Source organism: Coregonus lavaretus, assembly GCF_964263955.1.
Source record: "Coregonus lavaretus genome assembly, chromosome: 2".
Taxonomy (NCBI): domain Eukaryota; kingdom Metazoa; phylum Chordata; class Actinopteri; order Salmoniformes; family Salmonidae; genus Coregonus; species Coregonus lavaretus.
This window is the reverse complement of record NC_139989.1, coordinates 37299127-37369387: the sequence shown is the minus strand read 5'-3', so window position 1 is coordinate 37369387 and position 70261 is coordinate 37299127. Positions and strand designations below refer to the sequence as shown.

Here is a 70261-nt window from a genome sequence, read left to right as displayed (position 1 = left end):
CAGCTGGTCTACTCATGCCCTGAGGACCTGTCCTGGTATTCTGTCTGGCCCAGCGGCCTTACGAGTGTTAAAGGTCTTACTCACGTCAGCCTCGGAGAGTGAGATCACCCAGTCATCCGGATCAGAGGGAGCCTTTATGCAAGGCTCTGTGTTTTGTCATCGAACCATGCATAAAAGGCATTAAGTTTGTCTGGTAGAGTGCCGTCATTGGGCAGCTCACGGCTGGGTTTCCTTTATAATCCGTAATAGATTTTGACCCTTGCCACATGCGTCGAGTGTCGGAGCCGGTGTAGTAGGATTTCACCTTATTCCTGTAGTCTTTTTGCATTACATAAGTGTACATAAGTGTAGCAAAGCACCCTTTACCGATTCAAACAGCCGACCAATCAGCCTGCTTTGTAAACTTTTGAAAAAAATTGTATTTGACCAGATACAATGTTATTTCACTGTAAACAGTTTAACAACAGCCTTTCAGCATGCTTATAGGGAAGGGTACCCAACATGTACGGCACTGACAAAAATTACTGATGATTGGCTGAAAGAAATTGATAAGAAGAAGATTGTGGGAGCTGTATTGTTAGACTTCAGTGCAGCTTTTGATATTATCGATCATAATCTGTTGCTGAAAATTTTTATATGTTATGGATTTACATCCTGTGCCATATTATGGATTGAGAGCTACCTATCTAATAGAACAAAGAGGGGTTTCTTTAATGTAAGCCTGTCTAATGTAAACCAGGTACAGTGTGGTATACCTCAAGGCAGCTGCCTTGGCCCTCTACTGTTCTCTATTATTATTATTTTTAACTAATGACCTACCACTAGCCTTGAATAAAGCCTGTGTGTCTATGTACAGTGGCTTGTGAAAGTATTCACCCCCCTTGGCATTTTTCCTGTTTTGTTGCCTTACAACCTGGAATTAAAATGGATTTTTTTGGGGGGTTGTATCATTTGATTTACACAACATGCCTACCACTTTGAAGATGCAAAATATTTTTTTTTGTGAAACAAACAAGAAATAAGACAAAAAAACAGACAACTTGAGCATACATAACTATTCATCCCCCCCAAAGGCAATTCTTTGTAGAGCCACCTTTTGCAGCAAATACAGCTGCAAGTCTCTTGGGGATGTCTCTATAAGCTTGGCACATCTAGCCACTGGGATTTTTGCCCATTCTTCAAGGCATAACTGCTCCGGCTCCTTCAAGTTGGATGGGTTCCGCTGGTGTACAGCAATCTTTAAGTCATACCACAGATTCTCAATTGGATTGAGGTCTGGGCTTTGACTAGGCCATTCCAAGACATTTAAATGTTTCCCCTTAAACCACTTGAGTGTTGCTTTAGCAGTATGCTTAGGGTCATTGTCCTGCTGGAAGGTGAACCTCCGTCCCAGTCTCAAATCTCTGGAAGACTGAAACAGGTTTCCCTCAAGAATTTCCCTGTATTTAGCACCATCCATCATTCCTTCAATTCTGACCAGTTTCCCAGTCCCTGCCGATGAAAAACATCCCCACAGCATGATGCTGCCACCACCATGCTTCACTGTGGGGATGGTGTTCTCGGGGTGATGAGAGGTGTTGGGTTTGCGCCAGACATAGCGTTTTCCTTGATGGCCAAAAAGCCCAATTTTAGTCTCATCCGACCAGAGTACCTTCTTCCATATGTTTGGGGAGTCTCCCACATGCCTTTTGGCGAACAACAAATGTGTTTGCTTATTTTTTTCTTTAAGCAATGGCTTTTTTCTGGCCACTCTTCCGTAAAGCACAGCTCTGTGGAGTGTACGGCTTAAAGTGGTCCTATGGACAGATACTCCAATCTCCGCTATGGAGCTTTGCAGCTCCTTCAGGGTTATCTTTGGTCTCTTTGTTGCCTCTCTGATTAATGCCCTCCTTGCCTGGTCCTTCACGAGTAATACAACTGGTCCTCTGTAGCTCAGCTGGTAGAGCACGGCGCTTGTAATGCCAAGGTAGTGGGTTCGATCCCCGGGACCACCCATACACAAAAAATTTGCACGCATGACTGTAAGTCGCTTTGGATAAAAGCGTCTGCTAAATGGCATATTATATCAAAAACTAAAAAATTGTATTTGGGACAAATCATTTGCTAAACCCTAAACCTCATCTAAATCTAGTAATGAATAAAGTGGTGATAGGGCAAGTTGAGGAGACTAAACTGCTTGGTGTAACCCTAAATTGTAAGCTGACATGGTTAAAACATATTGATTCAACGGTTGCTAAAATGCGGATAGGTCTGACTACTGCCCAGTATATTTGTGCTGCAAAGAAGGACATAGGCAAATTACAGTCGGCCTAGAACAGAGCAGCATGCCTTGCCCTTAAATGTATAGAGAGGGATAATATCAACAACATGCATATCAATCTCTCCTGGCTGAAAGTAGAGGAGATATTGACTGCATCACTACTGGTCTTTGTGAGCGGTATTGATGTGTTAAAAGTACCAAACTGTCATACCTAAGACATGCCACCAGAGGTCTCGTTACAGTCCCCAAGTCCAGAACAGAGGCTAGGAAATGCGCAGTACTATATAGAGCCATGACTACATGGAACTCTCTTCCACCTTAGGTAACTCAAGCTAGCAGTTAAATCTGATTTAATTAAAAAAACAGATAAAACAACACATTACGGCACAACGCAGACTGTGAAGAGACACACACACACACACACAATAAAACACACACCCACACATTATTCTTAGTAATGTAATGTTGTAATATTATAATGGAGCAATGTACATTCGTATAATGCACATTGCTTTGTTTGATTAAATGTTTTTATCTCTGTTTGGACCCCAGGAAGAGTAGCTGCTGCCTTGGCAACAGCTAATGGGGATCCTAATAAAATACTAAATACTAAGTGGGTCAGGTCTTCTGGTGGGGGAAAAAAAACCTAACAATCACATTAAAATATGTGATGAAAAAAAGTCACTCAGTGTTTGAATTGGGTTTTTCGAGGGAACATAAAATTACAATATGTGGTTTATCATAAAGGAGGAAACCTGTTCAGACTATATTATTGGGTCTTCCTCCTCTGACCTCCACTGAGTCACAGATTGTTATTTAGCAGTCACTCAACTGCTCTCACTGAGCCTACTGATGGACTATTTAATGCCAAATGCCATCTGTCCACCACAGAGACAAAAGATACCAGATTGGGAATGGGTATATTGCACGAGGGGCTGTAATTCCCTATTAATCAAAAGAGGAAACAGGAGAGTTGCCATGGTATGTCAAAGAAACATTCCCCAAGCCTGATTGAAAATAAATCTGCTATTAAATCAAAATCTAGATGACCATTTGAATATTTATAGGATCTACATTAAATGTGTCTCCTAATTTCATAAATGACAGATTTGATCAAATTAAATTACACAAAGGTATAAAGTTGTAGACTACTCTGTACAGACAAATGACACATTCAACAGTTAAGCACTACTGCAGGTCAGTCATATACAGTGCCTTCGAATAGTATTCAGAACTGTTGACTTTTTCCACATTTTGTTACGTTACAGCCTTATTCTAAAATGGATTAAATAAACAAAATTCCTCCTCAGAGCTCTAGAGTTCCTCTGTGGAGATGGGAGAACCTTCCAGAAGGACAACTATCTCTGCAGCACTCCACCAATCATGCCTTTATGGTAGAGTGGCCAGACAGAAGCCACTACTCAGTAAAAGGCACATGACAGCCCGCTTGAAGTTTGCCAAAAGGCACCTAAAGACTCTCAGACCATGAGAAACAAGATTCTCTGGTCTGATGAAACCAAGATTGAACTCTTTGGCCTGAATGCCAAGCGTCACGTCTGGAGGAAACCTGGCACCATCCCTACGGTTAAGGATGGTGGTGGCAGCATCATGCTGTGGGGATGTTTTTCAGCGGCAGGGACTGGGAGACTAGTCAGGATTGAGGCAAAGATGAACAGAGCAAAGTACAGAGAGATTATTGATGATGAAAACCTGCTCCAGAGCACTCAGGACCTCAGACTGGGGTGAAGGTTCACCTTCCAACAGGACAATGACCCTAAGCACACAGCCAAGACAACTCAGGAGTGGCTTCGGGACAAGTCTCTGAATGTCCTTGAGTGGCCCAGCCAGAGCCCGGACTTGAACCCGATCAAACATCTCTGGAGAGACCCGAAAATAACTGTGCAGCAACACTCCCCATCCAACCTGACAGAGCTTGAGAGGATCTGCAGAGAAGAATGGGAGAAACTCCCCAAATACAGGTGTGCCAAGCTTGTAGCGTCATACCCAAGAAGACTCGATGCTGTAATCGCTGCCAAAGGTGCTGAATACTTACGTAAATGTGATATTTTAATTTAGTTAAACTACCACCAAGCTACTGCAAAAGGTAGTTAAATTATGTAGTTCACTACTCCCCAACACTGGCATTGATTTGGCTATTTATCAGTTCGCTGCAGTGTTGGTAATCAAAAGGATGTGATACAGATTATAGGAAATAAACTATTGCACAATCCAAGGTGTTTAGTTAATTGTTCATGCACTTTCAAATGTATAGCTGAGGGAGTGCTGTACCATATCTATAGCCTACATAAACTGTGACATTTCTGGGTAGCCAAACACATCTGCACAATAATGTTTGTGTAGGGTAGGCCTCCGTGCACTCTGCAACCTAAACATTTATTTTCTTGAAAACAAACTGTATACAGGCAGGCTACATTTTAAAGTGAAGTTAATTGAAAGAAATTAAAAGTTTTGGTACATAAGGCATGTTGAGGGATAAAAACATTGCCCTAAGCCTTTTCTCTATTGGTTTGCTCAACTCCTGTGTCCTCTCTCGCCTTTTGAAAAAGGTCAAAGGTAAGCGAGGAGAGGCGGCTATTAAAAGGAATGTGGATGAAAATGCCTTGTATGAAATGACACTCCTCTCCACTCGCGTCATCAGGCAAATGATGTTTACAGGGATGGAATCACAAAATAAATGTGTAAAATTATAAGACTAATTTAGCTAGTTGTGCAATACATTTTATAGATAAAAGGCTAAATAGCATATCGTTTTTTAAATGTTTGCATTCTTTTCTCCTTTGAGAAAACAATATCTGCTTCAAAGGGGGTTTGGCAGATATCAAAATTATTTCACAGAGGACTCAGGTAGGATACACATGACTATCCTTGATAAAAGGTGGCTATTGGGGAGGACACTCTTCCGTCCACCTACTAACAAATTTACACCCGAGAGGAAGAGGCAACGCGTGAGGTACACGAAGTGAGAAAAAAAATAAAAAATAATAATATGACCACAAAGTGAGGAATATTTGTATTGAGGTCAATGAGAGTATCGAATTTGGTCAGCAAAAAATGTAATTGCTAATTTGCAACGTGAGGCTTATTTTATCGAATAGAAGTTTCGTAATGGTTAGGTTGTTATAAATGCACTGATACCTGGATGCACGTGTCATTTCGGCAACTTCGAAAAAAAACTACTTTATATCGGAGTTGTGCCTGTTGTTCACACGCGTATCTGCTCTCTCATTGGCTAGAATGGTTCCACCTGATCTCGCGTCCTCCCGCCTGCCTTCCATCTTTGAGGACATGTATTTCCATTGTTAAAGCTCACACACATCTCACAGGATGTGGCTCTTTGCGTTCATATTCCGATCGTTCAGCGCGCTGTGTTCTAGGGGCCACACGCTGTAGATGTCTGACTGCCGACATTTTTTATATGATTCTACATGTAAAATCGGTGCACACTCAGTTCGCAAATTACGTTCAGAGGTGCTAAGTACTCTGGGCCAGCAAACTCTATTGGTGTGTCTGAGCCCTTAGAGCGGTCACTCGATTATAATAGATCACAATAGACAGTAGATCATATTTGTTTACTCTCCTCGACCACTTATCGGTTTCAGGTCATGGAGGAGATAGGAAGGACTTTTTCCTCTGGAGGCAGGCTTCGCAATTGACATGATTGGTTGACGGTAGGGGGGGCAGGAGGTCCTGTATAAACACACACTTCCTTGACAACAGCTCTGCGCTGCTCCACAAAGCACAAGAAGTATGAATGCCCTGACTTCTGCAGAGGCCATATCACCATAAATGCTGCACAGCCAATGTAGAGGTCGGATTGACCATGCAGCGCCTTTAAAGGAGAAGCATCCAGCTGCAGTCTATGCTCTGCGGCTGTGTGGTCTGCAATGTGCATGCGTCTCAGACGGTATGTGCGCACGCAACCTGTAAACGTTTTGGTCTCCTGTCGGCGCATTAGCTCTGGTCCAGGGCGTTATGTTAACAACTGTTGATTGTGAAGCTAGCTAGTACACTAGCTTCTAATTCTAAATGTAATTTCACCACCCGTGCACCATTCGACATCCTGTCTCATCTAGTATGTGTCACAGCATCTGTGGCGTGAGAAGGTATCTGCTGGAGCCAGATCCTATTGAAACCAGGACGAGGGAGTGTAATGATCTACCATGATCCTAGCTCCGTTTTCCGGTTGTGTTGTGAATGTTTTTTTTTTTTTTACCGTAGTGTAGAGAGAAGATCGCGATATGTTTTAGTTGCAAGGGGGAGTGGCAACCACGGATCGTTTAGTAGGCTAATTACAAAATCCCTGTAGTTTCACAATAAATGCCATGTAACCTTTAATGGTAATGAGGAATCTATAATTCAAATAAGAAAAAGGGAATCATTAAGTGCAGACATTATATAATAATAATAATATACAAATATTTGAACTTGATCTAATAATGAAAAGTGAGTAGAAACATGTTCTTCACTGAGTTAAAGCATTATTGAGTTATTGTGTGGTCCTCTGTAGCTCAGCTGGTAGAGCACGGCGCTTGTAACGCCAAGGTAGTGGGTTCGATCCCCGGGACCACCCATACACAAAAAAATGTATGCACGCATGACTGTAAGTCGCTTTGGATAAAAGCGTCTGCTAAATGGCATATTATTATTATTATTATTATTATTGTTTTAGACATAGGAACAGGGAAATAAGTTAAAGGTGATCTATTATAACATCTATGATATATCTGTAAAAGCATATAAATTAAGTTCCTTGAGAGAAAAACATTTTACATATTTTGAAGCTGGAAAGTTGCTTGTTTACTTACAGACTGGTCGGACCAGCTTACTTTGTGACAGTAGGCCTATACAAAGAGCAGTCTTCCAGATTTACTAGACCTATTTGGTTCTCAGAGGTTGAAAAGGTTGGCTTAAATATATTTATATATATATTTATATTTTTGTCATTTAGCAGACGCTCTTATACAGAGCGACTTACAGGAGCAATTAGGGTTAAGTGCCTTGCTCAAGGGCACATCGACAGATTTTTCACCTAGTCGGCTCGGGGATTAAACAATAACAATATTTCAAGTCCCTGTAAATATGAAATATATTGCTATTTAAAGTATTTGTAAGTCAAAGGATATACCTATATTTCAATACTTTATATAAAATTTAACAGACATCACAAAAGACAAAGGACATTGCAAAGGACATTTCAAAGGACATTGTTAGTTGTAGTAATATGTACATTAAGTCGTGCATGGAGACTACAATGTGCTAGTTCAATAAATTGGCCAACCACCTGCAAACAGTGTTCACTCCTACCAGACATCAACACATTAAATGAAAAAATAACATTTTAGCTGATGTGAGGATTTCCTGAAGGAGAGGCCAGACACCGGGTCAAGAGACATTACATTTATTTATTGGAGCCCTGCGTTAAATTGCCTGGATCTTACAAAAAAACTCAGTTTAAGACATTTCTAATAGAATTGCAGGACACTCCTTACAGCTGATTCCCAAACCCCACCAAGTCATAACAAAGCAGCAGTGTGCTAGCTACCATAGCAATTTATGTTTCGTTTGGTTGTGTCAATGCATTATATGCATTCTAGGAAATGTTTTTTTTTTGCAAAGCTGAGGGGGAACCACGGTCAAGCAAAGCAAACAATGTAAAGAAAGGGTTAATGTGAAAATAATAGTTTTAATAGTTACAAATGTATAACTTTATTATGATCAACAACAACAACAATTAAAATACAAGTAATCTTTAGTAATGGTAAATGTCATAGTTAATACTTCATAGTTGGAGACTTGAAGTTGAGTGACTGGAATGTAGACTGAGGTATGATCGATGATATTGATTGAGTTGCTTTATATTGATTGAACTTTATTTCATTAATTAATTCAGTTCATAAGTAGTTGATAATTTGTTAAATAATATTAGTTCACTAAACTGTTAATTATTAGTTTATAGATATATTAGGCATATCTGTGTTATAGTTCATTACATATTTATAAACTATATATAAACGAATAATATATAAATTATTAACAGTTTACAAACTACTTAAACACACCTTTACATTATTGTAAGTGTACCATTATGTAAAGTGTTATGTAACCTAGCCTTATTTGTTATATATATATATTTGACATCTTTTAAAATCTACTACAATTTTCAATAGTGGGAAATGTATGTCATGGTATGTATATGACAGCGATTGGCTCTCTGACTGACATATATTGAGTCTACTTAAGCAAAATGGCGTGCACACGTGGCCGACGGTAAAGGGAAAGGGTATATGGATACGCCTGGTGCCAAAATTGATGACGTTCGTCGCGCAGCGAGAGGCGAGCGGAGACAAACACATTGCGTTCAGTCAGAGGAAGAGAGAGGCCAACTCGGCGGCAAATCTGTCTCCCTCCAGCAGGTGGCGTTTTTTAGTTGTTTCGCCCACCAAGCACGGAGTTTTTGTATGGCGGTCAACAAATCAATTGTGGAATTTGGTCAACAAATAAATTAATGGCTTATTTGCTACGTGAGGTTTATTTGATCGAATAGAAGTGTCGTAATGCTTAAGGTGTTACGAGTGTGCTGATATAAGTAGGACACGTGACATCCCGGCAGCTTTGAGAAGAAAAAAACACTATATCGGAATTGTCTCGAGATGGCTAAGCATATTCATGACATTAGGCTAGTAGCATAGCATCTCTCTACAATGAATACAGGCGGTTGACGTCAACAACCCTAATCGAATATTCAAAAAAGTATTACAAAGCAAGGATAGGCGGGAGCTAGACAGCCCGCCGTGCCGCTTTATGGACAACAACTCCCATTGTTAGGGCGGAAGAGACATGTATCTTGTCAGTATATCCATAATCTTTGGTTCAGTTCAGTCAGTATTACTGATGAGCCCTTCTAGTTTATACTTGTGGCTAGAAACTTCAGCGAGAATGTTTAACTTGTCAGCCGAAGTTGGAACATGGGAGTGTTCCGAATCATTCAGTTTATATCGAAGTATTATTATTTATTTATTTTTACAAAAATGTAACGTTAGACGTTAATGCCGCAGTTGTATATTTTCGGTGAAAATCACTACAATAAATGTGGTTCAGCCTTCATCCTGGCCTGAAATTGGCTACACTATCAAGCTACTTCCCTCTCTTTACTGCGGGAGCGAAGAACATTGTGGCCCGTGTTGTTGTGTTGTCTGTCGGCTTGCAGCGTAAACTCTCCCATTTGAGCATTGTAGACTGTATCGCGGTGGCATCCAAATGGTTACTACCAATATTACAAGTTCTTTGTCGTGTAGGCTGCTATCCTACTACTCGAAATAAAATCAAGTGAGATGGACCAAATTGGAGATGGTGACGTTACTACATGTTATTTATCCTTGCCCATCGAAATAAACATAACTTTATTTTAGTTTTTGAACTATACTGAACAAAATTCAAAAGGCACTCGCACATCTGAGCTATCTTTTTTGCAGGTGCATGGTGACAGTTGAATTAGATGAGAAAAAAAGAAGAAACCCGCACACTGCTCTTGATAGTATCACTGAACAAAAATATAAACGCAACATTCAACGATTTTACTGAGTTACAGCTCATATAAGGAAATCAGTCAATTGAAATAAATTAATTAGGCCCTAATGGCTTGGGAATGCATAGGCCCACTCACTTGGGAGCCAGGCCCACCCACTGGTGAGCCAGGCCCAGCCAATTAGAATACGTTTTTCCCCACAAAAAGGCTTTATTACAGACATAAATACTCCTCAGTTTCATCAGCTGTCCTTGTGGCTGGTCTCAGAAGATCCTGCAGGTGAAGAAGCTGAATGTGGAGGTCCTGGGCTGGCGTGGTTACACGATGTCTGTGGTTGTGAGGCCGGTTGAACATACTGCCAAATTCTCTAAAAATATGTTGGAGGCGGCTTATGGTAGAGAAATGAACATTCAATTATCTTGTAAAAGCTCTGGTGGACATTCCTGAGACATCTGTGGCATTGTGTTGTGTCACAAAACTGCACATTTTAGTGGACTTTTATTGTCCCCAGCACAAGGTGCACCTGTGTAATGAACATGCTGTTTAATCAGCTTCTTGATATGCCACACCTGTCAGGTGGATGGATTATCTTGGCAAATGAGAAATGCTCACTAACAGAGATGTAAACAACTTTGTGCACAACATTTGAGAGAAGTAATATTTTATTTCAGCTCATGAAACATTGGACTAACACTTTACATGTTGGGTTTATATTTTTGTTCAGTATAGGTGCATGTTGCTGTTGTTGCCAGGTAGCCAGCATAAACTAGCTGGGAAGGGCTTATCAGGACGACTGCCTAAAACGAATCCATTTGTCTCCACACTGCTGTCTCAAGTGCACGACATGTCCTACATCATAAATTTGGGCACCAGGTGTGTCCCTATACCCTCTCCCGACTCGAAACACAATTGGCCATGATTGAGATGGGGGGAAACTTATTGCGTTTGTACTAGTGATACTACGGTAGCATCCAAGGGGTGTACACACGATGCGTTGATAGAGGTAGCTGGTTCTCCATGTAAATCAGTTGTGTGCTGACTTCTATTTTATATTTTTGGGGTGTGGGAGGAAGAATGAAAGACGTCTTCCACCAAAACGGACGAAATCATGAACAGCGCGGTATACATTTCGTTTTTTCAAGGTCAGTTGGAATCTGCACTAGAGCAAGTAGTGCAACTCGCAGTCCAGGAAATAACGAAGAGTGTTGGGTCAAGCTTGAATTCTATGTTATTGAAAACGGCCGTCAAAGAACAAGAAAACCAAAGACTTAAGTTAAGGCTTCAATCACTGGAGTTTGAACGTAATGGGGTAGAAAATGGAGCCGAGTTCAACGGTGGCAGGGAAGACAACGCGGCCACGGATCGAACAAAGCCCGAAACACACACCTTCAGCCACAGCACAGAGCGCGGCGTGCACGCAAACACTCAAAGACTGGATCAAAAAGGACGAGTAGTGGGTAAGGTTACTAGCTAGGCAAGGTTACTACCAAGGCACCTAGAGGTTTCATCTTATACATTTGAAACACAATAAGGCAATAACACCATTCTGTAGCCCTAAAGTCTGTTTGATCGCCGACTGTTTGTTTATGTGGCACAACGTATCAACACACTCCGTTTACATATAGTGGCGAGGTCAACAAAAACAGGACAACGCACCATTATCTTGGTATAGGTATCCGCATAGAGCAGAAAGTCTTGATAATAATAACAACCAGAGTTGATATGTAAATATGACATGCAGTAGTAGCCTGCAGCACACTGAGGATCAATTACATGTGTGGTAAAATCTTCAGGATATGAAAAACTGTCGTTTTCAATGTGGTTCTATTACCTTGGTTTCACTTGGGTTCTATTTGACTCAGGCATGCGTCCTTGTGAACGCTTACAATGGTCTCTTGTCTCAAGAGGTGTACACTTAACAATAATTAAGTGTCAAGAGGCCAATTTGTCATCTGTGGTGACATTGTTGCCATTGAGATTGTTCCAATGTACAGTTGTGGATTGACAACCAGTGCCAACATCACCAACCTTGTCACCAGTTGTGTCAAGCAAACGGTTAACTGAAAGGCAGTACATCCATCCCCATTAATTTTTCCTATCAGTGAAAATGATAGGCCTACTTATTGACCACTGCAGCATACATCCCATCAAACATTCTTCTCTGTAATTGAAGATGGGTTGGGATGAGAGGACTATCAGTGGTTGGCAAGGCAGTGACGTTATTGTTGTTGAGCCTCTCCTTAGTGCTGGCAGCAAAGGAAAGGATGCCATTCCCCCCAATAATCCTCCAATGAAAGTCACAAGCGCAAACCACACCCACTCAGTTCTTAGAGGGGATACATTTAGGGAGAGGAGGGGTGTGAGATATAAAAGGGGGGAGGAGGAGACATTGGGCAAACTGTGTCATTGTGCCCCAAAATGCTGAGGCCATTGGCAGGCCTTCAACTCAATTTGCACATTTTGGACAAAGCTGAGGCTGGAGCTGTACCTCTTCACTTAGCATATGGCAATGGATCTTATTTAGGTTGCGACGGCCAGGGAGGCCATTTTGATGTTGTAGGTAAATTAATCTGGGCAGCAACATTCATACTTCAGTCACAGACACCCACACAGGTAGCTCCTCATACAGTGCATGATGTCACACTTACACAATGCAACACAACAATTAGGCTAGTAGGCTTCCTCGCTCACTCCGCTCAATTACTATTTATATCCTTTGGTTTTAACAAAAGGGGCAATTGTAGAGACCATGCTGCACAAAATCTCCTCACACAATTTTCCAACTTGATTTGTTTTCTTCCTCAGGGATTTGGACATGTAATCCATTCTCTCTTTTCTAGTTACGTAATTCCGTGTGTGTTTGTAAAACAAACCTGCCGTGTGTGTAAAACCCTGTTTGCTTTGTCAATCGGCATTCAAGATGATCCAAGGTTGCCAGAAACCAACTAGGCCTATGCTGTCATTGTCTGCAGCAGCTTGGTGCTCTGCTGCTCACCACAGCTTTAAAGCGGTTTCCAACCCACTCCTACTTTAGTCAAATCACATAATTGAGTACGTTTACATGCACACTAATCATTTTATATTAAACTGATTATGGCAGAAGGCCCGAGTATGGCATTAATCATGTAAACACCTTACTCTGCTTATCTTAATCGGTGTACAGTCATAATCGAGGTAAGCATACGCTGATTAAAACACCTGGTATTCTGAGCAGTCTTTCGAATATTTAGGGCATGTAAACAGCTTAATCGGCGTTCCAGCAGTGTATTTGGTCTACGCATTTGCCAGCACCGGGTAGCTCTAACCTCCTTTTTATGCGCGAGTGAATTGAGTTTGGAAAAACTGAAAGTATGCATCTTAGAAATAGTTTTCACTTTATATGTCCAAACTCAGAACAAAATAGTATTCGCAAAAATAACATGGTCCCTGTGGTATAACGTTTATTTTGATTGGCGATTTTCTGCATTTATCAAAAGTCCCATCAGAAGCCTGATTTCAGATGTGTCCATGTAAATAGGATTATTAGTTAATTTGTTCTTCTTGCAAAGCATGTAAACATTTGAAAGCTGCAATATGTAACTTTTTGGGCGTCCTGACCAAATTCACATAGAAATGTGAGTTATAGATCTGTCACTCATTAATAGCATGTCTAAGAAGTGGTAGATCTGTTCTATGTGCGTTATTTCTATGCTTCCCATTCTTAAGTTTTGTTTTTGCGTCTTTTACTTTCGGTTTGTACACCAGCTTCAAACAGCTGAAAATACAATAGTTTTGGAAAATATATTTTCACAGCGTTTTAGATGGTACAATTATTCTCTACGCTATGGTTGCTTGTTTTGTCACATAAACTGAAATTAGGCAAACTATTAGGATTTTAGCACCCAGGAAATGGCAGACCGATTTCTGCATAGTGCATCTTTAAACAAACAATTCTATTAATCCAACTATCCACAATCTTATTATTGTGTTCATGGAACCGTGATCAATGACTAAGTAGTTCAGTTTATTCTCAGCTTTATCTGTAACTAAGACTTAATACCATATATGTGTGGTGATGGATATGTCAAATGTTTTCTCACCATGTTTTGCACAACTTATTTTACATGTACAACTTGTGGTTAAGAACAAAGGGTGAGAGTCATGGTGTGGGTCATTGTTTGATTCTGGATATCGGCTAGGCCTAGGCTTTCTACTACACAGCTGTTAATTATTGGAAAGAGTAGCCTAGCTCATTTGTCAGATATCATCATGGAGATATTTGTACTACAGTGTATGCAATGAAAAGCATATCTAATATTCTCTGTGATTTGGGGTTGTTTGAAAATATCAATTTTGGTAATTGATTTAGCTCAAAACTATTATGGGAACTGTGAGAACTTCCTCGATTACTTCAGGGAAATGTTCACCACTCCCAAATTATACATATTGCAAAGGGGGACGTGACCGAGCTATCTGAGCAATGAAGCCTTCTCATGGTATTAAAAAGGATTCCCTTCTATATTTTACTGCTCTATAAAAGTAGGATATTTGATTATAGTAATTCACTCATTGAATATAACTAATTTATTGTCATTGCCACCATGGATGCAATGCCCAATAAAACCTGCCTCACATTTAATTGATTGGTGTATTTGTAACAGCAACCAATCGAAAACGGCGAAATTGGCATTTATAGGAAAGCTCAAATCTGTCCCCTAGACACATGCCTTTTCTGGGTGTCATATGGTTGTTATCAATCAAGTGACTTTCACAGTCTGGCAGTGCTACAACAATGCAATCAAGAGCCATTTAATAACATGGCTGAAATCTGTAACTTTTGAGTCGTTGTATTGCACAGGTGAAAATTAATGCCCATTGCTGGACGCTTAAAAATTGGTTCATCTCAAAGGATGCCAAGTAAAACTCATTATGGGATGACAATGTTTTTCTTAGTGTTTTGGGACCCCCCAAAAAAGGGGCACTGTGTGTGTAACATGTAATATGTAGGCTAGAGAAATGCTTATAATAACAATGCTGTACAAGCAAGGGCTCTCAAGGCTACTTTGTGTAAAGCAGGGATGGACTGCATTCAAAAGGACTCAATGGCTGTTATTTTTCCAATTCTAATGGCTGAGCCTAAAATAGATCTTTTAACATTTTAAATGTATGAGACACCTTTTTATCCAAACCAAGTTTGGAAATGGTGTGGCTTGTGATTTCATTGCGCAATGCATTTGTGTGTTATTTGATTAAAACCTCTACACAAATAATTGCAGCCCTACTAATTTACATAGTAAAAAGAGTGGTTTGGAGAGAAATTTCCCTGCAAGGATACAGGGTTGTTTTTGCCTACTGTGTTCAACAAATATCCTAGAATGAGAGCATTGAGCGCAACATGTGATATATATAATTTTTTACCTTGATCACTGCCAGCTTTCAAATGTATCACTATTTATCTACAAACATACCAACCATTGACCTATGCCTAATTACTTCCTCTGAACTCACACCAGGTTTTTATTTCTACTTTCATAATTCTGATGACTATTTTGTCTCCGTGTCCTCCTCTTCTGCAGGTCAGCTAAAGATGGTCATGGAGCATGTGCTGGAGTTTGCTGTGTGCGAACTGACCAAAATCGTGGAGGCCAGTTTCGATGATCTGCTCCTGGAGATGACCAAGAAAGAGCGGGAGCACAGCGCTCTGGAGGAGCAGTTGCGCCGCGTGGCTCACCAGGAGAACGGGAAGGGCGGGGTGTCGAGGAGGAGTGGGTCAGAAAACAACACAGCGTTCCCCAGTGGCTCAGAGGACACCCGGCAGGAATCCAGAAACGTCACAGTCAAAATTGTCCGGGAACAAAGGGAGCAAACGGAGACAATAAATGGTCTGTGTTATAACAGTAAAATTATGTTCTCGTCAACATGACAATCAACTGCATGCTTTATTTACAGTCCCAAATGTGACACACACGCACACAGAAAAGGGGGATGCTTGCTATGATAGCAGTCAAATCCCACAGTCCTGGATGTTATGTTATGGAAAATGTAGGGTTGGAAAGTACCACAGTACGGCCAGGGCTCGGCACCTCCTCTGCCTATACATTCAATTACTCATGAGAGGCCAGTAACTTCCTGTTCATATGGTTTCAAGTTGCAACTCGCAATGCCACAGGGTAAATCCATTTGAATTCAATCACTTTTAGACAGCATTCCTTTTGATTTGAACGAAACCTCCCATACATATTTGCCCATTGTAGATGTGCTCAGAAAATACCATGAGGCATCCATGTCTTCATCACTGGAAAATATAAACAGTTGAGTATCATTTAAAAGCTTACAAACAGCTTTTAAATGACAAACAATTTGATAATTTCCTTTCCCCCCCCCTTTTTTTTAAACCTTAAACGTCAATTATCTAAACACGTTTTTTTCTTTCATATTTGCTTGTTTTATTCTAGACCCTATTTTACATAATCTGTGTTTTTTGTAGTATGCCCGCCATCGGTTGAGACGCAACATGCTTTTGAATACAGCGTGGGTGTCATGTTTTAGCTGATAAATGTACTAAAACGGGAATAAAATTGAAATTTCTACATTGACATGGTACTACAAAGATGGTTGGAGGTCCACACATCAGAGAATGTTGACATTAATGGGAATATCTGTTTTAAATTATACTGTCAATCCTTCATAGGAAACCTATTGAAATCAAGGAAATATAGATGATAGAATAGACATGACCATTTAAGTTGACATTCGACTGGATGGACCGGCGGCCATCTTTGTGGTACTAATTAGAATTTAAAAAATACAATTGAAATGGTGTAGTAGCTAAATTGCAGCGATCTGAAGGGATTAAATTACACCCAACCTGTATTTAAGAGCATGTTGTCTCAACTGTTGGCCGGCACAACATAAATACCTCAGACAATGTAAAATAGGGTCTAAGCTACAACATATGCTAATATGAAAAATAATCGGTACGCGTTTTTAGATAATTGACGTTAAAGGTACACATTAAAAAAAGTTATATTTTTTTAGACATTCGTTTTCAAGAAATTATAAAATAATTTGACAACCCTGTTTTTGTAAGCTTTTAAATTATATCAAACTCAACCATTTATCTTTTCCAGTAATGAAGACATAGATGTCTCATGGTATGCAAAATGGGTCAACTTTGAGCACCTTTCTCTCCTGAATGCTTTGGCATTCAGGTCCAAAAAGTTACTTTAAATGAAAAGGGATGCTGTCAAAAAGTGATTGGATTTACCCAACATACAGTGGGGAAAAAAAGTATTTAGTCAACCACCAAATGTGCAAGTTCTCCCACTTAAAAAGATGAGAGAGGCCTGTAATTTTCATCATAGGTACACGTCAACTATGACAGACAAAATTAGAAAAAAAAATCCAGAAAATCACATTGTAGGATTTTTAATGAATTTATTTGCAAATTATGGTGGAAAATAAGTATTTGGTCAATAACAAAAGTTTCTCAATACTTTGTTATATACCCTTTGTTGGCAATGACACAGGTCAAACGTTTTCTGTAAGTCTTCACAAGGTTTTCACACACTGTTGCTGGTATTTTGGCCCATTCCTCCATGCAGATCTCCTCTAGAGCAGTGATGTTTTGGGGCTGTCGCTGGGCAACACGGACTTTCAACTCCCTCCAAAAATGTTCTATGGGGTTGAGATCTGGAGACTGGCTAGGCCACTTCAGGACCTTGAAATGCTTCTTACGAAGCCACTCCTTCGTTGCCCGGGCGGTGTGTTTGGGATCATTGTCATGCTGAAAGACCTAGCCACGTTTCATCTTCAATGCCCTTGCTGATGGAAGGAGGTTTTCACTCAAAATCTCACGGTACATGGCCCCATTCATTCTTTCCTTTACACAGATCAGTCGTCCTGGTCCCTTTGCATAAAAACAGCCCCAAAGCATGATGTTTCCACCCCCATGCTTCACAGTAGGTATGGTGTTCTTTGGATGCAACTCAGCATTCTTTGTCCTCCAAACACGACGAGTTTACTTTTTACCAAAAAGTTCTATTTCGGTTTCATCTGACCTTATGACATTCTCCCAATCCTCTTCTGGATCATCCAAATGCACTCTAGCAAGCTTCAGACGGGCCTGGACATGTACTGGCTTAAGCAGGGGGACACGTCTCGCACTGCAGGATTTGAGTCCCTGGCGGTGTAGTGTGTTACTGATGGTAGGCTTTGTTACTTTGGTCTCAGCTCTCTGCAGGTCATTCACTAGGTCCCCCCGTGTGGTTCTGGGATTTTTGCTCACCGTTCTTGTGATCATTTTGACCCCACGGGGTGAGATCTTGCGTGGAGCCCCAGATCGAGGGAGATTATCAGTGGTCTTGTATGTCTTCCATTTCCTAATAATTGCTCCCACTGTTGATTTCTTCAAACCAAGCTGCTTACCTATTGCAGATTCAGTCTTCCCAGCCTGGTGCAGGTCTACAATTTTGTTTCTGGTGTCCTTTGACAGGTCTTTGGTCTTGGCCATAGTAGAGTTTGGAGTGTGACTGTTTGAGGTTGTGGACAGGTGTCTTTTATACTGATAACAAGTTCAAACAGGTGCCATTAATACAGGTAACGAGTGGAGGACAGAGGAGCCTCTTAAAGAAGAAGTTACATGTCTGTGAGAGCCAGAAATCTTGCTTGTTTGTAGGTGACCAAATACTTATTTTCCACCATAATTTGCAAATAAATTCATTAAAAATCCTACAATGTAATTTTCTGGAAAAAAAATTCTCAATTTGTCTGTCATAGTTGACGTGTACCTATGACGAAAATGACAGGCCTCTCTCATCTTTTTAAGTGGGAGAACTTGCACAATTGGTGGCTGACTAAATACTATTTTTCCCCACTGTATTAAGGTGAATACAAGGGTATTGTAAATCTTGGGTACGCTTTATTTTACGAGCTGCTATTTTGCTTGATTGATAAATAGGTAATGACCTAATAATTAAGGTTATTTTGGGAGTCATTCTACATTGAAACAAGCGCCGGTACATACCAGTTGGTTACCAATTGTGTTAAATTCTTTGAATTGCCAGAAAGTACACATAATTACATGTTATGTCTGAGTAAACACTTGGCAAATAGCAGTTGAAACAAACCAAGCGTTCCCTTAATTTCTGGTGCTGAAAATAAGCTTGTGTCCAAGTAGTCAGACTGTAAAAAAACACACACAAAAAACAGTATGAATAGGAGTCAATATGGACTAACCAGAGCTCTGAGGCCACATTTTCTAAATAAAAATGTTAATGTGTTCAATAACCATGTTATAAGCCATGACTTGCACACAACACCAGTCTCTGAATCAGTTGAATTGGTCAATTTACCTATTCAGTAGCTGTCAAAATGGGAGCTGAAGCTCACCTGTTATAGTTAACTATTAACCGTGTCAGTGCCAAATAGTTGCTCCAGTTAAGCCCCTGCAATCTGTTACTGTGTATATGACATCATGCCATGTTAGGTATGCCATGTCCAGGAGATATAGGTTTCCCTCTACTCTAAGAGTCCACTCTTATACTTGTGCTGGTAATACTGCTTAGATATTATAAAGCTGGTTCACTATAAGCAAACAGACACTTCCTATGTGTATATTGCCTTGGGTCTCTTTAATGTACAACATTTAGTAAAATGGATCAATATTCAAATGTACTGCATTAGAAATGACTGCTATAATGATGGAAATAATCACTGAATGTGTTACCTGCTTCTTCAGGTGCAATGATGTACGAACACAAACGTGCACACTGTTTTTTATAAATGTTTGTCAGTGTTCGTATCCACATCATGGATACGTTTTGCACTTTAATTCCAGTTCAGTTGTCTTGTTCTCAAGTTTGTTTAATCTCTCTCTTTTTTTTCTCCCTCTCTCTCTCTGTGCAGACAGTGACAAGAAATTTGTCCTGACCACAGCCTGTATGAATTGTGCTTGTTTTCTAATTCAGGTTTGTCTTGTTCTCAGTTTTGTCGCTCACTCCCTCTCTCTGTGTGTAGACAGTGACAATCAGGCTGTCTTGACTGTAGCCCAAGACTGGGTCCCCATCCTGGACAAGGTTTTTGGGCAGAAGTGGTGCAGCGACCTGTGGCAGATCAAAGAGCTGGCTTCAGGGAAGGGGGGCGAGGAGAGGACCGGGGGATCTGGGTTGGGGATTGTGGGCTCCTTCCCCAGTCTGAACGCCCTGATCCGTGAGAACCTGGAGCCCTCCCCCACCAGCCTCCTGCAGGACCCCCAGTGGATGCCTCTGGAGGACATGGAGGTCCTCTCCTCGACCTTGGACACTCCGCAAGACCTTCCTGCTACCATAAGCACCACAGCCACGGGTGAGCATGGGAACTACTGAACTGATGTCGCTACGTGACATGGCCAGTTGTGTGCACACTTACTCTTAAGTCCCATGACTCGTTATGCTTAATTTTATATTAAGGTATGTGTTCTCCTTTTTATTTATTTTTATTTCACCTTTATTTAACCAGGCAAGCCAGTTGAGAACGAGTTCTCATTTACAACTGCGACCTGGCCAAGATAAAGCAAAGCAGTGCGATTAAAAACAACAACACAGAATTACATATGGGGTAAAACAAAACATAAAGTCAAAAATACCACAGAAAATATATATACAGTGTGTGCAAATGTAGCAAGTTATAGAGGTAAGGCAATAAATAGGCCATAGTGCAAAATAATTACAATTAGTATTAACACTGGAATGATAGATGTGCAAGAGATGATGTGCAAATAGAGATACTGGGGTGCAAATGAGCAAAATATGGGGATGAGGTAGTTCAGTGTTCTAATTTCAGAAGGGCTGTGTACAGGTGCAGTGATCGGTAAGGTGCTCTGACAACTGATGCTTAAAGTTAGTGAGGGAGATAATAGTCTCCAGCTTCAGAGATTTTTGCAGTTCGTTCCAGTCATTGGCAGCAGAGAACTGGAAGGAATGGCGGCCAAAGGAGGTGTTGGCTTTGGGGATGACCAGTGAGATATACCTGCTGGAGAGCATACTACGGGTAGGTGCTATGGTGACCAATGACCTAAGATAAGGCGGGGATTTGCCTAGCAGTGATTTATAGATGGCCTGGAGCCAGTGGGTTTGGCGACGAATATGTAGTGAGGACCAGCCAACAAGAGCGTACAGGTCACAGTGGTGGGTAGTATATGGGGCTTTGGTGACAAAACGGATGGCACTGTGATAGACTACATCCAATTTGCTGAGTAGAGTGTTGGAGGCTATTTTGTAAATGACATCGCCGAAGTCAAGGATCGGTAGGATAGTCAGTTTTACGAGGGCATTTTTGGCAGCATGAGTGAAGGAGGCTTTGTTGTGAAATAGGAAGCCGATTCTAGATTTAACTTTGGATTGGAGATGCTTAATGTGAGTCTGGAAGGAGAGTTTACAGTCTAACCAGACACCTAGGTATTTGTAGTTGTCCACATACTCTAGGTCAGACCCGTCGAGAGTAGTGATTCTAGTCGGGTGGGCGGGTGCCAGCAGCGTTCGATTGAAGAGCATGCATTTAGTTTTACTAGTGTTTAAGAGCAGTTGGAGGCTACGGAAGGAGTGTTGTATGGCATTGAAGCTTGTTTGGAGGTTTGTTAACACAGTGTCCAATGAAGGGCCAGATGTATACAAAATTGTGTCGTCTGCGTAGAGGTGGATCTGAGAGTCACCAGCAGCAAGTGACATCATTGATATACACAGAGAAAAGAGTCGGTCCAATAATTTAACCCTGTGGCACCCCCATAGAGACTGCCATAGGTCCAGACAACATGCCCTCCGATTTGACACATTGAACTCTATCTGAGAAGTAGTTGGTGAACCAGGCGAGGCAGTCATTTGAGAAACCAAGGCTATTTAGTCTGCCAATAAGAATGCGGTGGTTGACAGAGTCGAAAGCCTTGGCCAGGTCGATGAAGACGGCTGCACAGTACTGTCTATTATCGATTGCGGTTATAATATCGTTTAGGACCTTGAGCATGGCTGAGGTGCATGACCAGCTCGGAAACCGGATTGCATTGCGGAAAAGGTACGGTGGGATTCGAAATGGTCGGTGATCTGTTTGTTAACTTGGCTTTCAAAAACTTTCGAAGGGCAGGATGGATTTAGGTCTGTAACAGTTTGGATCTAGAGTGTCACCCCCTTTTGAAGAGGGGGATGACCGCGGCAGCTTTCCAGTCTCTGGGGATCTCAGACGTTACGAAAGAGAGGTTGAACAGGCTAGTAATAGGGGTTGCGACAATTTCGGCGGCTAATTTTAGAAAGAAACGGTCCAGATTGTCTAGCCCAGATGATTTGTAGGGGTCCAAATTTTGCAGCTCTTTCAGAACATCAGCTGACTGAATTTGTGTGAAGGAGAAGCGGGGGGAGGCATGGGCAAGTTGCAGCGGTGGATGCAGATCTGGTGGCCGTTGTAGTGGTAGCCAGGTGGAAAGCATGGCCAGCCGTAGCAAAATGCTTGTTGAAATTCTCGGTTATTGTAGATTTATCGGTGGTGATAGTGTATCCTAGCCTCAGTGCAGTGGGCAGCTGGGAGGAGGTGCTCTTATTCTCCATGGACTTTACAGTGTCCCAAAACTTTTTGGAGTTAGTGCTACAGGATGCACATTTCTGTTTGAAAAAGCTAGCGTTTGCTTTCCTAACTGCTTGTGTATATTGGTTCCTAACTTCCCTGAAAAGTTGCCACAGGATGTTTTTGTGCTGGTCAAGGACAGTCAAGTCTGAGGAGAACCAGGGGCTATATCTGTTCTGAGTTCTGAATTTTTTGAATGGGGCATGCTTATTTAAGATTGAGAGGAAAGCACTTTTAAAGAACAACCTGGCATCCTCTACTGACGGAATGAGATCGATATCCATCCAGGATACCTGGGCCAGGTCAATTAGGAAGGCCTGCTCGCTAATGGGTTTTAGGGAGCGTTTGACAGTGATTAGGGGTGGACCCGTTACTGATGCAGGCAATAAGACAGTGATCGCTGAGATCCTGGTTGAAGACAGCGGAGGTGTATTTAGAGGGTAAGTTAGTCAGGATGATATCTATGAGGGTGCCCATGTTTACGGATTGAGGGTTGTACCTGGTAGGTTCCTTGATAATTTGTGTGAGATTGAGGGCATCTAGTTTGGATTGTAGGATGGCCGGGGTGTTAAGCATATCCCAGTTTAGGTCACCAAGCAGTACGAACTCTGAGGATAGATGGGGGGCAATCAATTCACATATGGTGTCCAGGGCACAGCTGGGGGCTGAGGGGGGTCTGTAGCAAGCGGCAACAGTGAGAGACTTATTTCTGGAAAGGTGGATTTTTAGAAGTACGAGCTCAAACTGTTTGGGCACAGACCTGGATAGTATGATAGAGCTCTGCAGGCTATCTCTACAGTAGATTGCAACTCCACCCCCTTTGGCAGTTCTATCTAGACGGAAAATGTTGTAGTTGGGGATGGACATTTTAGAATTTTTGGTGGCCTTCCTAAGCCAGGATTCAGACACTGCTAGAACATCAGGGTTGGCGGAGTGTGCTAACTTAGTGAATAACTCAAACTTAGGAAGGAGGCTTCTGATGTTAATGTGCAAGAAACCAAGGCTTTTACGGTTACAGAAGTCAACAAATGATAACTCCTGGGTGTAGGAGTGATACTGGGGGCTGCAGGGCCTGGGTTAGCCTCTACATCACCAGAGGAACAGAGGAGGACTAGAATAAGGATACGGCTAAAGGCTTTAAGAACTGGTCTTCTAGTGCGTTGGGTACAGAGAATAAAGGGGGCAGATTTCCGGGCGTTGTAGAATAGTTTCAGGGCATTATGTACAGACAAGGATATGGAAGGATATGAGTACAGTGGAGGTAAACCTAAGCGTTGGGTAACAATGAAAGAGATAGCATAACTGGAGGCACCGATTGAGCCGGTCTCGGCGTGTATGGGGGTGGAACAAAGGAGCTATTTGAGGCAGTTTGAGAATGACTTGGAGTTCTATATTGTAATTGTAAAATAAGAACTAACTGGAACAGCAATAGGCAAGGCATATTGACATGGGAGAGAGGCATAAAGCAATCACAGGTGTTATTAGAGAGAGCTCAGACAACAACTGGTAATGGCGATGAAAGTTTGGGCTGAGGCTAAACAGATAAACAGGACAGGGTACCGTGTAAAGGAACAGTCCAGCAGACATCAGCTGTGCAGCTGAGTGATCATAAGGTCCAGTGAACAGCAATATGTGAGTCCGAGAGCAGTTCGAATTGGTGCTAAAGCACAGCGTGCAGGAAGCACGGCTGTTGTTTGCGTGTGCTAGCGGGCCGGGGCTAGCAGATGGATCTTCGTGGTCGTCGCAACGGGAAGCCTGTTGAAACCACAGACGATTACGTCGACAGACCAGTCGTGATGGATCGGCGGGGCTCCGTGTCGACTCTAGGAGGTCCTGTCCGGTTGACAGAGAGGTAGATAGCCGGGAGATGTGCCTAACTCGAGGCTAGCTCAAGGCTGATTAGCCAACAACAACATCCATTTGGTTGCAGTTAGCTAGTTGCGATGATCAGGTGTTAAAGGTCCTGTGATTCTGGCAGAAAGTCTAACTGGTGCTTGCTTCGGGGGCAGTGGTGATTAGCCTACAGCAACATCCATTCGGTTGCGGCTAGCTAGTTGCGATCCGGTGTTAGGGTCCAGTGATTCAGTTATTCTGGCAGAAAATCCGATGTTCTGGGTGAAAACCGCTAACGGTGGCTAATATCAAGTAGCTAGTTAGCTGGCTAGCTAGTTTCAACTGGAGATTCTAGATAAAGGTGAGTAAATAATATAATCTGTTCCACATTGAGTGAGGTGGGTTGCAGGAAAGTATATTTAGTAGAAGGATGAAAAGTGTGATAGGGAAATATGTACGAAAAATACAAAAAACTGCCTATTTACACGGACACACAACAAAGAACACGACCGCACTGCTACGCCATCTTGGATTCTTCCAATGGATGAATAATGTGTATTCTCTGAGTCTAGTACAAAACAAGATGGCTGTAGCTTCCTTGTCACATCCTCCTGGACCAATTGGATTTCCTTCCCCTATTATTAGAAACTGTCAGCTTTTTATTGCTTTTAATCTTAATTTCACTCATTCTCTCTTCGCTTTGATTTGTATCCCTCTGCCTGTGTTTCAGCTGAGGTGTCCCTCAGGTCTCCGTCGATGCTTCACCGGCTCCTCACACTCCCCGCTCAGCTCCTAGAGGAGGACGAGGACGAGAACGCCATGGAAACTATCCCCCTGCTCCCCGAAGCTTCACCTGGCAGAGCAGCTGTGCGCCGGCAAAACACAGAATCGCCTAACCAGAGCTGCCCATCTCCTCCCATGAAAAAGGTTGCTGTTTCACAGGAGGAGGTGGAGGAGGATGAAGACAAAGGGACGACGACGCTGGACTCAAAGGTGAAGACCGTGCCTCTCAAAGGCAGGAAGGCTCACGAGTGTAAAGAATGCGGCAAGAAGTTCAGCCGGGTGCTGCTCCTGAAAGCTCACCAACAGACTCATATCACCACAGCACTGGCGACGACGCCAGCGATTTGCTGCTCGGAGTGCGGGAAACGCTTCTCCCAGGCATCCCGGTTACAGGCGCACCTACGAACACACACCGGGAAAAAGTCCTGAGCAGATAGAAAAGGGAATGGGAAGATTGAAGTAGAGAAATGAGAATTGGAATCGAAAAGTCGATCTTCAGTCCATATCACAAATAGCCGTATCAGTAGCAGGATGGTCACCGGAATTCGTATTCATACATTTGTGTTCACTTTAAGTACCTTACAAGTTGGGAATCAGAGGCATTTTTTCATGTTGCTGATTTGAAGGTACCGTTTTGCTGACTGCTGTATGTTTCTTAATTGTTACCAACATTTTTATTTCTTACATGTGTCAACAAGGTAAATACTTTGTAGTCTTGGGATTGGATCTCGCTGGTAGTCGTGGTTAACATTATGTATAGCATGGGACAGTGTTGCTCACAACAAGCAATGAAGTGACCTTTTTTAAGTGCTCTTTTTATTTTTCTCAATATACTTTTCTACATTTTTGGAATATCAAACTGGTCTCTTTTGTGGTTTATTATTTCATATCAAGGTTATTAGCCACACCAGAGGCCAGAATCTTGGCTTTTGTGGACTGCAACTTCAATAAACATTACACTAATTTGTACGAATTGTATCTTTCAGTGGCAGAGGTGTTGTCTCAAGTCGAATGTGAATCACAACTAATCTTTTTTCCGGTGCTACAAGCAGTGACTCGCTTTCAAAGGGCTTATGTGCCCGGGGTAAAGGGATAAAGAGACTGACTGCTGGAGTCAGTAGCAGAGATAATACCTTTGTTTTGCTTACCTCTGAATATGAATCTCTGTACAGATGGAAAGAACCTGGTATTTATCTTCTTTACCTTCTTCATGCAATTCACTATTTACAGTCCTCACTAGACAATATTTTTATTTTTCACTCAACATAAATACCTCCTCAAAAACACTCTCAAATAATATAAGTTGAAAGGTGTTACATTGATAGCCCTTTTTGTTTTTATAAAGAACCTATAGAACCACAGATTCATAACACAATCGTGCAATTTACTCCTGAATCACGAGTCTGCAGACCTCTACTTGATGACTAACACAAGCTGTGTGACGACGACCTATCACAGTAGTCCCTCTTGGGGTTTTCCACACTCTATCTGTGTGCCCTGGAAGGACCACAAGTCTAAGAGGATAATCGCCCTCGTGCTGATTGTGGAGGCTGGGTTCTCTCAAGTGTCATGGGAAGTAGAGAAATACCACATTGATGAAACACACTTTTTGGATTGTTTTACGTCTTGTTTGAGCTCCGGATGAGTCGAATGTGGAGCATCTGATTGGACATCGGGAATATTGTTTCTGCTCATATGGCCATGCCTAACAGAATACTTTGTTGGAACATCAAATATTGAAGGGAGGGGCCATTCAAATAAGGGAGGGATGGATGGATGAGGGAAGATGGGGTGCGGGGGTTGAGGTGCAGGTTTGTATAGACTTTGGAGACTTACTGGTGTTTCAGGATTGCTCTTTGCCTTTCTACAGATATCTTTTGGGAGGCAAACACTGTTTAAGCCCCTCCGCCAGATTCCTTAAGTATCGTAGCGTCTTCCCATTTTGATTGTGTTTTGTCTCTTGTAGATGTCTGCAGCTTGTAGTGCTGAGCGATTAGTGCTTTTTGAGGTCTGTTTAGTTTCGGTTTGGTTATGAAAAAATAGTCACGGTTTTCGGTTTAGATTATATATATATATTTTTTTTTTGTATGCATTATGTGGGTTGAATGCTCTAACTCAGAATAAAACAATTAAAAGTCCCATGATGGTAGTGACTACCCATTACTGCTTATCACTTATTAACCATCATTTATTCACATTACTTTACTTTAATAAAATATTTCAGTTGTGTATATTATATTTATTTTATTTGATGGCTTTATTATTTAATTCCAAGTCATCTCAAATCTCTATAGAGCTGCTGTCTGACAAAATTACTATTTTAGTAGTTCTTCAAAGTAAATAAGGCATACTTTTATGACTGCTAAATACCAACTATCAATCACTTAGATCATGTGTTTTCAGATAGATACCTTGTGAAGCAACTGATCTCTCTCTCGATTGCGCATTCTTCTCTCTCTCTCTCTACCCCACACTAACCTAACGTAGCAGGCGTAAAAGAAACACAGGCGGGACAAGTAGGCGTGCAGTGGATTATGGTCATAGTAGTTAATTACCCCGTTTTCTGCGCTAAACAATGTAGAATATTGGCCTGTTGGAAACTGCAACTCCCTACTATATCGCACAGTTTAGGCTTGATCTGATTTATCTCTAGAGAAACGTTGCAATGTGCACATTTGAGCTCACAGAACAAAAACGAACAAAATGGAATTCAAATAATTTTACCATCGGTCAATTAGTTATTTAGAAAACGAAAAATAACAGAAATTATGGTTAATCGCTCAGCACAAAGCATTAATTTAATAACAAGCAATACTGTGTACCATTGAGACCATGGTAATGTTACATATTTGTGGCGAAGCCAGTAACCTATTGTTGAAGATGTACATGTACTTCAAACAACAATCGATGGAAAGAAATCTTCATCTGTTCCGTAATCCACAGGATATTCTTTGTCTTCCTCAGGGAGGTTGTTTCTGTGGCTCTGTTTCCAAGACATCAGGTCACAGGGCAGCTTCTACACTTATCCCCCTGCTCCACCAGAGAATGGGAAACCCACGGCAACGTGCCCTCGTGCCCACTGACTTTTTCTGTTAAAGTAGTCGTACTTACGCTGTTTCGAATTTGTGCTCCTGTGCTATCTTTTCATATTTTGCTTAATTGTAGCCACAGATTACATCTTAGTTTACACTCTCGCTTGTGCTTTGCCTCATGTAAGTCCTTGACATAAGTGTAGATTGTTAATTACTATGTATCTGAAACCATCAGGACCATATGTTCTCATTCTATTTCTATCAGAATCTGAGAAGACAATAGGTTACAAAAGATGTGGGTCTTTTGTTCAGGTCAAACAAGGATCAACGTTTACATGGGCACAATGTAAAAATGGTTTGCTACACACCCTTGCGCATCTTCAACTTTAACCAATTTAAAGAAATTGCATGCAACGTATTCACATTTTCATAAGGTAAAATGTATGAAAATATATGGAGAGAGAAAATGTCTCTCCTTGACTTCAGGGTTGTAACCAATGTGCAAATCGATTATTTTAAAGTGTTTTAAATACTTGTCTCTAAGGCTGTGTTTACATGTTTACATTTTAGTCATTTAGCAGACGCTCTTATCCAGAGCGACTTACAGTTAGTGAGTGCATACATTTTTCATACTGGCCCCCCGTGGGATTCGAACCCACAACCCTGGCATTGCAAGCGCCTTGCTCTACCAACTGAGCTACAGGCAGCCCAATTCTGATCTTTTCCCCAATTATTGGCAAAAGAGCTGAACTGATTGTTGGAAAAATATCATAATTGGCCTGCCTGTGTAAACACAGCCTAAGACTGAAACATTGTAGAAACCCTCAAAGGCTTTAAGTTGTAGAGAATGTATGTTGCTTATTATATCTGCAGCCAGTGCTGTGCACTTGCAATTAATGACTTGCTATTGATGATTGGCCTATGCTTTGTCCTAGTAGCAAGAACTCACATAGTGCACTTCATTCCCACTAAAAGCAGTGTCTTGTATAGACACATCACCACTCAAAACACGTTTGTGCTCCGCAGTAAGCTAACCTTGAACAGTGCCGAATTGCACATTTCAAGTAGATTGGTGTGACACATCAGTATTTTCATGCTTTTGTTTTATCTGAACTCCATTCATTGGAACTGTAAACTTGACATAACATCTGCTTTATTTTTGTATGGCTTTTCTATGTTAGGAGAAAGACGGGGGCAGGCTATGGCTATCTTATCACTTCGTTCTTGCATTCAGATGGTTTGTCTTCTAATGCCCGCTAAGTGCAATCAATACTTTTTAATCCACCTCTTGAAAATGTTGTGACGACTGTGTTCAAACAGATGCCTCATTTTGTTGTTTTTGCTTTTGCTAATGAATCACCCAACCACTTTTCTTCAAATGCCAAGTATTAATGCCTACTGACATGTTTTCTTCTAATTTATTGCACTTTTTATTTTTCTGTTACTTTACAAGACCTCCATACCTCATTTTGAATATCAGAAAAGAGTAAACACAGCAAATTGGTTATTTGAAACACCATTACCTCAATATTATTACAATATCACAAATATTAATATTTGTCTGCATGACAGTTGAATTGTGTTTGACTGGCGTTAACTAGCACAACCTTAAGGATTCCTACCAAAACAGTTCACTATTAAGCCATATTCTCTTCCCTTGTCACATTGACATACAGATAACTGACACAATATCGGAAACACTTGAGTAAATGAGGGATACAACGTACAGAACCAGTCAAACGTTTGGACACACCTACTCATTCAAGGGTTTCCTTTATTTTTACTATTTTCTACATTGTAGAATAATAGTGAAGCCATAAACTATGAAATAACACATATGGAATTATGTAATAACCAAAAAAGTGTTAAACAAATCAAAATAATATTTTAGATTTTAGATTCAATGTAGCCACCCTTTGCCTTGATGACAGCTTTGCACACTGTTGGCATTCTCTCAACCAGCTTCATGAGGAATGCTTTTCTAACAGTCTTGAAGGAGTTCCCACATATGCTGAGCACTTGTTGGATGTTTTTCCTTCACTCTGCGGTCCAACTCATCCAAAGCCATCAATTCGGTTGAGGTCGGGTGATTGTGGAGGCCAGGTCATCTGACGCAGCACTCCATCACTCTCCTTGGTCAAATAGCCCTTACACAGCCTGGATGTGTGTTTTGGTTCATTGTCCTGTTGAAAAACAAATGATAGTCCCACTAAGCGCAAACCAGATGGAATGGCATATCGCTGCAGAATGCTGTGGTAGCCATGCTGGTTATGTGTGCCTTGAATTCTAAATAAATCACAGACAGTGTCACTAGCAAAGCACCCCCACACCATCACACCTCCTCCTCCATGCTTCACGGTGGGAACCACACGTGGAGATCATCCGTTCAACTACTCTGCGTCTAACAAAGACACGGCGGTTGGAACCAAAAATCTCAAATTTGGACTCATCAGATCAAAGGACATATTTCCACTGGTCTAATGTCCAATGCTTGTGTTTCTTGGCCCAAGCAAGTCTCTTCTTCTTATTGGTGTCCTTTAGTAGTGATTTCTTTGCAGCAATTCGACCATGAAGGCCTGATTCACGCAGTAACCTCTGAAAAGTTGATGTTGAGATGTGTCTGTTACTTGAACTCTGTGAAGGATTTATTTGGGCTGCAATCTGAGGCGCAGTTAACTCTAATGAACTTATCCTCTGCAGCAGAGATAACTCTGGGTCTTCCTTTCCTGTGGTGGTCCTCATGAGAGCCAGTTTCATCACAGCGCTTGATGTTTTTTTCAAATCACATTTTATTTGCCACATGCGCAGAATACAACAGGTGTAGACATTACCGTGAAATGCTTACTTACAGCCCTTAACCAACAATGCATTTATTTTTTAATAAAAACGTAAAATAAAACAACAAAAAAGTGTTGAGAAAAAAATAGCAGAAGTAAAATAACAGTAGGGAGGCTATATACAGGGTTGTACCGGTGCAGAGTCAATGAGCGGGGGCACCGGCTAGTTGAGATAATATGTACATGTGGGTAGAGTTAAAGTGACTATGCATAAATAATTAACAGAGTAGCAGCAGCGTAAAAACAGATGGGGTGGGGGTGGGGGGGCAGTGCGAATAGTCCGGGTAGCCATGATTAGCTGTTCAGGAGTCTTATGGCTTGGGGGTAGAAGCTGTTGAGAAGCCTTTTGGACCTAGACTTGGCACTCCGGTACCGCTTGCCGTGCGGTAGCAGAGAGAACAGTCTATGACTAGGGTGTCTGGAGTCTTTGACAATTTTGAGGGCCTTCCTCTGACACCGCCTGGTATAGAGGTCCTGGATGTCAGGAAGCTTGGCCCCAGTGACGTACTGGGCCGTACGCACTACCCTCTGTAGTGCCTTGCGGTCGGAGGCGGAGCAGTTGCCATACCAGGCGGTGATGCAACCAGTCAGGATGCTCTCGATGGTGCAGCTGTAGAACTTTTTGAGGATCTGAGGACCCATGCCAAATCTTTTCAGTCTCCTGAGGGGGAATAGGCTTTGTCGTGCCCTCTTCACAACTGTCTTGGTGTGTTTGGACCATGATAGTTCGTTGGTGATGTGGACACCAAGGAACTTAAAGCTCTCAACCTGTTCCACTACAGCCCCGTCGATGAGAATGGGGCCGTGCTCAGTCCTCTTTTTTTTCATGTAGTCCACAATCATCTCCTTTGTCTTGGTCACGTTGAGGGAGAGGTTGTTATCCTGGAACCACACGGCCAGGTCTCTGACCTCCTCCCTATAGGCTGTCTCATCGTTGTCGGTAATCAGGCCTACCACTGTTGTGTCGTCGGCAAACTTAATGATGGTGTTGGAGTCGTGCCTGGCCATGCAGTCATAGGTGAACAGGAGTACAGGAGGGGACTGAGCACGTACCCCTGAGGGGCCCCCGTGTTGAGGATCAGCGTGGCAGATGTGTTGTTACCTACCCTTACCACCTGGGGGCAGCCCGTCTTGAAGTCCAGGATCCAGTTGCAGAGGGAGGTGTTTAGTCCCAGGATCCTTAGCTTAGTGATGAGCTTTGAGGGCACTATGGTGTTGAACGCTGAGCTGTAGTCAATGAATAGCATTCTCACGTAGGTGTTCCTCTTGTCCAGGTGGGAAAGGGCAGTGTGGAGTGCAATAGAGATTGCATCATCTGTGGATCTGTTAGGGCGGTATGCAAATTGGAGTGGGTCTAGGGTTTCTGGGATAATGGTGTTGATGTGAGCCATGACCAGCCTTTCAAAGCACTTCATGGATACAGACGTCAGTGCTATGGGTCGGTAGTCATTTAGGCAGGTTATCTTAGTGTCCTTCGTCGGAGGGCATAGCGGGATTTCTTATAAGCGTCCGGGTTAGAGTCCCGCTCCTTGAAAGCGGCAGATCTACCCTTTTGCCTGTAATCCATGGCTTCTGGTTGGGGTATGTACGTACGGTCACTGTGGGGACGACGTCATCGATGCACTTATTGATGAAGCCAGTGACTCAATGCTATCTGAAGAATCCCGGAACATGTTCCAGTCTGTGCTAGCAAAACAGTCCTGTAGCTTAGCATCTGCGTCATCTGACCACTTTTGTATTAACCGAGTCACTGGTGCTTCCCGCTTTAATTTTTGCTTATAAGCAGGAATCAGGAGGATAGAGTTATGGTCAGATTTGCCAAATGGAGGGCGAGGGAGAGCTTTGTATGCATCTCTGTGTGTGGAGTAAAGGTGGTCTAGAGTTTTTTTTCCTCTGGTTGCCCATTTAACATGCTGGTAGAAATGAGGTAGAGCGGATTTAAGTTTCCCTGCATTAAAGTCCCCGGCCACTAGGAGCGCTGCCTCTGGATGAGCGTTTTCCTGTTTAATAATGGCCTTATACAGCGCACTGAGTGCAATCTTAATGCCAGCATTGGCTTGTGGTGGTAAATAGACAGCTATGAAAAATATAGATGAAAACTCTCTTGGTAAATAGTGTGGTCTACAGCTTATCATAAGATACTCTACCTCAGGCGAGCAAAACCTTGAGACTTCCTTAGTATTTGATTTTGTGCACCAGCTGTTGTTTACAAATATACACAGACCGCCACCCCTTGTCTTACCAGAGTCAGCCGTTCTATCCTGCCGATGTAGCGTATAGCACGCTAGCTGTATGTTGTCCATTTCGTCGTTCAGCCACGACTCGGTGAAACATAAGATATTACAGTTTTTAATGTCCCGTTGGTAGGATAACCGTAATCTTAGGTCATCTAATTTATTTTCAAATGATTGAAGATTGGCTAATAGGCTTGATGGAAGAGGCAGTTTACTCGCTCGCCGTCGGATCCTTACAAGGCACCCCGACCTACGTCCACGATTTCTCTGTCTCTTTCTCCTGCGAATGACAGGGATTTGGGCCTTGTCAGGTGTCTGTAGGATATCCTTCGCGTCCGACTCGTTGAAGAAAAAATCTTCGTCCAATACGAGGTGAGTAATCGCTGTCCTGATATCCAGAAGCTCTTTTTGGTTATAAGAGACGATGGGAGAAACATTATGTACAGAATAAATTACAAATAACGCGAAAAAACACATATAATAGTACAATTGGTTAGAGGGCTGTAAAACAGCAGCCATCTTCTCCGGCGCCATCTCATATTTTGCAACTGCACTTGAAGAAACTTTTAAAGTTCTTGAAATTTTCCGGATTGACTGACCTTCATGTCTTAAAGTAAGGATGCACTGTCGTTTCTCTTTGCTTTCTTGAGCTGTTCTTGCCATAATATGGACTTGGTCTTTTACAAAAATAGGGCTATCTTCTGTATACCACCCCTACCTTGTCACAACACAACTGATTGGCTCAAACACATTAAGAAGGAAAGAAATTCCACAAATTAACTTTTAAGAAGGCACACCTGTTAATTGAAATGCATTCCAGGTGACAACCTCATGAAGCTGGTTGAAATAATGCCAAGAGTGTGCAAAGCTGTCATCAAGGCAAAGGATGGCTACTTTGAAGAATCTCAAATATAATATATATTTTGATTTGTTTAACACTTTTTTGGTTACTACATGATTTAATGTGTTATTTCATAGTTTTGATGTCTTCACCATTATTCAACAATGTAGTAAAAAATAAAGAAAAACCCTTGAATGAGTAGGTGTGTCCAAACATTTGATGGTACTGTATATTGAAAGCAGGTATTTCACAACCAATCATGCTTAGGGTCATGTATAAAATGCTGAGCAGGCCATTATTTTGGCTACCATAGCTATGCCCCCATAGGATGACAATGCCCCCATCCACAGGGCACGAGTGGTCACTGAATGGTTTGAAGAGCGTGAAAATGATGTAAACTGTATGCCATGGCCGTCTCAGTCACCAGATCTCAACCCAATTGGACAATTATTTATCATGGAAGAATGGTGTCTCTTCCCTCCGATAGAGTTCCCAGCTGTTCTGGGTCGTGGTGGCCTAACACCCTATTAAGACACTTTATGTTGGTGTTTTCTTTATTTTGGCAGTTACCTGTATGTAAGGTTGCAAACATTGATGGGACCATACAATTAATTGTAATTAGTTACCTGACAAAGATGGCTCACTGCAAAAATATAGGACATTTAATTTCATACACATTTGTCACAGAGCCAACTATTTGTTACAATTGCATAACCGTACAATTACAATATGATAAGATGTGCAGAAAGATGGCGGCCTTATTAATATGTTTTTATATTTGGTCAGATTTAGTGTTCTATCTTTATGCACGTAACAGAGAATATATTAGGGATATAGTTCTAACCTACTAAGAGCATGCACACTGAAGATTTTGGTCGTTATTAAGAATTGCATACACTCGAGCATTGCATGATGGTAAAGAAATATTGTGTGTCCAGTTCTAGACACATTTATTTAGGCTATTTGGCTATTTCCTGAAAAGTGGTTGAGTCGTTCCCTTTTAGAAGTAATATGAACTGAGTAAACGCCTCCTCATCCTCATTTGAACCAAACATGAAGGAGGAGGTGCAAAATGATTAAAGAAGGGACTTCAAATGAATTGTGATGCAACATTTGAAAGAGGGAATTAAAGGGAGTAGACATCTTTTGTGTTTTTAGAATTCATGATTTTGGTTGTATGTTTTATTTCTTAGAAGTGGTAGAATTATGTTTGTAATCCAAGGAACATGTGCAGAATTCAAATTGACATCCAAATTCAAAAATTATTTCAAATAAGGATTGTATTTATTTTATGTTCCATTTGTGACATTGTTCAATTGTTCTAGTTTTAGTTCTTCACTCAATTATATTCTGATAAGATGTGATCGATTGTATGACATACAGATGTAGGATATTAATTTGAGCCAGTTTGCTACAGCAGGAAATGTGAATTATTATGTGGATTATAATTAATGGAAATTTGTGTAGGGGTTGATACATTTTCTGTAAGGGAAAATCAAGTCTGAAATTTCTAAGTGGAAATTACAAACTTCAGAATACTTTTTACACCTCAAATAAAGTTTTAAATGTCCTGCATTGCAAGAAAGTTCTCCTGCAACAGGGTGATCAAATGAAGATCCTACATCTGTATTCCCTTTATAATTTGGCACTCTGAAGCTAGATTTTGCCAAATTGTAGAGTAGTTTGGTTTCTGGTTTTCTTAAAAACAAGAGAGAACTTCTGAAATGCCATTCATGCCAAGTCAACTCTGCCAAGATAATATAATTATGTAGGCAATGTGACATTGTGTTATACATATTAGAAAATAACAAGTGTTATTTAGTGTAAGAAAAATAAATGAATAAATGTTAACAACAATCCACCTTTTTGGTTTTGTATTGTTTATCCTTATTATTTAGGTCAGGGATGGGCAACTTTGATGGGGGTGGAGGCCACAAAATATCTGAACTCATCATGAGGGGCCGCAGTGGTTCACCGTCTGTATATCCACATCCATATCGACACATACAGTCAGAACCGGCCCTAGCTTTTGGGGTGAAATTTAGTTGGGCCTCCCACCTTGTGAGCAAAACATTTTAGCAGCCCCTCTGTTGACAGCGGAGAGAAAATGTTGCAGTTTTAAAGCAAGTTTGCTGCAATTCCTCACATTTTTGCCATGGGGCGGAGAGAAGATTTTGCAATTTTATAACTAATTTCATACAATTCTATTCATTTTGCCATGGGGCGGTAAAGTATTCCCAAAAGATAATTGAAACTTGGATGTAATCCAATTAGATTTATTAAAATGTATCTTGTTATTCAGAGTAATTTCCAAGTAATTTGGTGAGCAACTACTATCTAAATGTGGGATGGGAGACAATTTTCCTCATACATCTGAAGGTAAACCTGAAAATCAAGTAATATTCTGGTATTGTGTTTAGACAGGAAGCGGCAGCAGAGTTAGCATGAAATTTCAATGGAGCTAGGCGGGGGGCGGAATTCTATCCAGGAGGAGCGTTCAGCGGTCCTCGTGCATGTGAAAGCCGCACAGCTGAGGCAGAGAAAATAGGAATCTGCTCTGTTTGGGCAAACTCCGCTCCGTCCCATCGCTTCCTGTCTGGAAACAAAACGGGGATAAACATACCTGAATTTGTCCAATAGAAACTCATTTGCAACTGTTGGACTAATGATTACACCCACTATCAGCTAGATGCACTCAAGAGCGTGCAAGGCGGTATTGAATGTCACTGTCTGTCCATGTGTCACTGTCTGTCACATCATGTTTGTCTCTCGACCTATGTGCACCTACATTGTAAACTTTCACTCATAGGCTAGGTTGTAGCAACCTCATGATGGGTATAGGGGAAATGTGAGTATCATGTAGTAGCCTAAATCTAACGCTGTTACATTTAACTGGGTGAATGGAATATGAATGAGAGTCATTCAATATGCTGTAATAGAAATAAGGTCATACTCATGAAAAAAGATTTGTCCTCCCTCATCTGAAACGGCACTGACCGCCACTGGTACAATGCATTCGGAAAGTATTCAGACCACTTTACTTTTTCCATATATTTTTACGTTACAACCTTATTCTAAATTTGTAGTTTTAAATTTTTTTCTCCCCTCATCAATCTACACACAAAACCCCATAATGACAAAGCCAAAACAGGTTTTTAGAAATGTTAGCAAATTTCTTACGAATAAAAAACAGAAATATTACATTTACATAAGTATTCAGACCCTTTACTCAGTACTTTGTTAAAGCACCTTTGGCAGCAATTACAGCCTCGAGTCTTCTTAGGTTTGTCGCTACAAGCTTGGCACACCTGTATTTGGGGAGTTTCTCCCATTCTTCTCTGCAGATCCTCTGAAGCTCTGTCAGGTTGGATGGGGAGCGTCGCTGCATAGATATTTTCAGGTCTCTCCAGAGATGTTCGATCGGGTTCAAGTCTGGGCTCTGGCTGGGCCACTCAAGGACATTCAGAGACTTGTCCTGAAGGCACTCCTGCGTTGTCTTGGCTGTGTGCTGAGAGTCGTTGTCCTGTTGGAAGGTGAACCTTCGCCCTAGTCTGAGGTCCAGAGCGCTCTGGAGCAGGTTTTCGTCAAGGATCTCTCTGTACTTTGCTCTGTTCATCTTTCCCTCGATCCTGACTAGTTTCCCAGTCCCTGCCGCTGAAAAACATCCCCACAGCATGATGCTGCCAACACCATGCTTCACCGTAGGGATGGTGCCAGGTTTCCTCCAGACGTGACACTTGGCATTCAGGACAATGAGTTCAATCTTGGTTTCATCAGACCAGAGAATCTTGTTTCTCGTGGTCTGGATGTTTCTCATGGAAACAGGATGCACCTGAACTCAATGTCGAGTCTCATATCAAAGGGTCTGAATTCTTATGTAAATAAGATCCATTCCCCCCCAAAAAACAAAAAAAGTTTTATTATTATTGGGTATTGTGTGTAGATTGATGAGGATCATGTTTTATTTAATCCATTTTAGAATAAGGTTGTAAGTTAACAAAATGTGGAAAAAGTCTGAATGCACTGTATGTACAAAAACTGTTTTGGTGACTCAATAACAGCCAAGGTAAGTGGACAATCATGTTATTGTTGTATTTTGAGTAGACTATCCCTTTAAATCAGTGGTTCTCAAGCAGGTTGTCTCAATATTCGCATTTCGAAAAAGAATCACCAAAATACAATCTGGAAAACTATGTTTAATGCCATATTGATGTAAATGTAGCACTTAAATGACAAGGGAACAACATTCCCACCTCTTTCATTGTCAATAATTACATTTTGCCCATATGCTGGATGAAGAATAATAATAGATTCACTGGTTTGAGACCACAAAATCAACCAAAATAGTGCTACTAATAGCTCTATATTTAAAATACTGTGATTGAAGAAAATTTGTTCACAGATTAAATTATTTTAAAATGCAAATTCATTACAATTTCTACACACTTTCTACCTGGTTTAAGTCGTTTATGTTCAGACTGGAATATTTTTCATTTAAAAAAATATATACACTACCGGTCAAAAGTTTTAGAACACCTACTCATTCAAGGGTTTTTCTTTATTTTTACTATTTTCTACATTGTAGAATAATAGTGAAGACATCAAAACTATGAAATAACACATATGGAATCATGATATCTCTATTTGGAAAAAAGACCAAGTCCATATTATGTCAAGAACAGCTCAAATAAGCAAAGAGAAATGACAGTCCATCATTACTTTAAGACATGAACGTCCGTCAATATGGAACACTTCAAGTTTCTTCAAGTGCAGTCGCAAAAACTATCAAGCGCTATAATGAAACTGGCTCTTATGAAGACCGCCACATGAATGGAAGACCCAGAGTTACCTCTGCTGCAGCCTCAGAAATTGCAGCCCAAATAAATACTTCACAGAGTTCAAGTAACCGACACATCTCAACATCAACTGTTCAGAGGAGACTGTGTGAATCAGGCCTTCATGATCGAATTGCTGCAAACAAACCACTACTAAAGGACACCAATAATAATAAGATACTTGCTTGGGCCAAGAAACACAAGCAATGGACATTAGACCGGTGGAAATGTGTCCTTTGGTCTGGAGTCCAAATTGGATTTTTGGTTCCAACCGCTGTATCTTTGTGAGACACGGTGTGGGTGAACGGATGATCTCCGCATGTGTATTTCCCACCGTAAAGCATGGAGGAGGAGGTGTGATGGTGTGGGGGTGCTTTGCTGGTGACACTGTCGGTGATGTACTTAGAATTCAAAGCACACTTAACCAGCATGGCTATCACAGCATTCTGCAGCGATACGCCATCCCATCTGGTTTGGGCTTAGTGGGACTATAATTTATTTTTGAGCCAACACACCTCCAGGCGGTGTAAGGGCTATTTTACCAAGAAGGAGAGTGATGGAGTGCTGCATCAGATGACCTGGCCTCCACAATCACCCGACCTCAACCAAATTGAGATGGTTTGGAATGAGTCGGAAGGCAGAGTGAAGGAAAAGCAGCCAACAAGTGCTCAGCATATGTGGGAACTCCTTCAAGACTGTTGGAAAAGCATTCCAGGTGAAGCTGGTTGAGAGAATGCCAAGAGTATACAAAGCTGTCAACAAGGCAAAGGGTGGCTATTTGAAGAATCTCAAATATAAAATATACTTTGATTTGTTTAACACTTTTTTGGTTACTACATGATTCCATATGTGTTATTTCATAGTTTTGATGTCTTCACTATTATTCTACAGTGTTGAAAATATTACAAATAAAGAAAACACTTGAATGAGTAGGTGTTCTAAAACTTTTGACCAGTAGTGTATATATATATTTTTTTATTTTTTTGACTCAGACACCCAAGTCCCATTTGAAACCTCCTGCGACCCAAATTTGGGTCACAACCCACCAGTTGAGAATCACTGCTTTAAATCATGCCATGGTACAATACTGTATTGAACATTTATATTTTGTTAAAGTGATAGTTTCTCTCATTCTGCGTTGTCTCATGGCAGCAGACTATTTTACTGTAGGCTATATCAAGTGTTGCTATATGTCAGGTCAGGATACAGAGAAACATATTATTTACATATATTTAAATTAGAAGTGCACAACTGCAATCCTCGAGGGCCACAGTCCTGCTGGTCCTTCTTTTCTCCCTGGCACTTACAGTAATTGATCAGGTAATGTCATTGATTGGTTGTGCACCCTATTTATATTGCCAATATAAGCCAAGCAGGTTAAACTCATGAAAGGTGCCTCATGACTGAGTCTCGTGATTTTAGAGTACCTGGCGTCAGTGGGGTCTTTGTGTTTGTCTTCTCAGCAGGGATGTGTGTAGACATTTAAGGCTGGTCCAGGTGCTCAAACAAGAAAAAGATGCATCAGATTCTGCCTCAAATCAGGGACCCAGTTATTAGTACCAACTCTAATATGTCTATGTAATGTAAACATTTGTTCATGTGTTGATTTTATTTACCATGGGTATATACATCTGGAGAGTGAACATTTAATTTGACAATAAATAGTGGAGAGAAGTAGAAATAGAGAGGAATACTGCGACAAAAAGTGCAAGTTAGACACTATTGAACAACTGGTATACTTTGAGTTTATGTGAAGTTACATGAATAGTTAAAATATGTTATGTATACGTTATTGGAAAGTAAAATCAAAGACGTTCCTTTTTAGTTCAGTTACTGGCTTTATGTCTATAATGATGTTTTTGCACGCACTAGACTGGCCTATGATGTAGCCTGGACGATTTACAAGAGTGGTCTCTACAGGGTGGGGTGTCTGGTCTTTGACAATACTCTGATTGATTTACAACTACATTTATTAGGGGAGTCCATAGATCAGTGGAGAGAATGATACAATGTTTCGAGTGCCTCTGATTTGATATGACGCGAGATGAATGCATGCTGCGCGCGCATTTATATCAGACGACGGAAGTGCACAGCAGAAACATCGCGGAAAAACGACAAGGGAGTGAAAACGAAGCAGAATTAGTCAATGAGAGAGAGAGAGAGGGAGGAGAGGAGAGAGGGAGTAAGAAAATAAAGGAGAGAAAGCAATACGGAGGCTGCAGGGTTGCTCGGTCGAGGTGGACGTGGCGGGTCCGGTTTAGTTTGAAGCCAAGCAACTGTGGCGACGGCGAGCCGAAGGCTAAAAAAGCCATGAATCGGAGAAACCGCAGGTAGCTATTGCTAGCTTGCTGTTTTTTTTACACTGATTTCCTTCTTTTTCCACCTCTTTCTCATATGCTACTGTGTGAATGTCATGGCCCAGCACAGGTTTCGTAATTCGACACAATTTATTTAGTTGAACGACACTTGCCTAGTACTACCTGCAAGGGTTCAGAATGCACGCTCAAAGTGAATAAAAAAAGTAGTAGCTAGTAACAGTACAGTATAGCAGTCTCACTTTCTTTCCTTCATAGCTACATGTCATCGAGCTAGCTAGGCGCAGCTGTAAAGCTAACTCGCAGCATCGACGTTAGCGATAAACAAGATGGCCACTGGCTAACTTAGCTAGCTAGAAATGGCATCTTGCCCTGTCTTTGTATGATAGTAGTCCGCTGGTAAACTGAAATATTCCTTTTATAAATTATGTAAAGAGTTGACCGGTGAAAAAAATCCTCCCTCCGAAAAGTTATTGCTGGTTGTAAGCGCTTCATATGTCACCCAATAGCTTGCTTATAGCCATCCTCAACCAACTGGGTGAAAAAAAATAAAAATCACCGCCAGATTCTTGCAGCCAACTAGTGCATGATGTGCGTGGCGGGTTTGGCATGCTACTTAGCTGGTCAGAACATGCAGGTAATGCATGAACACTCATGTTGAAGCTTACATTAAAGGCATTAATTTAGGTAGCATGTAATATTTAGATTTCAAGGCGAGTTATTGTATAGTCATCGAATTGATGAGCATTAATGTTGTGAAGTTAGAATTAGCCAAAACTATTTCAGGACGTTTATTCTCGCCAGCCATTATTAAAACTTTTCAAGATAAGGCCTACTTCATTTTTCTAGAATGTCAGTACAGTCAAAATACAAACACAGTTCTCGAAGTTTGCACATCTCTATTGTCATTGCACATCTGTGTGTTTCTCATACATATAGCTTGCTTGTCACTAGTTATTGTGTGAGACTTTGTGCAATGTGTAGGTATCTTTTTAGAATTCTGTGAGCTTGTTTTATTTGTGTAATTATAAGCCATGTTATGAGTTGACAGATCGGTTTTATTTTGTATTACTTTCTCATCGAGGCCTACCAGTTACATTACCCCTTCTATATTCTAATTGAATTTAGGCCATTAAAAGACAATAGTTTACATTTTAAAAACTGAATTATCTCATATCCCTTGTCTTCTTTCATTCCAGGGGCTTCAAAGATAGGTGTTGCTCCTAACCGAAGGAAGAAGGCTTGGCATCACAACAAGCTGTACTGTCAGAGGGACACTCAAGTGGACCAAGGCTCTTTTCAGGGCAAAGTAGTACTATTCTCTGATCCATTACGGGACTAACTGGAGACTGGTGCATAAGGACTCTGCAGCCATGGCAGAGTTAGAGACAGAGTGCATCACGCTAGGACTCGACACGCTGCATGCATCAGAGTGTGGCTCGCCGCCGCTGGATCCACTTCGGCCTGAGTGCACCTCGCCAACCCTCCACCTGCTCTCGTCCGACTGTAGCACGCCCACGCTCGGCACGCTGGCGGCAGAGATCGCAGAGCCCATGGTCATGCTGCCCTGCGTGAAGACTGAGCCCGCAGACGACCTGGACCCCATCCGCACTGTGGACCTGTCAGAGATCCAGCCGCTGAGCACGGCGGAGCTGGGCCACGAACAGATCAAGATGGAGATCAGTGGGCTGGACTACATCAAGTCTGAGCACCACGTCCACAGCCTCCACTGCTTTCACAGCTCTGAGTACGAGAGCGACTCGTATTCTATGAAGTCTCACTACGAGCCCAGCCTGGTGTTTGACTATATCACCCACGTGTCTGACAGCCTGGACTACATCAAGTCGGAGCAGCACGCCGACCTGCAGTGTTATTACACCACTGAGCTCGGGGCCATGAAGACGGAGTACGAGCCCAACCTGATGTCCAGCCACATCAAGACAGAGATGAGCCTCGAGTCCATCCACATGGCCGAGCTGCGGACCGAGCTAAACAAGCTCAGCCATGACGGGGTCATGGAAGGCCATAGGCTAGACAATGAGTTCCCTGGCGCAGGAGGCCTCTACGAGCTGCAGTCCGCCCAGGCTGGCAAAGGTTCAGGCCACACAAGCACGAAAGGGCATAGCACAACCCCACGCAAACCTCGAAACCTCAGTGGTGAGAAGCCTTTCTCTTGCACCCAGTGTGGGAAGAATTTCAGCACTCTGGGGAACCTCAAAACACACCAGCGCATTCACACAGGAGAGAGGCCGTATACCTGCTCGCAGTGCGGCAAGAGCTTCGGCCAGGCAGGGAACCTGAAGAGGCACCAGCTCATCCACACGGGTCAGAAACCCTATATCTGTGCCCACTGCCCCAAGGGCTTCACCAAAGCAGATGACCTCCGCTCACACCAGCGTCTACACACTGGCGAGAAGCCCTTCTGTTGCCTTCAGTGTGGGAAGAGCTTTGGGCAGTCCAAGGAGCTCAAAGCCCACCAGCTAAGCCACACCGGAGAGAGGCCTTTCTGCTGCCAACACTGCGGGAAGAGCTTCACCAAGGAAATGAGCTACCACAACCACCTGCAGATTCACACCGGCGAGAAACCGTACAGCTGCTCTCAGTGCGGGAAGACATTCAGCAACTCGGGGGTCCTCAAAACGCACGAGAAGATACATTCCGGGGTGAGGCCATTCGGCTGCACACAGTGTGGTAAGAGCTTTGGCCGTTTGGGACATCTTAAAGCACACCAGCAAATCCACACTGGGGAGCGACCTTTCGCCTGCCTCCAGTGTGGGAAGAACTTCAGCCAGTCAGGCCATCTCAAAGCACATGAGCAAATTCACAAAAGAGAGAGATCAGACATGAGCAGCAGCTCCAGCAGCAGTGGCGGCAGCAGCAGCCGCAGTACTGATAGTAGCTAAATACCTTTAACCTCTTCAAAGTATTATTCCTTTTTTTTATATAAATACTATATATAAATATGTTTTTCCTTACACTTTTCTTACGTTTTTCATACCTTTTGTGCTTTTTGTGTTATGTTCTTTGGGGGTCAACTTGACTGATTTGCTATTATGCAAATGTCTGTATGTTGGGATCAGTGAAGTTACTGAGGGACTTATAGAAAACTTTTGTATCTTGTCTGATCTGTGTTGTAGTGAGTGCCATTCCAGTTTCTTTCCTCCAGAAAAATCACTCATTGTGTACACCCATATTGATAACATGTAATTCCTAAACCATGTACTGGAATTCATTATTAAAGAAACTAATGCAACACAATCTCTCGTTCCTTTTGTTTGCGCCTGAAGAATGATCTTGTATACCAGAGGGGCAAATTAATCTCTTTACTAGAACATTGGTAACAGGTTAAGACTGAATGTTGCACCCTGAATGTTGTACCGCAATTGCACACTACTGTATCGGCACTATGCTTGTATAGTTGAATGCACCAATTTGTAAGTTGCTCTGGATAAGAGCGTCTGCTAAATGATGTAAATGTAAAATTATAAAAGTGTACAGATCCGAGAAAGTAGTACAGATACTTGTAGCAGTAATTTACAGTAATGTTTCCACTGGGAGTTACCGGGTATGTAATAGGAAATTAAGTTATGTAGAAACAATGGTACTGTAGTATTTTCATTGTAGAAAAGATTACTCCCACACACTCCAGTATGTTTATTGTGATTACCATCACTTCCCTGCTAGGTATGTAATTTCATGGTTGTTTTTACAATTCTTAGTTATAACATGCACTTTATTATTGCACACTAGTGCTATGGCACTATAGAGTTACAGAATGAAGATACCAGTAACCACAGACAATGTCATTTGATCATTTTAATCCTTCAACCACCAGCAGCACATAGTTGTTAGGTTCACATTAATATCTGGCTGAATTTGAATGGAATTTTACGCACATCTATCATGCTTCCTGAGTATTATACCTTAATAATAGATTCACTAGAACTCACACTTAGTGTTTTAAGATGTAACAGGTTGTCTCTTGAAAATGAATGGAATTCATGTTGTAGAGATAGAGAATAGCTTGATTAGTTGATTTAACCCTAGCCATGACTACATTTTAGTCATTTAGCAGACGCTCTTATCCAGAGCGACTGCATACATTTTATTTATTTATTACTGGCCCCCATGGGAAACGAACCCACAACCCTGGCATTGCAAACGCCATGCTCTACCAACTGAGCTACATCCCTGCCGGCCATTCCTACCCTGGACCAATTGTGCACCGCCCCAGTCGCGGCCGGCTACGACAGAGCCTGGATTTGAACCAGGATCTCTAGTGGCACAGCTAGCACTGCGATGCAGTGCCTTAGACCACTGCGCCACTCGGGAGAACAAACCTCATTGGGTGTGTGACTCCATATGGCATGAGACCACCTCACCATCTCAACCACCACCTTTATCACAGTTACCACCGTGGAGCTGCTAGTGCTGCAAAACAAACAGGAGAGACAGCCAAATAATTGCAGCATTACTGCAAAAATGGAAGAGGAAAGTGGAAGGGGGAAAAAGTAAGGAACTTGTCTGTCGGCCCTGCATTAAAGAACATAATTGGTTAAAGAAAATTGTGATAAATAAAAAAGTATACCAGTTTCATATAAGGACCAAAGGATTGACAGCCGTCCCATATAGATTGCAAAATAGTTGGGAAGAGATTTTCCATGGCATAGTGTTTATGAACTGATACGCAAAACAACGCCGCATTCAAAACTTATAATATTTCAATTTAAATGATTATACAAAATTCTTGCTACCAATAGAATGTTATTTATATGGGGGATACAATCTTCCCAGCTCTGCAGATTTTGCTGCGAAGAGACAGAATCATTAGATAATTTGTTTTGGTACTGTCCATTTGTAGCTTGTTTTTGGACACAGGTCCAGGAATGGCTGAAGGATTGCAATATTTGCATGGAGCTAACCCTGCAGATAGCACTACTGGGTGATCTGAAAAGTCATAGTCAATCGATCAATAATATAATAATACTTTTAGCAAAAAATGTTTATTTTCAATTTACAATCTGTAGATACAATGAGAATAGAAGGGTTCAGAACGTTTGTGAAACATCACAGTACAGTTGAAAAATATATGGTAAATAGAAATCCAATATGGATGGTGTTAAGAGATAGATGGACAGATACTCCAATCTCCGCTATGGAGCTTTGCAGCTCCTTCAGGGTTATCTTTGGTCTCTTTGTTGCCTCTCTGATTAATGCCCTCCTTGCCTGGTCCTTCACGAGTAATACAACTGGTCCTCTGTAGCTCAGCTGGTAGAGCACGGTGCTTGTAATGCCAAGGTAGTGGGTTCGATCCCCGGGACCACCCATACACAAAAAATGTATGCACGCACGACTGTAAGTCGCTTTGGATAAAAGCGTCTGCTAAATGGCTTATTATTATTATAGATGGGAGGTGTTGAATGGAGCTGAAGGATGGGACTAATAACAACTAACAACAACTAATAACAACAAGATAACTAATGTAAAGCATACTGTGTCCATAATAAGTATATAGGTTATAGGTTGAGCGCTTTTGTGAAAGAGAACAGTTAGAAAGATATGGCATTACATTTACATTTTACATTTTAGTCATTTAGCAGACGCTCTTATCCAGAGCGACTTACAGTTAGTTAGAAGCAAACCGGATGGACATCATGAAAATGATCGGAGAGGTTGATGGTAGAGGAAGTTCAGGAGTAAAAACAAACAAAATAGTATTATTGTAACATTGACTGTGTCCATTAAATGTATATAGTATGTACAGTTGAAGTCGGAAGTTTACATACACTTTGAGTCATTAAAACTCAAAACTTTCAACCACTCCACAAATTTCTTGTTAACAAACTATAGTTTTGGCAAGTCGGTTAGGACATCTACTTTGTGCATGACACAAGTAATTTTTCCAACAATTGTTTACAGACAGATTATTTCACTTATAATTCACTGTATCGCAATTCCAGTGGGTCAGAAGTTTACATACACTAAGTTGACTGTGCCTTTAAACAGCTTGGAAAATTCCAGAAAATGATGTCATAGCTTCAGAAGCTTCTGATAGGCTAATTGACATCATTTGAGTCAATTAGAGGTGTACCTGTGGATGTATTTCAAGGCCTACCTTCAAACTCAGTGCCTATTTGCTTGACATCATGGGAAAATCAAAATAAATTAGCCAAGACCTCAGAAAAAGAATTGTAGACCTCCACAAGTCAGGTTCATCCTTGGGAGCAATTTCCAAACGCCTGAAGGTACCACCTTCATCTGTACAAACAATAGTACGCAAGTATAAACACCATGAGACCACGCAGCCGTCATACCGCTCAGGAAGGAGACGCGTTCTGTCTCCTAGAGACGAACGTACTTTGGTGCGAAAAGTGCAAATCAATCCCAGACCAACAGCAAAGGACCTTGTGAAGATGCTGGAGGAAACAGGTACAAAAGTATCTATATCCACAGTAAAACTAGTCCTATATCGACACAACCTGAAAGGCCGCTCAGCAAGGAAGAAGCCACTGCTCCAAAACCGCCATAACAATGCCAGACTACGGTTTGCAACTGCACATGGGGACAAAGATCATACTTTTTGGAGGAATGTCCTCTGGTCTGATGAAACAAAAATAGAACAGTTTGGCCATAATGACCATCGTTATGTTTGGTGGAAAAACGGGGAGCTTGCAAGCCAGAGAACACCATCCCAACCGTGAAGCACGGGGGTGGCAGCATTATGCTGTGGGGGTGCTTTGCTGCAGGAGGGACTGGTGCACTTCACAAAATAGATGGCATCATGAGGAAGGAACATCTCAAGACATCAGTCAGGAAGTTAAAGCTTAATCGCAAATGGGTCTTCCAAATGGACAATGACCCCAAGCATACTTCCAAAGTTGTGGCAAAATGGCTTAAGGAGAACAAAGTCAAGGTATTGGAGTGGCCATCACAAAGCCCTGACCTCAATCCTATAGAACATTTATGGGCAGAACTGAAAAAGCATGTGTAAGCAAGGAGGCCTACAAACCTGACTCACCCAACTTATTTTGGGAAGCTTGTGGAAGGCTACCTGAAATGTTTGACCCAAGTTAAACAATTTAAAGGCAATGCTACCAAATACTAATTGAGTGTATGTAAACTTCTGACCCACTGTGAATGTGATGAAAGAAATAAAAGCTGAAATAAATAATTCTCTCTACTATTATTCTAACATTTCACATTCTTAAAATAAAGTGGTGTTCCTAACTGACCTAAGACAGGGAATTTATACTAGGATTAAATGTCAGGAACTGTGAAAAACAGAGTTTAAATGTATTTGGCTAAGGTGTATGTAATCTTCCGACTTCAACTGTATATAAGTCTCTCTATATATACAGTACCAGTCAAAACTTTGGACACACCTACTCATTCCAGGTTTTTTCTTTATTTTTTTGTATTTGCTACATTGTAGAATAATAGTGAAGACATGAAAACTATGAAATAACAAAAATGGAATCATGTAGTAACCAAAAAAAGTGTTATACAAATCAAAATATATTTTATATTTGAGATTTTTCTAAGTAGCCACCCTTTGCCTTGATGACAGCTTTGCACACTCTTGGCATTCTCTCAACCAGATTCATGAGGTAGTCACCTTGACAGGTGTGCCTTGTTAAAGGTTAATTTGTGGAATTTATTTCCTTCTTAATGCGTTTGAGCCAATCAGTTGTGTTGTGACAAGGTAGGGGTGGTATACAGAAGATAGCCCTATTTGGTAAAAGACCAAGACCATATTATGGCAAGAACAGCTCAAATAAGCAAAGAGAAACGACAGTCCATCATTGCTTTAAGACATGAAGGTCAGTCAATATGGAACACTTCAAGAACATGCTGCAGAAGATAAGTTGATTAGAGTTAACTGCACCTCAGATTGCAGCCCAAATAAATGTTTCACAGAGTTCAAGTAACAGACACATCTCAACATCAACTGTTCAGAGGAGACTGCATGAATCAGGCCTTCATGGTAGAATTGCTGCAAAGAAACCACTACTAAAGGACACCAATAAGAAGAAGAGACTTGCTTGGGCCAAGAAACACGAGCAATGGACATTAGACCGGTGGAAATCTGTCCTTTGGTCTGATGAGTCCAAATGTGAGACTTTTGGTTCCAACCGCCGTGTCTTTGTGAGACGCAGAGTAGGTGAACGAATGACCTCCGCATGTGTGGTTCCCACCGTGAAGTATGGAGGAGGAGGTGATTGTGTGGGGGTGCTTCCCTGGTGACACTGTCAGTGATTTATTTACAATTCAAGGCACACTTAACCAGCATGGCTACCACAGCATTCTGCAGCGATACGCCATCCCATCTGGTTTGCGCTTAGTTGGACTATCATTTGTTTTTCAACAAGATAATGACCCAAAACACATTTTATTATAACATCCGGTTATTTGACCAAGAAGGAGAGTGATGGAGTGCTGCATCAGATGACCTGGCCTCCACAATCACCCGACCTCACCCAATTGAGATGGTTTGGAATGGGTTGGACCGCAGAGTGAAGGAAAAGCAGCCAACAAGTGCTCAGCATATGTGGGAACTCCTTCAAGACTGTTGGAAAAGCATTCCTCATGAAGCTGGTTGAGAGAATGCCACTTTGAATGGCTACTTTGAAGTATCTGAAATATATCACTTTTTTGGTTACTACATGATTCCATATGTGTTATTTCATAGTTTTGATGTCTTCACTATTATTCTACAATGTAGAAAATAGTAAAAATAAAGAAAAACCCTTGAATGAGTAGGTGTGTCCAAACTTTTGACTGGTAGTGTATATATAAACGACTGATTAAATACTTTATTAATCAAATGTAATAATAAAAAAATAATTGTCATGTTAAAATATATCACATTACACATAATGCATTTAAACTTCATGCAATGTATCATTTTTGTATAACTTAATAAATAAAAAAAATTGATAGGAGTGGGAAAAAAGTGCATTGATAAGCACACCAAAGACAGCATTAACGATACAGTATACAGTATATCTAGTTTTTCAAGCGAAGGTCTTTTAATCCTTAAGAGTCTATTGATGTACCCGTGCGTAAATCTAAGTAACATAATAAAAAATCCCTATCAAAATCTGTCTATGTAAGCTAGAGATATCAGTTTTTTTGCATGGGCTGCGTCTCAATCCACCGTATCCGTGTATGTCGGCCTTCTGCATCTGCGGTGGAAGGTGGCCAAGCTACAGCGGTGTTTATCAGACCAGGAGACATCACGAAAATCGGTCTTCTCACGAAAACATCTGTAGCGTCTGAACGCAAACTATTAAGACCCCTCTATGGAAAGGGGAGACTCTCTCGAACACAATGGCGGGAGATCCAGTATAAACACACATTTACTTCCTTGACAACTTCCTTCACAAAAGCGCAAGAAGTATAAATGCTTTGACTTCTGCAGAGGCGGTATCGCAGTAAATGCTGTATGGCCACTGCAGAAGTTGGATTGACCATGCAGAACCTTTTACCCATACAAACGAATGGAAGTATGGAGGTAGTTTTGTGCCAACAAAAATAAGGGGTTAAATATGTGTTTAAAAAAAAACACAAATATTTCCTGAGCTTTCTTATATCTCTTAGATATAGGACAGACACTTCAAAACCTTATTCCTTATGATAAATTTTTTGACATGTATTAATGTGTTATTCAATGTGTTTCTATGGGCTTTAGTGGGAAAGGCCAAATTCTATATTTTCTCAATTCATTGTTAAATATATTTTTTGAATACCTAAAGCGGTCCTAAAATTCATATAGCTAAATGATCCATGGTATGACCATCTTAAAACAATTCCCCCCCAAGGCTTAGACTTTTAGTTAAGGGAGTATGCGAGGCACAGATGTTCGCTTCACCTAGCCGAGTTCTGCTACGAGCAAACCGAACCTAGTATGCAGGCGCCTTTAGACACTGGCCGTGTCCGAAATCTGGCTTGCCTACTACTTACTTAAATTGCATACTGTGTACTTATTGTACTGCATACTATTTAGAACATGCTGTTTAGTAAAAACGAATGCAGTAGGCAACAAATATCAGCATCCTACTGCAATGCGTCATCTAATGCGCAATGACGTTGATTCCCGCCATTCATTCATTTTGGTACAGTGAGTCCCCTCAGCTGATTATCAGCTATTGTCAAACACACCTGGGTCTCAAAAGGCGATTCTCTTCCTCAATAGTGTGCAGCGAATTCTACTAAATGAAAAGCCGAAATTAGTATGACATCCTGGCATTGAAAGCATTCTACATTTTCGATATTTCACATACTATAAAACATACTATTTTTGCATACCCCAAATACCTACGGGTATTCAGACACGGCCACAATGTTGGTGTTTCCTTTATTTTGGCAGTTACCTGTATGTACAGTGCTTTCAGAAAGTATTTAGACCCCTTCCCCTTTTCCACATTTTGTTACGTTACTGCCTTATTCTAAAATGGATGGGATAAATAAAAATACTCATCAATCTACACAATACCCCATAATGACAAAGCAAAAACAGGTTTTTAGACATTTTTTCACATTTATTAAAAATACAAAACGGAAATACCTTATTTACATAAGTATTCAGACCCTTTGCTATGAAACTTGAAATTGAACTCAGGTGCATCCTGTTTCCATTGATCATCCTTGAGAGGTTTCTACTACTTTATTGGAGTCCACCTGTGGTAAATTCAATTAATTGGACATGATTTGGAAAGGCACACACCTGTCTATATAAGGTCCCACAGTTGACAGTGCATGTCAGAGCAAAAACCAAGCCATGAGGTCTAAGGAATTGTCCATAGAGCTCAAAGAAAGGATTGTGTTGAGGCACAGATCTGGGGAAGGGTACCAAAAAATGTCGGCAGCATTCAAGGTGTCCAAGAACACAGTGGCCTCCATCATGCTTAAATGGAAGACTCGTCCTAGAGCTGGCCGCCAGGCCAAACTGAGCAATCGGGAGAGAAGGGCCTTGGTCAGGAAGGGGACCAAGAACCCGATGGTCACTCTGACAGAGCTCCAGAGCTCCTCTGTGGAGATCGGGTTCCAGAAGGACAACCATCTCTGCAGCACTCCACCAATTAGGCCTTTATGGTAGAATGGCCAGACGGAAGCCACTCCTCAGTAAAAGGCACATGACAGCCCGCTTGGAGTTTGCCAAAAGGCACCTAAAGGACTCTCAGACCATGAGAAACAAGATTCTCTGTTCTGATGAAACCAAGATTGAACTCTTTTGCCTGATTGCCAAGCATCACGTCTGGAGAAAACCTGGCACCATCCCTACGATGAAGGATGGTGGTGGCAGCATCATGCTGTGGGGATGTTTTTCAGCAGCAGAGACTGGGAGACTAGTTAGGATCGAGGGAAAGATGAACAGAGCAAAGTACAGAGAGATCCTTGATGAAAACCTGCTCCAGAGCGCTCAGGACCTCAGACTGGGGGCGAAGGTTCAACTTCCAACAGGACAACGACCCTAAGCACACAGCCAAGACAACGCAGGAGTGGCTTCGGGATAAGTCTCTGAATGTCCTTGAGTGGCCCAGCCAGAGCCCGGACTTGAACCCGATCGGACATCTCTGGAGAGACCTGAAAATAGCTGTGCAGCAACGCTCCCCATCCAACTTGACAGAGCTTGAGAGGATCTGCAGAGAAGAGTGGAAGAAGCTCCCCAAATACAGGTGTGCCAAGCTTGTAGTGTCATACCCAAGAAGACTTGAGGCTGTAATCGCTGCCAAAGGTGCGTCAACAAAGTACTGAGTAAAGGGTCTGAATACTTATGTAATATTTTCGGTTTTATATTTGTAATACATTTGCAAAAGTTTAAAGAAAATGTTTTTGCTTTGTCTTTATGGGGTATTGTATGTAGATTGATGGGGGGGGGGGGGGGGACTATTTAATAAATTTTAGAATAAGGCTGTAACATAACAAAATGTGGAAAAAGTCAAGGGGTCTGAATACTTTCCGAATACACTGTATATGAAAATATCTTGTACTTGAGAAACTGGGACTGGAGTTGATCTAGTGTCTGAACTCTCCTACTATAGAGCCTGAGCCAGCAGAGGGAGTGCTACTCCACCTTACTGCATACAACTCATCAAATCGAATTGAGCTTTATTAGCATGTACATAGCACTTCAGTAGATTTGAACATGTAAGATAAAACTCAACAAAATCATATGAGACCTATTGCATATCATATTTTACAAGGTTATCTTTCTTAATCTTTTCAGAAGCCAAAGACATTATAGGTTATTATTATCAATAACCATAGATATAATATACCATCCAAATCATAACATCATGTACATCATCATATGCATATTATTTTATTTAAAGTGTTCAATGTCATGATAATAGGAGGTTTATTGAGATTTGTCCATAGTTTATATTTTATTAATACCTGCATGCGTTTACATGAACGTCCTGATGACATATGATCACATGGGCGACATATGGTTTGAAAACCTACTTCTCCCTGAAGTCATCATGGGCCAGTCCTGCATTGTCGATGCTCAGAAGAATAGTTCCTTTCAGATGAATGGCAGCCAGGAAATGAAAAGGTCATCGTCATGACTATACAAGCAATAAGGCCCAAGGGGGCATGGTGGTATTTTGTGAACATTCTTAAGTGGTGTTGCTTGGCATGACCTACGCCTCAGTCTGAACAACAACTTTAATTACCAACACACATATTCAAGATAAATCAAATAGATGTAATATGAACCCTTTCAACAGATTATCTGCTCTATTGAAATCATCATCAACTCTGGGTTTGATGGGCCTGAAGGCATTTTCAGCTGTCTAGTCAAATCAATGTAACATGGTCCATCTCTGCCACGACAGACCCAAAAGTCAAATCAGCAACAACACAGTGCACGTAACCCCAATCCAACAACACAGTGTACATTGAACACATTACTGCTATATCACACAAAACAAAAGGTTGACCTGATGATGGGGGCGGCAGGTAGCTTAGTGGGTAAGAGCGTTGTGCCAGTAACCGAAATGTCGCTGGTTCTAATCCCCGAGCCGACTAGGTGAAAAATCTGTCGATGTGCCCTTAAGCAAGGCACTTAACCCTAATTGCTCCTGTAAGTCGCTCTGGATAAGAGCGTCTGCTAAATGACTAAAATATAAATGTACCTTTGCTTGGAGGTCAACAATGATAGAATTGAAAGCAGAGAAGTCAGTGGGAGCCGGAGACACCTTACTCTCCAGAAACAGGAGGATCTTCATCTCCAGATCAGCGTTGGCTTTCTCCAGGGTGGCCACCTTGCCCAGGTAGGTGGCTAAACGATTATTCTGGTTCTGCATGGCGAACTTCCCACTGACACTGTTGTTCGCTGCTTCAGACATGGCCATGCCTCCTCCACCAAAGCCACCTCCACCACCACCCATACCAAAACCACCACCACCAGCAGAGAAGGTCCTGGAGGCACTGGAACTGGAGATGCGCACCCCAGAGCCACCTGCACCCCCATACACGCTGCCGGCCCTCATGCCACTGATGCGGCTGCCACCTCCCATGCCGCCAAATCCAGACACGGAGAGGCGAGAGGAGCCCATAGATGCTCCCCTCATGGATCCACCAGAGGACATGAAGCTGCTGCTGGAGAAGGAGGTCATGGTGATGGAGGCTGCAGCAGTCTTACTGTCTGTAAAGAGGAGTGAGTATAGGAGGGAGGTACCCCTGTTTCTTTTATACAGCATCTTACACATAGGGAGGGATGAGACAGATCTGAGAAAACAGGGGAACACTCAATTCAAAAAAGGCATTCCTATAATAATGCTTACTTTGCACATTTGCCCATGAGTTCATAAAACTTTAAATGTGGTTTGGCAATATGGAATGTGACTGTTTGTACAAGCTGTGCCAATTATTGCAATATGAATACTTAATCTTCGCTACAGACAAGATGAAACCAAGACATCTGTGAAAAACATGCCCTGGACTTAGAAACCCAATTATGCAGTCAATAATAATAATAATAATAGTGTAGTCATATTCATAAACTTCTACAAATTCACAACCATTATGTAATCTTAGCTGACACAACTATATCACACTGAAATGTAATAATAATTAGTTAATTTACATTAACTCAAATGTGAAAGTGAAAGTTTCCAACTTATATGGGCATTTACTGAAAAGCGTACAAGTCATTGCTGAAACTTAGAATATAATATAATAATAATAAAAACTTACAAGTCATTGCTTCAGTTTGGTTAAAGATACTTTAAAAAATCCTAAAACCTGTTTATTTTCTCATGAGGTGCAATTGGTGTGACAGAACAGTGTGTGTGCATGTACAGTGGGGAAACAAAGTATTTAGTCAGCCACCAATTGTGCAAGTTCTCCCACTTAAAAAGATGAGAGAGGCCTGTAATTTTCATCATAGGTACACATCAACTATGACAGACAAATTGAGGAAAAAAAATCCAGAAAATCACATTGTAGGATTTTTAATGAATTTATTTGCAAATTATGGTGGAAAATAAGTATTTGGTCACCTACAAACAAGCAAGATTTCTGGCTCTCACAGACCTGTAACTTATTCTTTAAGAGGCTCCTCTGTCCTCCACTCGTTGCCTGTATTAATGGCACCTGTTTGAACTTGTTATCAGTATAAAAGACCTGTCCACAACCTCAAACAGTCACACTCCAAACTCCACTATTGCCAAGACCAAAGAGCTGTCAAAGGACACCAGAAACAAAATTGTAGACCTGCACCAGGCTGGGAAGACTGAATCTGCAATAGGTAAGCAGCTTGGTTTGAAGAAATCAACTGTGGGAGCAATTATTAGGAAATGGAAGACATACAAGACCACTGATAATCTCCCTCGATCTGGGGCTCCACGCAAGATCTCACCCCGTGGGGTCAAAATGATCACAAGAACGGTGAGCAAAAATCCCAGAACCACACGGGGGGACCTAGTGAATGACCTGCAGAGAGCTGGGACCAAAGTAACAAAGCCTACCATCAGTAACACACTACGCCGCCAGGGACTCAAATCCTGCAGTGCCAGACGTGTCCCCCTGCTTAAGCCAGTACATGTCCAGGCCCGTCTGAAGTTTGCTAGAGTGCATTTGGATGATCCAGAAGAGGATTGGGAGAATGTCATATGGTCAGATGAAACCAAAATATAACTTTTTGGTAAAAACTCAACTCGTCGTGTTTGGAGGACAAAGAATGCTGAGTTGCATCCAAAGAACACCATACCTACTGTGAAGCATGGGGGTGGAAACATCATGCTTTGGGGCTGTTTTTCTGCAAAGGGACCAGGACGACTGATCCGTGTAAAGGAAAGAATGAATGGGGCCATGTATCGTGAGATTTTGAGTGAAAACCTCCTTCCATCAGCAAGGGCATTGAAGATGAAACGTGGCTGGGTCTTTCAGCATGACAATGATCACAAACACACCGCCCGGGCAACGAAGGAGTGGCTTCGTAAGAAGCATTTCAAGGTCCTGGAGTGGCCTAGCCAGTCTCCAGATCTCAACCCCATAGAAAATCTTTGGAGGGAGTTGAAAGTCTGTGTTGCCCAGTGACAGCCCCAAAACATCACTGCTCTAGAGGAGATCTGCATGGAGGAATGGGCCAAAATACCAGCAACAGTGTGTGAAAACCTTGTGAAGACTTACAGAAAACGTTTGACCTGTGTCATTGCCAACAAAGGGTATATAACAAAGTATTGAGAAACTTTTGTTATTGACCAAATACTTATTTTCCACCATAATTTGCAAATACATTCATTAAAAATCCTACAATGTGATTTTCTGGATTTTGTTTTCTCATTTTGTCTGTCATAGTTGACGTGTACCTATGATGAAAATTACAGGCCTCTCTCATCTTTTTAAGTGGGAGAACTTGCACAATTGGTGGCTGACTAAATACTTTTTTCCCCCACTGTACAGTGCCTTCAGAAAGTATTCACATCCCTTGACTTTTCCACATTTTATTGTGTTTCCATCCTTTTGTCAAGGATATACACAAAATACTCTGTAATGTCAAAGTGGAAGAAAATTCTAGCAAAAATATTGAAAAATAAAACACTAATATATCTTCATTAGATATTTATTCAACCCCTTGAGTAAATACACGCTAGAATCACCTTTGGCAGTGTCACGTCTCCTCCCGGTGCTCCCCTCCGGGGCTCTGATTCGCCGGTCTACTGAGCCACCGGTCTGAGCGCACCACCTCGGCAACACCGAAATGGAAACCCAACGCACCCTAATCACCTCCAGCGCACCTGCACCTCATCATCTCATCAACACCCCTATTTAGCCCTGGACTGTTCTGGATGATGTTGTGTGTGATTGTTTAGCTTCGTGTCATTTACTCTATCATAGTTATTTCTTGTTGTCATTGTTCAGTAAACCTTGACCTTGTTAATTCCTGTGTCTGCGTCCTGCCTCTTTGTATACTCAGTACTCGTCACAGAATCACACATCAAATGAAAATGGATGCAGCAGGAGTTTCCCAGTGCCTCGACCAGCAGCAGCTTGGCCAGTTGAGCGCCGCCATGCAGGAAGTGCTCCAAACTCTGCATAATCTGCCCAGCGCTCCGGTTCCACCTCAGGGAGCGGCGAGTGCCCCCAATCCACCTGTTCCCGTGCTATCACCCACTCCTGCGGGAACCCTCGCCCTACTGGAGTACTATGACGGTAAAACTACTAAATGTAGCGGCTTCCTGCTACAGGTTTCCCTTTATCTGGCGCATCAGCCTGGGGCATATCCATTTAAGGATTGTGCTGGTGATTTTGCTTCTTTAAGGAAAGGCACTGGATTGGGCCACGGCAGTCTGGGAAGGAGAGGAGGCAGTGGCACTTCCCTACCCCACCTTCCTCGCTAGGTTCAGGGGGGTGTTTGATCATCTCATGGAGGGAAATGACGGGGGTGAGCGTCTCCTCCATCTACAACAGAGAGAGGGGCCCGCGTCCGAGTACGCTCTGAGCTTTCGCACGGTGGCGGCGTCTTCTGGCTGGAATGAGCGTGCTCTTCGCACGGCCTTCAGGAGAGGCTTACGGGAGGACAACTCGCATGTCGGGACGACGAGATGGACCTTGATACCCTCATCACCACGTCCATCCGTCTTCACGACCTGTTGAGAGAGAGACAGCGTTCACAACACCTCCCGGAGCCTCGACGCTCACCCCATCTGAGCTATGGAAGCCGACCTGCTTCCGAGTCCTCACCCATGGAGGTGGGCAGCACCCCCTACACCACCACAGATCTCCTGGCGGCTCCCTATCTAGGCGGTATGACTCTCGTCGCCGCTCCGTGAGTGTTACATCAGCTCCTATCACAATAACATTGTTTTTAGTTCCCATAACGGTGACTGGTTATTCTTTCTCTTCCATTTCTACCGCAATTATAGATTCCGGATCAGCGGGGAACCTTATAGATAGGGAGCTGGTCTCTGAATGGGGGTTGCCCACTGTGCCACTGCCATCTCCGCTACACGTCACCTCACTGGACAATAAACCCCTTGGATCAGGCACCATCACGCACGTCACTCTCCCCATCACTATTCCCACATTACCGGAGAACCACAAGGAGCTGTCATTCCACATCGTCACGTCACCCCTTCACCGGATCGTCTTGGGATTGCCCTGGCCCAGACTACACAACCCCACCATCAATTGGAGCACCAAGAGGATCACAGCCTGGTCCACCTCATGCCGGAAGACCTGCCTGCCAGTGGTTTGTTGTTCCACGTCAGTGGAGAGTCCGGAGTCCGCCCCCCAGCCCAACATTCCACGTAAGTACGCAGATCTCTCCGATATCTTCCCTTCATTAAAGGCTACGTGTATCCCTCCTCACAGGCCCTGGGACTGTGCCATTGACCTGCTGGAGGGACAACACCCCCCGAAGAGTCCCATTTACTCCCTTTCCATGGCAGAGACTGAGGCCATGGAGAAGTATGTGGCGGAGACCCTGAAACAGGGGTTCATCATATGCTCTACCTCTCCTGCCTCCGCCAGCTTCTTCTTCATGGTCAAAAAAGATGGAGGACTGAGACCATGCATTGACTACAGGGGGCTGAACACAGTCACCACCAAGTACCGGTACCCCCTCCCTCTGGTTCCGTCAGCCATCGAGCAGCTACGAGGGGCCCGGTACTTTACCAAGTTGGACCTGAGGAATGCCTACAACCTGATCCGAATCCGGGAAGGAGACAAGTGGAAGACGGCATTCAGTACTACCTCAGTCCACTATGAATACTGTGTCATGCCCTACGGCCTCGCCAACGCACATCTGTGTTCCAGTCCTTCGTCAATGACGTGTTCCGGGACATGCTGAGTAGACAGGTGGTGGTGTACATCAACGATATCCTGATCTACTCGGCTACGTTCGAGGAGCACGTCAGGGACGTCCGAGCTGCCCTACTCCACCTCCGGGAACACAGCCTGTTGGTGAAGGGGGAGAAAACTTGAGGTCAATCCTCCAACAGGCCATCTCCTTCCTGGGATACAGGATCAGTCCTCAGGGGGTGATCATGGAAGGAGTGAAGACGGACGCCATAAGGTCATGGCTCCATAGCCGCCCCGCTCACCTCTCTCCTTAAGGGTGGGCCTCAGAAGCTGGCCTGGAACCCTGATGCTGATGCTGCCTTCAAGAGGCTGAAGGAGAGGTTCACCACAGCGCCCATCCTAAAACACCCATATCCATCTCATCCATTCATCCTGGAGGTGGACGCATCGGAGGAGGACGTGGGTGCGGTTCTCTCCCAGCGGCACGGTAAGCCAGAGAAAATGTACCCTGTGCCTTTTTCTCTAAAAAGCTTACCTCCGCAGAGAGGAACTATGGAGTTGGAGACAGGGAGCTGTTGGCGGTGGTCCTCGCTCTGGAGGAATGGAAACACTGGCTGGAGGGCACAGTCCATCCATTCCGGATTCTTACTGACCACCGGAATTTGGAGCACATACGGGCAGCGAAATGGATGAACTCTCGTCAAGACAGGTGGGCCCAATTTCTCACTCTCTTCCATTTCATTCTGTCCTACTGCCTAGGATTCCAGAATGTGAAGGTCGACGCACTCTCCAGGATGCACCTCACCGGAGAAAGGAAGGATCTGGGGGGTCCTATCCTGCCCTCGGCTCTCATCGTTGCTCCTGTCATTTGGGATGTGGACGAAGACATCCGCCTGGTGGCTCAGGAGGACCCAGCGCCTGTCAACACCCCTCCGGGACACGTGTACAGTCGTAGTCAAAAGTTTTGAGAATGACACAAGTATTGGTCTTCACAAAGTTAGCTGCTTCAGTGTTTTTAGATATTTTTGTCAGATGTTACTATGGTATACTGAAGTATAATTACAAGCATTCCATAAGTGTCAAAGGCTTTTATTGACAATTACATTAAGTTTATGCAAAGAGTCAATATTTGCAGTGTTGACCCTTCTTTTTCAAGACCTCTGCAATCCGCCCTGTCATGCTGTCAATTAATTTCTGGGCCATATCCTGACTGATGGCAGCCCCTTCTTGCATAATCAATGCTTGGAGTTTGTCAGAATTTGTGGGGTTTTGTTTGTCCACCCGCCTCTTGAGGATTGACCTCAAGTTTTCAATGGGATTAAGGTCTGGGGAGTTTCCTGGCCATGGACCCAAAATGTTGATGTTTTGTTCCCCGAGCCACTTAGTTATCACCTTTGCGTTATGGCAAGGTGCTCCATGATGCTGGAAAAGGCATTGTTCATCACCAAACTGTTCTTGGATGGTTGGGAGAAGTTGCTCTCGGAGGATGTGTTGGGACCATTCTTTATTCATGACTGTGTTCTTAGGCAAAATTGTGAGTGAGCCCACTCCCTTGGCTGAGAAGTAACCCCACACATGAATTGTCTCAGGATGCTCTACTGTTGGCATGACACAGGACTGATGGTAGCGCTCACCTTGTCTTCTCCGGACAAGCTTTTTTCCGGATGCCCCAAATAATCGGAAAGGGGATTCATCAGAGAAAATGACTTTACCCCAGTCCTCAGCAGTCCAATCCCTGTACCTTTTACAGAATATCAGTCTGTCCATTATGTTTTTCCTGGAGAGACGTGGCTTCCTCGCTGCCCTTCTTGACACCAGGCCATCCTCCAAAGTCTTCACCTCACTGTGCGTGCAGATGCACTCACACCTGCCTGCTGCCATTCCTGAGCAAGCTCTGCACTGGTGGTGCCCCGATCCCTCAGCTGAATCAACTTTAGGAGATGGTCCTGGCACTTGCTGGACTTTCTTGGGCGCGCTGAAGCCTTCTTCACAACAATTGAACCTCTCTCCTTGAAGTTCTTGATGATCCGATAAATGGTTGATTTAGGTGCAATCTTACTAGCAGAAATATCCTTGCCTGTGAAGCCCTTTTTGTGCAAAGCAATGATGACGGCACGTGTTTCCGTCCAGGTAACCATGGTTAACAGAGGAAGAACAATGATTTCAAGCACCACCCTCCCTTTAAAGCTTCCAGTCTGTTATTCTAACTCAATCAGCATGACAGAGTGATCTCCAGCCTTGTCCTTGTCAACACTCTCACCTCTGTTAACGAGAGAATCACTGACATAATGTCAGCTGGTCCTTTTGTGGCAGTGCTGAAATGCAGTGGAAATGTTTTTGGGGGATTAAGTTCATTTTCATGGCAACAAGGGACTTTGCAATTAATTGCAATTCATCTGATCACTCTTCATAACATTCGGGGGTATATGCAAATTGCCATCATACAGTGGGGGAAAAAAGTATTTAGTCAGCCAACAATTGTGCAAGTTCTCCCACTTAAAAAGATGAGAGAGGCCTGTAATTTTCATCATAGGTACACGTCAACTATGACACACAAAATGAGGGAAAAAAATCCAGAAAATCACATTGTAGGATTTTTTATGAATTTACTTGCAAATTATGGTGGAAAATAAGTATTTGGTCAATAACAAAAGTTTCTCAATACTTTGTTATATACCCTTTGTTGGCAATGACACAGGTCAAACGTTTTCTGTAAGTCTTCACAAGGTTTTCACACACTGTTGCTGGTATTTTGGCCCATTCCTCCATGCAGATCTCCTCTAGAGCAGTGATGTTTTGGGGCTGTCGCTGGGCAACACGGACTTTCAACTCCATCCAAAGATTTTCTATGGGGTTGAGATCTGGAGACTGGCTAGGCCACTCCAGGACCTTGAAATGCTTCTTATGAAGCCACTCCTTCGTTGCCCGGGCGGTGTGTTTGGGATCATTGTCATGCTGAAAGACCCAGCCACGTTTCATCTTCAATGCCCTTGCTGATGGAAGGAGGTTTTCACTCAAAATCTCACGATACATGGCCCCATTCATTCTTTCCTTTACACGGAGCAGTCATCCTGGTCCCTTTGCAGAAAAACAGCCCCAAAGCATGATGTTTCCACCCCCATGCTTCACAGTAGGTATGGTGTTCTTTGGATGCAACTCAGCATTCTTTGTCCTCCAAACACAACGAGTTGAGTTTTTACCAAAAAGTTCTATTTTGGTTTCATCTGACCATATGACATTCTCCCAATCCTCTTCTGGATCATCCAAATGCACTCTAGCAAACTTCAGATGGGCCTGGACATGTACTGGCTTAAGCAGGGGGACACGTCTGGCACTGCAGGATTTGAGTCCCTGGCGGCGTAGTGTGTTACTGATGGTAGGCTTTGTTACTTTGATCCCAGCTCTCTGCAGGTCATTCACTAGGTCCCCCTGTGTGGTTCTGGGATTTTTGCTCGCCGTTCTTGTGATCATTTTGACCCCACGGGGTGAGATCTTGCATGGAGCACCAGATCGAGGGAGATTATCAGTGGTCTTGTATGTCTTCCATTTCCTAATAATTGCTCCCACAGTTGATTTCTTCAAACCAAGCTGCTTACCTATTGCAGATTCAGTCTTCCCAGCCTGGTGCAGGTCTACAATTTTGTTTCTGGTGTCCTTTGACAGCTCTTTGGTCTTGGCCATAGTGGAGTTTGGAGTGTGACTGTTTGAGGTTGTGGACAGGTGTCTTTTATACTGATAACAAGTTCAAACAGGTGCCATTAATACAGGTAACGAGTGGAGGACAGAGGAGCCTCTTAAAGAAGAAGTTACAGGTCTGTGAGAGCCAGAAATCTTGCTTGTTTGTAGTTGACCAAATACTTATTTTCCACCATAATTTGCAAATAAATTCATAAAAAATTCTACAATGTGATTTTCTGGAATTTTTTTCCTCAATTTGTCTGTCATAGTTAACGTGTACCTATGATGAAAATTACAGGCCTCTCTCATCTTTTTAAGTGGGAGAACTTGCACAATTGGAGGCTGACTAAATACTTTTTTTCCCCACTGTAACTGAGGTAGCAGACTTTGAAAATTAATATTTGTGTCATTCTCAAAACTTTTGACCACGATTGTATGTACCCACCAGTGTCCGGGACCGCCTGCTGATCTGGGCGTGCACCACCCATACGGCAAGGCACTCTGGTATTACGCGCACCCTGCATTCTCTAGCCCCAAAATACTGGTGGCCCACCTTGGCTTCTGATGTCTCCCTGGACTATTCTGGATGATGTTGTGTGTGATTGTTTAGCTTCGTGTCATTTACTCTATCTTTGTTATTTCTCGTTGTCATTGTTAAGTAAACCTTGACCTTGTTAATTCCTGCGTCTGCGTCCTGCCTCTTCGTATACTCAGTACTTGTCACAGGCAGCAATTACAGCTGTGAGTCTTTCTGGGTGAGTCTCTAAGAGACAATATTTGAATGTAATTCTTTTTAGAATTCTTCAAGCTCTGTCAAGTTGATTGTTGATCATTGCTAGACAGTCATTTTCAAATCTTGCCATAGATTTTCAAGCCAATTTAAATCAAAACTGTAACTAAGTCACTCAGGAACATTTAATGTTATCTTGTTAAGCAACTCCAGTCTATATTTGGCATTGTGTTTTAGGTTATTGTCATGCAGAAAGGTTAATTTATCTCCCAGTGTCTGTTGGAAAGCAGACTGAACCAGGTTTTTGTCTAGGATTTTGCCTGGGCTTAGCACTACTACGTTTATTTTTATCCTAAAAAACTCCCTATTCCTTGCCGATGACAAGCATACCCATAACATGATGCAGCCACCACCATGCTTGAAAATATGAAGAGTACATTTTTTGGCCATCTTCTTTTGCAGGTATACTTTGCAAACAGGATGCATATTTTAATATTATAAGAAGGCTTCCTTCTTTTCACTCTGTCATTTAGGTTAGCATTGTTGAGTTACTACAATGTTGATCCATCCTCAAATTTCTCCTATCACAGCCATTGAACTTTGTAACTGTTTTAAAGTTACAACTGGCCTCATGGTGAAATCCCTTAGTGGTTTCCTTCCTCTTCGGCAACTGAGTTAGGAAGGATGCCTGTATCTTTTGTAGTGACTGGGTGTACTGATACACAAACCAAACTGCAATTAATAACTTCACCATGCTCAAAGGAATATTCAATGTCTGCTTTTTGTTTTTACCCATCTATCAATAGTTGTCCTTCTTTGCTAGACATTGGAAAACCTCACTGGTCTTTGTGGTTGAATCAGTGTCTGAAATCCACTGCTTGACTTAGGGGCCTTACAGATACTTGTATGTGTGGCGTACAGAGATGAGTTAGTAATGTTAAAATCATGTTAAACACTATTATTGCACACAGAGTGAGTCCATGCAACTTATTATGTAACTAGTAAAACAAATGTTTACTCCTGAACTTATTTAGGTTGGCCATAACAATGGGGTTGAATACTTATTGCCTGAAGACATTTCAGCTTTTCATTATAATATAGGAACATTGTTTTCTGGAAGACTATAATTAAGAAAAGTTTACCCTTTACATGTAAGATAAATTGTTGATATATACTGCTATGACTGTTATGAGAAATTGCCTTTCTGTACATTTAATGTCAATCTTATTTAAAATGTCATATGTCAGACCATTTCAATGTCAAGCACACATATTTTTCTGACTGTGGAGAACACTGTGTAAATTGATATTTTTGCAAAAGGGTGGAGTATAATTATCCTTAGCTTGTGCAATATGAAAATGCTTACTTAGCTTGTGCTATATGCTAAATGTAAGTTAGATTTAGTTTGACGTCTATGGGAACATAGTTTTCTGGAAGACTATAATTTAGAACAAGTTAACCTTTTACATGTAAGATAAATGGTTGATATATACTGGTATTATTGTGTTATGAGAATGCAGGCTCACAATGCAGAAAGAATCACCTTGTACGTCACCTTATCTGACTGGTATACATACTGTAAAAACATAATGTAACTCTCTTCAGGGCACTTCACTATGTTCACAGTCGCACAAAATCTGTTATTTGCTGCATGTATTGGTTATTAATTTAGGCAAATCTTTCTTGGACATAGTTTCCTTGCTACGTATAGGCCTAGATTTGACATACCACGAGCCCCTCTATTATTAATTGATGTTAGATCAAAATGTATCCAAAATAACCTTGTGGACCCAGATTAAACCTAGTCCTGGACTAAACAATTTTTAGTCCAGGTCTAGACTTGTCAGAAAACCAGTCCAATGTGTTGACTGGTGAGCATAAAGAGTGGATTATTTCTAAGGTTGGTCATGGGAGTGGCCATACAAGTATAACAGAAGACATCTCGGACCAGTGAGTGTTAAAGCTACAGTATGTGATTTGAAAAACAACTAAATGGGATCCCCGCCACTTGTTTTTGGTAAACAGCTGAGGGAAAAACAAAAACAAATGGAGAAACCTATTCAAGAAAGACCAAGTGTAATATATTATAAAAATAAAGCAAACTGGACCGAATATGGGGAAAAATGCACCAAATTATTTTTTAATCTTCAACATAGGAATGCTACCAAAAATAATTTATTGAAACTGGTTACAAATGACGGGGTCACCCATGATTCACCAAATGATATATTTTGAAGGAGGAAACAAAGTACTTTAAGCATATGTTTTCGTTTCAGTCGCCTCCATCTCCTCTAACTGAAGTAAATTGTAGAGATTTTTTTTCTGTTGATAATGTAAAATTAACAGCCATGCAGAAAGACTCATGTGAAGGTGAAATTACAGAGGACGAACTTCTGGATGCAATTAAAGACTTTAAGTCCGGGAAAACTCCAGGGTTGGATGGCATACCAGTCGAGGTATACCAAACCTTTTTTGATATACTCAGAGGACCGTTATTAGCATATTTTAACCACTCCTATGTAAATGGTAGATTATCAGACACTCAAGAAGAAGGTCTGATTTCATTATTACTGAAATAGGATACAAGTGGAAAATATAAAGATCCAGTCCATTAAAAAAATTGGAGGCCCCAATTCTAGCAAAATGTATAGCGCATAGAATTAAAAAGGTATTGTCGGACATTATTCATTCTAATCAGACAGGTTTTTTACATGGGCGATACATTGGAGATAATATAAGTCAAGTACTGGAAACAATAGAACACTATGAAAGATCTGGGAAACCAGGCCTACTATTCATAGCAGACTTCGAAAAGGCATTTGATAAAGTACGACTGGGGTTTATATATAAATGCCTGGAGCATTTCAATTTTGGACAATCTCTTATAAATTGGGTTAAAATCAGAGACTTATATACAGTTGAAGTCGGAAGTTTACATACACCTTAGCCAAATACATTTAAACTCAATTTTTCACAATTCCTGACATTTAATCCTAGTACAAATTCCCTGTCTTAGGTCAGTTAGGATCACCACTTTATTTTAAGAATGTGAAATGTCAGAATAATAGTAGAGAGAATGATTTATTTAAGCTTTTATTTCTTTCATCACATTCCCAGTGGGTCAGAAGTTTACATACACTCAATTAGTATTTGGTAGCATTGCCTTTAAATTGTTTAACTTGGGTCAAACATTTCAGGTAGCCTTCCACAAGCTTCCCAAAACAATTTGGGTGAATTTTGGCACATTCCTCCTGACAGAGCTGGTGTAACTGAGTCAGGTTTGTAGGCCTCCTTGCTTGCACACGCTTTTTCAGTTCTGCCCACACATTTTCTATAGGATTGACGTCAGGGCTTTGTGATGGCCACTCCAATACCTTGACTTTGTTCTCCTTAAGCCATTTTGCCACAACTTTGGAAGTATGCTTGGGGTCATTGTGCATTTGGAAGACCCATTTGCGACCAAGCTTTAACTTCCTGACTGATGTCTTGAGATGTTGCTTCAATATATCCACATAATTTTCCTTCGTCATGATGCCATCTATTTTGTGAAGAGCACCAGTCCCTCCTGCAGCAAAACACCCCCACAGCATGATGCTGCCACCCCCGTGTTTCACGGTTGGGATGGTGTTCTTCGGCTTGCAAGCGTCCCCCTTTTTCCGCCAAACATAATGATGGTCATTATGGCCAAACAGTTCTATTTTTGTTTCATCAGACCAGAGGACATTCCTCCAAAAAGTATGATCTTTGTACCTATGTGCAGTTGCAAACCGTAGTCTGGCTTTTTTATGGCGGTTTTGGAGCAGTGGCTTCTTCCTTGCTGAGCGGCCTTTCAGGTTATGTCGATATAGGACTAGTTTTACTGTGGATATAGATACTTTTGTACCTGTTTCCTCCAGCATCTTCACAAGGTCATTTGCGGTTGTTCTGGGATTGATTTGCACTTTTCGCACCAAACTACGTTCATTTCTAGGAGACAGAACGTGTCTCCTTCCTGAGCGGTATGACGGCTGCGTGGTCCCATGGTGTTTATACTTGCCTACTATTGTTTGTACAGATGAACGTGATACCTTCAGGCATTTGGAAATTGCTCCCAAGGATGAACCAGACTTGTGGAGGTCTACAATTTTTTTTCTGAGGTCTTGGCTGATTTCTTTAGATTTTCCCATGATGTCAAGCAAATAGGCACTGAGTTTGAAGGTAGGCCTTGAAATACATCCACAGGTACACATCCAATTGACTAAAATTACTTAAATTAGTCTATCAGAAGCTTCTAAAGCCTCATTTTCTGGAATTTTTCAAGCTGTTTAAAGGCACAGTCAACTTAGTGTATGTAAACTTCTGACCCACTGGAATTGTGATACTGTGAATTATAAGTGAATTAATCTGTCTGTAAACAATTGTTGGAAAAATGACTTGTGTCATGCACAAAGTAGATGTCCTAACCAACTTGCCAAAACTATAGTTTGTTAAGTGGTTGAAAAACAAGTTTTAATGATTCCAACCGAAGTGTATGTAAACTTCCGACTTCAACTGTAAGTACAGTGAGGGAAAAAAGTATTTGATCCCCTGCTGATTTTGTACGTTTGCCCAGTGACAAAGAAATGATCAGTCTATAATTTTTTGGTAGGTTTATTTGAACAGTGAGAGACAGAATAACAACTGAAAAATCCTGAAAAACGCATGTCAAAAATGTTATAAATTGATTTGCATTTTAATGAGGGAAATAAGTATTTGACCCCCTCTCAATCAGAAAGATTTCTGGCTCCCAGGTGTCTTTTATACAGGTGACGAGCTGAGATTAGGAGCACACTCTTAAAGGGAGTGCTCCTAATCTCAGCATGTTACCTGTATAAAAGACACCTGTCCACAGAAGCAATCAATCAATCAGATTCCAAACTCTCCACCATGGCCAAGACCAAAGAGCTCTCCAAGGATGTCAGGGACAAGATTGTAGACCTACACAAGGCTGGAATGGGCTACAAGACCATTGCCAAGCAGCTTGGTGAGAAGGTGACAACAGTTGGTGCGATTATTCGCAAATGGAAGAAACACAAAAGACCTGTCAATCTCCTTCGGCCTGGGGCTCCATGCAAGATCTCACCTCATGGAGTTGCAATGATCATGAGAACGGTGAGGAATCAGCCCAGAACTACACGGGAGGATATTGTCAATGATCTCAAGGCAGCTGGGACCATAGTCACCAAGAAAGCAATTGGTAACACACTACGCTGTGAAGGACTGAAATCCTGCAGCGCCCGCAAGGTCCCCCTGCTCAAGAAAGCACATATACAGGGCCGTCTGAAGTTTGCCAATGAACATCTGAACGATTCAGAGGAGAACTGGGTGAAAGTGTTGTGGTCAGATGAGACCAAAATGGAGCTCTTTGGCATCAACTCAACTCGCCATGTTTGGAGGAGGAGGAATGCTGCCTATGACCCCAAGAACACCATCCCCACCGTCAAACATGGAGGTGGAAACATTATGCTTTGGGGGTGTTTTTCTGCTAAGGGGACAGGACAACTTCACCGCATCAAAGGGACGATGGACAGGGCCATGTACCGTCAAATCTTGGGTGAGAACCTCCTTCCCTCAGCCAGGGCATTGAAAATGGGTCGTGGATGGGTATTCCAGCATGACAATGACCCAAAACATACGGCTAAGGCAACAAAGAAGTGGCTCAAGAAGAAGCACATTATGGTCCTAGAGTGGCCTAGCCAGTCTCCAGACCTTAATCCCATAGAAAATATGTGGAGGGAGCTGAAGGTTTCAGTTGCCAAACGTCAGCCTCGAAACCTTAATGACTTGGAGAAGATCTGCAAAGAGGAGTGGGACAAAATCCCTCCTGAGATGTGTGCAAACCTGGTGTCCAACTACAAGAAACGTCTGACCTCTGTGATTGCCAACAAGGGTTTTGCCACCAAGTACTAAGTCATGTTTTGCAGAGGGGTCAAATACTTATTTCCCTCATTAAAATGCAAATCAATTAATAACATTTTTTACATGCGTTTTTCTGGATTTTTTTGTTGTTATTCTGTCTCTCACTGTTCAAATAAACCTACCATTAAAATTATAGACTGATCATGTCTTTGTCAGTGGGCAATACTTACAAAATCAGCAGGGGATCAAATACTTTCTTCCCTCACTGTAGTTTATTAATCTAAGCTGACATATGGAATTGTTTTAGGAAGGTCATACCATGGATCATTTAGCTATCTAATTTGGAATTTTACGAACAATTTAAGTATCGATAAATAATATTTTAAAAAATTTTTGATAAAATATTGAATTTAGCCTTTACTGCTATAGCCCATATAAATGCATTGAATAACAAACACATTCATAAATAGCAAAAAATACAGTCAAAAAAGAAATCATAAGGAATAAGGTTTTGAAGTGTCTGTCCTATACCTAAGAGATATAAGAAAGCTCAGGAAATATGTATATATATATATAGTTTTTACACCTATTTAACATCTTAAGGATCGGACCCTTTTTTTTCCCAATTTTCGCCTAAA

At 41.9% G+C, this 70261-nt stretch overlaps 2 protein-coding genes across 2 annotated transcripts; both read left to right on the top strand.

The window, feature by feature from the left end:
- The first annotated feature begins 10788 nt into the window (after positions 1 to 10788).
- Positions 10789 to 25958, top strand: LOC311148776 (uncharacterized protein). Its single transcript, XM_084185737.1, has 4 exons — positions 10789 to 11263; positions 15362 to 15667; positions 19803 to 20129; positions 24937 to 25958. Exons 1-4 carry the CDS (start codon positions 10915 to 10917, stop codon positions 25416 to 25418), a joined length of 1464 nt encoding a protein of 487 aa, XP_084041863.1. The 5' UTR covers positions 10789 to 10914; the 3' UTR covers positions 25419 to 25958.
- Positions 25959 to 40861: 14903 nt separating this feature from the next.
- LOC311148517 (uncharacterized protein) lies at positions 40862 to 44324 on the top strand. Its single transcript, XM_084185498.1, has 2 exons — positions 40862 to 41098; positions 42283 to 44324. Exon 2 carries the CDS (start codon positions 42457 to 42459, stop codon positions 43984 to 43986), a length of 1530 nt encoding a protein of 509 aa, XP_084041624.1. The 5' UTR covers positions 40862 to 41098; positions 42283 to 42456; the 3' UTR covers positions 43987 to 44324.
- Positions 44325 to 70261: the final 25937 nt, after the last annotated feature.

What these genes read in the sequence shown, in the direction of transcription:
- LOC311148517 (XM_084185498.1), top strand. Translation starts at nt 42,457, where the DNA reads ATGGCAGAGTTAGAGACAGAGTGCATCACGCTAGGACTCGACACGCTG.
- LOC311148776 (XM_084185737.1), top strand. Translation starts at nt 10,915, where the DNA reads ATGAACAGCGCGGTATACATTTCGTTTTTTCAAGGTCAGTTGGAATCT. An exon ending in GCAAACGGAGACAATAAATG is followed by an intron (nt 15,668 to 19,802) that starts GTCTGTGTTATA and finishes CTCTGTGTGTAG; the next exon opens with ACAGTGACAATCAGGCTGTC. An exon ending in CATAAGCACCACAGCCACGG is followed by an intron (nt 20,130 to 24,936) that starts GTGAGCATGGGA and finishes CCTGTGTTTCAG; the next exon opens with CTGAGGTGTCCCTCAGGTCT.